This window comes from Aulonocara sp. 'chitande type north' Nkhata Bay, linkage group LG5 (assembly GCF_057382095.1).
Source record: "Aulonocara sp. 'chitande type north' Nkhata Bay isolate Kocher_YH1m ecotype deep benthic linkage group LG5, A_spYH_male_GT1.1, whole genome shotgun sequence".
NCBI classification, from domain to species: domain Eukaryota; kingdom Metazoa; phylum Chordata; class Actinopteri; order Cichliformes; family Cichlidae; genus Aulonocara; species Aulonocara sp. 'chitande type north' Nkhata Bay.
Window position 1 is genome coordinate 8768046 of NC_141348.1, and position 57812 is coordinate 8825857.

General features: G+C 41.3%; 3 protein-coding genes across 5 annotated transcripts; 1 reads left to right on the plus strand and 2 right to left on the minus strand.

The window, feature by feature from the left end:
• Nucleotides 1-12472: 12472 nt before the first annotated feature.
• On the plus strand, nt 12473-50836 carry aldh1l1 (aldehyde dehydrogenase 1 family, member L1). Of its 2 annotated transcripts, none has more exons than XM_086291177.1 (23): nt 12473-12602; nt 23041-23186; nt 25063-25297; nt 25384-25549; nt 26974-27075; nt 28280-28369; nt 28549-28686; nt 38442-38567; nt 38659-38750; nt 39423-39570; nt 39656-39775; nt 40199-40326; nt 40565-40715; nt 40828-40898; nt 41276-41381; nt 41458-41545; nt 41631-41724; nt 43171-43270; nt 43361-43459; nt 43974-44139; nt 44230-44335; nt 44459-44658; nt 50387-50836. In XM_086291177.1, the coding sequence occupies exons 2-23, from the start codon at nt 23060-23062 to the stop codon at nt 50440-50442; spliced, it is 2709 nt and encodes a 902-aa protein (XP_086147303.1). In that variant the 5' UTR covers nt 12473-12602; nt 23041-23059; the 3' UTR covers nt 50443-50836. The 2 variants fall into 2 exon arrangements, with proteins under 2 accessions (XP_086147303.1, XP_086147304.1); XM_086291178.1 differs by lacking the exon at nt 12473-12602 and adding an exon at nt 21597-21718.
• LOC147329826 (uncharacterized) lies at nt 29189-36994 on the minus strand. 2 transcript variants are annotated; one of them, XM_086291180.1, is made up of 2 exons: nt 36719-36994; nt 29189-31663 (listed from the first exon to the last, which is right to left on the minus strand). In XM_086291180.1, the coding sequence occupies exons 1-2, from the start codon at nt 36915-36917 to the stop codon at nt 30900-30902; spliced, it is 963 nt and encodes a 320-aa protein (XP_086147306.1). In that variant the 5' UTR covers nt 36918-36994; the 3' UTR covers nt 29189-30899. The 2 variants fall into 2 exon arrangements, with proteins under 2 accessions (XP_086147306.1, XP_086147307.1); XM_086291181.1 differs by lacking the exon at nt 36719-36994 and adding an exon at nt 35126-35308.
• Nucleotides 50837-53564: 2728 nt separating the features above from the next.
• On the minus strand, nt 53565-56657 carry LOC147329827 (uncharacterized). Its single transcript, XM_086291182.1, has 2 exons — nt 56352-56657; nt 53565-55051 (listed from the first exon to the last, which is right to left on the minus strand). The coding sequence occupies exons 1-2, from the start codon at nt 56554-56556 to the stop codon at nt 54117-54119; spliced, it is 1140 nt and encodes a 379-aa protein (XP_086147308.1). The 5' UTR covers nt 56557-56657; the 3' UTR covers nt 53565-54116.
• Between the last annotated feature and the right edge of the window lie 1155 nt (nt 56658-57812).

Sequence of the window (57812 nt, forward strand, 5' to 3'; positions counted from 1 at the left end):
TGCACCGCTTGGTGCAGATCTCGTCTGTCCTGATTGGTGCTGTTCCCAGACCAGGTGCAGATGTTTCCCGTCAGGACGCTCTCGATGGTGCAGGAGTAGAAGTTCTTCTGAGGAAGAAGAGACGCTGGCGGCTTTCTTAACCAGGGCGTTAATGTGGCAGGACCATAACAGGTCCTGAGTGATGTGGACACCCAGATACCGGAAACTGTCCACTCTCTCCACTGGTGTGTTACTGATGATCAGGGGCTCATAATTCCTCGCCTGCACTCTGCAGCCGTTTGTTGTTTTAATTGCTGCAGCATGGAAGTGAGCATAAAACGTGTTCAGCTCAACAGCCAGTGAAGCGTCGGCGTTCATCATTGAAGAAGCTGGTTGTTTGTTGTTTGATCGTAAGGAAGCTTATAAGAAGACCTCCGATTCCTTGATCTGTGACCTCAAGTCTCACTGAATGCAACCTGGTGATTATTTTGTAAATTATGATCTTCATCAGTGTTCAGAACGATGGACTTTCTTCTGCTGTAAGTAAATGAGTCATTCCCTGTGTTTCAGCAAGTATTCAGACTGAGCTTGAGATAGAATCTTCAAAGATCATACTTTCTGTGACTGTTTTCAAAATAGCTCATGACTATATGGGTACCAACTCATATTTGGAGACCTTAAATGGTCATTAGAGGAACTGCAATTTCTTGCACTTTTCGTTTGGCGTAAAGTGCTGGAGTTGCTGCTTGGCCTTAACATATTTAACCTAGCATTGGTTTTCTCATCATACCAATGAGGAGAAACTGAAGCCTCTTTTTTGACTCGGCTCGACTCTATTCTACTCAGTTTTGGTCATTTTCAAATATAACTGAGTACAACTGTGGGGTCGTTATAACAACGTACTCCACAGTTCTTGACATTGGGAAGCTCGTGTTAGTATTTATATCCCACCTCTGAGGGTCATTTTTAGATAAGTGCAGATTTTCTTGGTTAAAGCCTTTCAAAGTAAATGTAAAATACTTATTTATAGGCATATAGACAGAGCTGTGGCTTCCCAAAAATGATTTAATATATGGCACCGATTTGCTTTAAATGCACAGGTCTTTTTCAGAAACAGATGTGCTTTCTGTAACGCAATTCCACGATCAACCCAATGTTTGTTTAAGTTAAAGCGGTGGGATCGTTCCTATGTGACTGATATTCCGATGGGGCCATCTCGCTCCAGACTGGACTCTCTGTTCCAGCGGAGAAGTGCTGCCCTGTTCCCATTTTTCTTATCGAGTCAGCCCCGAGTGAGGACTGCTTACCCAGCGTAACCTGCGACCATGATGAATTGCTGCTTTACAAACTACAACTAAATCGGGTTTATGTTGGTCTGTGGTGACGTTGCGCGGCAGACAGAGAGACCAGCCTGTCAGAGCCTGTTTAGTGGAAAACAGTGTGTGTACTGTTTGCTGTGTGTATGGGTCAGTGTGTTGCCCTGTGGATGTTTCACTGTGCACTCCACAGGTATGATGTCATGTCTTTTCACAGGATGTTTCACTGGAGGTTGTTTTTACAGAATGATTGACAGGATAGCATTTATAACTTTTTACTCATAACTCATATATCTTCAACTCATTTTGATATGTCTGAATGAACAGCTGTTGTATCACATTATGCTGTTTACTATCAGCTTCCTAAAAACATGTAGCTGTATAGATCTTACTTGCAGTCATTTTCCTATTATTTGCTATTTAATATGAAAACTCCCCGAGATAATTGATATGTCCTAAAGCCAAAAAGAGTGACCCAAAAAGCCCATGATATAGTAAAACTTTTTTTCTTATATTATTCTTTCAAACCACAGCAGAAAGTTAAGCTAAACACAAACAACATGGACGCTTACTTTAGCTTTTTGTAAAACTTGCCGTATTCACTCATTCTTACAAGCACTTTTTCTGTGCTTTTCTTTTTTTAAAACGCACTCTGATCAATGTATCAGAGAGCAACTTGAAGTTAGTATCTTGCCCGAGGATGTTTGGCATTCGGATTAGGAGCAGCAACATTCTGACCAGCAGATAATGATGGTATTAGACCAAATAGATGCAGCGATTACCAGGCAAGATGACAAATGTAAGGAAAGAGAATGTCGTCCCCCCCCCCCACTCATGAGGGATATTAACCAAGTAGTGAACCAGCTTTGGTTTAATAGGAGATAGGGTGAGAAGTTCAGCCATCCAGGAGGTGCTCAGAGTAGAGCTGCTGCTCCTCCACATCGAAAGAAGCCAGTTGAGGTGGTTCAGGCATCTGATAAGGATGCCTCCTGGGCGCCTCCTGGGTGAGGTGTTCCGGGCATGTCCCACCAGGATTAGGCCCCAGGGCAGACCCAGGACACACTGGAGAGATTATATCTCTCGGCTGGCCTGGGAACGCCTTGGTGTTTTCCTGGACAAATTAAGGAGGTGACCAAGGAGAGGGAGGTCTGGGCTTCTCTGCTTAGGCTACTGCCCCCACGACCTGGCCCCAGATAAGCGGAAGAAGATGCATGGATGGATGGATGGATTAGTCACAGTGTTATGGTCCCTTATTTAAATGCATCTCACCCAACTCAAATTCTGTAATATGAAAGCAGCTCTATATGCCTCATTGTTCATTGGCTGCATCAAACATGGGCACATCTGGTTTATTTTGGTCGTGAAATTCAATGATGCTAAAAAATTTCAGAAAATGTTAAAATTTTCAGCAATTTCACTGATCACTTTTCAGTAACTTTTTGGCTTAAAATGAAGTAAGCAATGCAAAAACTGTTTTAGAAACTACAAAAGCACGTGTTCAGACATCTCTTTGGTGCAGTTACAAGCTCTGTTTTCTGCTTAACTGCTGTCAGTTTCATGTATGGGGTAAATAAACTATTAAAGTGAGCATCCTTCATGTTACAAAAGGAACACACTAGGTTAAGTAGGAACCCATTATAATGTTCTCATTTACATTGAGCAAACAATGATGAAACATGTACAAAATCATTTAACTGGTTAGTTATGAGAAAGGAGTGTTGATGTTCAGCACACCTTTCTCATAACTAACGGCCCTGTAGTCCATGCACGCTCACAGATGTTGCTCTAACGTTAACTCTGTGAGGTCTAAGTCTTCATTGGTGATGAACTCACAAAGAAGGCTTGGGGTTAAAAATGTAGATAATTTAAACTATTTAAACCACGTTTAAGTAGTTTAAGTATGTTTCTTTTATATGGACTACTCCAAGTGAGGCGAATAAAGCAACACACAGAGCTAAAATAATAGATGTACTGATTCTTTCTATACCTAAAACTGCTGTTTTGGCCATCACTGTTAACAGGGGAGCTGTGGCAAACAAGTAACGCTATGAGAGGAGCTGAGGGTACAAATGCTGGAAGTAGGCACAAAAAAGGCATTTGGCACAGAAGCCAGGAGAGGAGAAAGAACAGCAACTTTAAGTGCAAACATATGTGGAACAATATGTATCACGGTGATACTGATACACAGCAGATCTGTGTGTGTGTGTGTGTGTGTGTGTGTGTACATCTTAAATGAGCCTAAATACGGGGGAAAGAACTGGAATGTTAGTGATACAGTGCAACTTTCTGGATCCTGGAGAACTTCTTTAGGCCAGAATGTAATTTTGGATTTCATTGTTCAACACTGCTGCTTGTGAGTGATTACAGGCCTGACCGAAATGATTGTAGGCCCTTGGCTTCGCCTCAGCTTGAGGTTTGCTGTATCTGAGTGCTGGCCACTTTCACCAATCACGTAAAGCCTCTAATGTACCAAAAATGTGCTAGTCATTATCATAAATGCAGCAAACATGTCAAATATAGGCTTGAGGCTGGAGATAGAGCAGATCAGTGCCACACACACACACAACTGCATTGCCATCCATATTTAAAAATTTGATCATTTTTGTGTCAGTTTAAGCAGACGTGTTGTCTTTTGATTGGAGGCTGAAGCTGCTTTACCTACATCAGTTTTCAGTTTAACTGTTACTTCCTGTCACATCACTTTTGTGCTGAAATGGCAAAACAAAGTTAGCAGGGGGAGCTTTAGCGTCCCTGCGAGTACAAGATCACATAGCCTTAACATAAGTACCTGCTAGCCTTCAAGCTAGCTTTGTATCAAAGTGAAAAGCCTGTGAATCCATACCACTAATGAGTCTCCCAGACTGGGTGAGGTAAACGAGTCAGTGTGGAGACAGGACAGGTAAGTCCTCTCAGTGCACAGTTATGTGAAATAGGAAGCCATAGCAGAGAAAGCCGCCAGCGCATGACTGCCTATGCCGCATAGTCATAAATCCACCGTGTGCTTCTGATCTAACAGCAGGTCTAAATTAACAATAACTGTTGTCCCTCTTTTCTTTGGCCTCCTCAAGGTTTTGACAAAGTGCTTCCAGAGGAAGCCTGCTAAAGGCTTTATGTCCCAGTGGCTCATTTTTATATTCAGAGATGTTAAATGCCTGTTAGAATCTGCCAGATTCTGTTTTACTACTTATGCTCCAGGCTGAGAGGCTGAGGGTTTGATTCTCTGCCAAGTAACTAATGTTCTGACGGTACATTTAAGCATGACTCTGCATATATTTCTCTTACAAACACACAGGTAGTCCACAATCCTCCACTTCAAACCTCATCTGAGACCAATTTTAAAACCTCATCCACATCCATAATGCATTCCATCATAATAATAAACACATGCTGACAGTGTGGCAAAGACAACAGGCCCCAGGTGAGCTGGAGAAACATCTCTGGTTAAATCGGGCACATGGAAAGTGTGTCTGGTTTTATGAGCTGTGCCAAGCAAATAAACAGTTTGGACACATCACAGCAGTAACGCCTGATTCAGGGCATTTTTCAGACCAGCCAGCAGTCCAAAAACGGTCCACAGACACATGAGTGAAAAGAGCCAAACACAGTCCAACGGTGTTATTTAAGGCTTGATAAACTCACCAGCCATGTGGGCATCATTTATTAAGCTTCTTTTCTGCATGTCAACACCAGCACAAGACTGGCATTTAAAGCATGGTGAATGGTGCTGCACTGGAATCACATAGACCTCAGTACATGATAAAGTGCAAGGAAATATAGAAAGCTCACACTGAGCTATATTTAAAGAGCTATAGAAATGAGTAGTCGTGGCAGTCTAAGAGATTTAATTAATTTCTGTCACAGAGAGGCGAGCTTTTTTGTGATTGAATAGACAATCACCTGTTTTCTTCATATCATTGTAGAGTCTTTACCTTACAATATAAAGCACCTTGAGGCAACTGTTGTGTGATTTGGTGATATATATATAAACCTGAATTGACAACACACACATGCACTGTCATGGCCCTGGCTCCCGCAGTGGATCCTCCTCGTCGTTCCCTTTTCTCTCCCTCTCCATATTGTTGTGTGTAGGATCATCTGTGGGCTGGACTCTTCTCCGCCCTATTCCTTTGTGGCTGTTTCCCCACCTGTGGAAGATGAGCAGTCATAGCTTCTCCTGAAGCCATTCTTCGCTGAAACGTTGGCCTGTATCGTTAGTGAGAGCCCAGCTCATTCTCTAGATGACTTCTCGTGTACCTTTGTGGCTTCTCCCAGTGACAGTCGTCTTCCTTGTGTGCAGGTTGTTGTTCCCCTTCGCTGTGTCCTGGAGCACGGTAACAGAGAGAGTTCTCCTCCTAAAGCTGAATGAGTGTGTGTGGATCCTGTGGGTTAACCTGCTGTTTGGACCCGCTGACTCCCTGGATCTTCCTCCAGGATTAACCCCTGTCCATATGAGTGTTTTCTGTGTGAATAAACGTTTCTAACATCTATTGAAAAGTCATGTTATTAACATGAAGTTTTACTGTAACGTCCTGAGGCAGTTTAAGGAGGCTGGTGTGAACCAGCATCCCAACCTACACTGAAACATATGCTGAAAACATGTTTCAAAGTTCATCACCTTCCATCTTATGAGGTTTACTCAACCTCACAACCTCTTCCTCGAAATCAAATTGAAGTTGGATCTGAATTTTAACATCCTGGAGAAAATCCAGCAAGCATCACAAATGCAATAGTGCTAGTGTTCAGAATAGGAACATGTAAATATAGTGGTCCAAAGATGCACAATCTACAACAGGATAACTAATTACATGCACTCACTAGCCACTTTGTACATCTGTTCAACTGCTTGTTTATTGAAATATCTTGTCAGCCAATCATGTGGCAGCAACCTAATGCATTTAGGTCTGTAGAAATCATGAAGACATCCTGCTGAAGTTCAAACTGAGCATCACAATCGGGCAGAAGGATGACTGAACTGAATTTGAACATGGCATGATTATTGGTGCAAGACAGACTGAGTATTTCAGAAACTGATTAACTGCTGGAATTGTGCATCCTGCATGTGACCTGGCAAATCTGCAACAACTCTATGATGCCGTTATTTCGATATGGCCCAGAATCTCTGGGGAATGTGCGCCATGAAGGACTAAGGCAGTACTGCGGGCTTAGTTTTACACCAAAAAATCATGTTTTTTGGCCAGCTAGTGAGGGAAAAAGCCAAGAACACTTTGTCCAGACCGCTACACTATACTCCAGCACAGCCACACAGAAAAGGTCAGCGGCTTGTCAGAGGTCATGTGTGAGCTGCTGGTGCCACACTGTGTAAACTGGCTTCTGCTTCTGTTGGTGTTTTGTTTTGGAACAGAGAGCCTGGCATACACAATTAGTTACTGAAATCAAAACTCTTCACTTGTCCTTTTTTCCTTGCAGAGGCGTCTGTGTTGCAAACCAAAAAACCAAAAAACCAAAAAACCAACAAAAAAAAGAACAGTTGTCACATGTCGTTCTAAAATAACAAGTTTATTAATAAAAATTTATCAAAAATGAATAGATACTCTACTAAAGTTAGAATTTGCTCACATTAAACACTCTTGCCCTCTCTTTTTTCCTACATTCCTGTGGTGGTTGGGGAAAAACTACAAAACTTTTGAGAAGGAGAGATATAAACACACTTTCATTTTGACTGTGCAAAAAAGAAGGACTGTGACTATATAATAGACTTTTTAAAAAGTTATCCCCTGCTGATAGCATACACCTCATTCTAATACAGAGCTAGAAACAAACTGGAAGACCTTCAGTCTCCCTTACATACTGGGTCCGAAACTCTGCCTGCGACACACAGTGTAATGTGACAGGAAGTAGAGAAAAATATCTCAAAAGCAGAGTGAGGTTTTTTGGGAGACGATGCTGCTGAAGTGAAAATTAAAACGTGCAAAGGACTGCAGTGGGACACCGTTAAGGAAGCCACGATTCATATAATCCTGCAGATCCATGTTTGCTATTAGCCGTTGTCAAAAGAGATTGCAAAGAAAAGCGTCTGGACTTCTTTAAGTTGCTTGAGGATGCCAACGTTCACATTTTGGACAGAGAGGACAGATGGTTTGAAAGAGGAGTGAAAGAAGCCATCTATGTCCACTGTGAGCGACCATCTTTGAACAGAGGCGGGGGTTTACGACACCAACTCTCTGCCATCTATAATCCAGTTTTGAGATCCCTCCCCAGACGCCTTAATGCCCACTCACATCCTGGGCCATCTGACCTCAGGAATTCGCATGATAAGGTGGGGCCAGGTTTCACAATGAACTCACCCAAAACTCTGGCTGATTGGGACCCACACCCGCTTTCACACCTTGGCTCAGGCGATTAGAGGATCATCAGGGGGTCCTTTTGTCCCTCTGTGGGGGGGAAACTCCCACTAGGTTTATATCTGGGACTCTCCACCATTTGACCTTAGAACTGAAGAAGCTTCTCGGATGAGATGTGAAACGTCTTCAAGCAACTTAAAGAAGTCCAGACGCTTTTCTTTGCAAGCTCCTTTGACTACGATGACCTGGATGACTGAGAACCTTCACAGACCTATCAGCCGTTGTCACTTTCACAGCTGTTCCGTCACATTATTGTCGTTCCAAAAACATTTCGTTTTGTTTTGTGAGGATTCTTTGTGAACTTTTGTGTGACTAAGCTTTATTTTTTTTAATCCCTGGATGTGTTTGGAGGAGTGATGGGGCAACTCACTCCAATTTATCCAGGAAATCCCCAACAGCAAAGACTCTTGATTTTTGCTTTTTTTTTGTAAAGAAGTCTTCCTTGGTTCAGGATCATATTTGTAAACTGTGTCTAGGATATGCAGAAGTTTTTAATTGTTATATTTGGAGTTTTCTATAAATCTGATTTAGTACCAGAGATGGGCAGTAACGCGTTACTGTAATCCGATTACTTTTTCAAGTAACGAGTAAAGTAAGGGATTACTATTGCAAAAACGGTAATTATATTACCTTTACTTTCCCGTAGGAACGCTGCGTTACTGCGTTACTAAAACCGTGATTTTTTTTGCGAGAATGTCTCATGACAGTGACGTAAGCGAGTGCTACGTCGTGACAACAGCTGTGTGCAGATCAACAATGGATCATATATCAAGTGCGGAAGAGAGTATGAGCGTGCAGCGTTTAAAGCGTGGAAGTACTGACCTTACTTTGAGTTTGATTCCATAAAAAGTGACAAAAACATTAGTGTCCATCGTGCGTGGGAAGAAAACTTCTTCTTACAGCGAAAGAAACCCCTAAACTTCCGAGCAAGCACCGAGTGTATGGAAGCCCGTTTCCGCCACTAAATAAAAACAAAAAAGCTAGTATCCATAACTCGAAATTTCGAGTTACTTTTCTCAAAATTTCGAGTTAGCTCTGCCAATCAAAAATATACGTGAATGAGGTCGCTTTCTTGTTACCCGGAAGCATATGGCGCAGAGGACCGCGCACTCAAAAACGGATCCCAACAAATTGGCGCTTTCGCGAGTACGTTTGCTGATAGTAACACCATGTGATTCAGCTAATAACACGGGGATTTCATCATTTGTGAAGCCAGGCTGAAAACACTCAGCAATCTGTGCATTCACGACTGGATGTAATACCGGTAGCTTAGCTGTAGCATTTGTAGCTGAGGGCTTCAGCTTCCGGGTAACAAGGAAATGACGTCATTCACATAGATTACTGATTGGCAGTGCTAACTCGAAATTTCGAGTTACTTTTCTCAAGATTTTGAGTTAATAAATCGAAATTTCGAGAAAATAACTCGGAATTTTGAGTTATGGATCCTCTTTTTTTTTTTTTTTGTGGCGGAAACGGGCTTCCATACCGAGTGCGCTACGACGTAATGGGAAATTCACAGAGAAACTGCCGTATCCTTCCACTGACCGCTGCGGCACACCTGCACCAGGGTAAACCTCCGCCTACCCAACTCCTGCTTTACAGGTGAAAATAGAGCAACAGGACCGCTGAGTCTTTGACTTTATTTATTTTCTGCTGTGTTTTACTTGCATCTATTTGAAAGAGTGAGTGTAAACACAAAAAATATTTTATTTTATGTGCTGGAATGTGCAGAAAATAGGTTTAAATGTTAAACTAATTTCTTCCAGTCAGAGAATGTTGCAGATAATTAAATTTTTGCTTGATGCATAAAGTTAAAAGATTTAAACTGATAAAACAAGTTTAAAAAAGAGATAATTTTCCATTTGATTACATTTTGTATGATGGATTATGCAGAAAAAGTAGAATTGGGCTGAAAGATCTATCGCTTTATCACCTATTCAAGTTGTAAATCGTGTTTTTAAAAAGTAACTAAGTAACTAAGTAATTAATTACTTTTGAAAATAAGTAATCAGTAAAGTAACGGGATTACTTTTGGGGGGAAGTAATCAGTAATTAGTTACTGATTACTTTTTTCAAGTAACTTGACCAACACTGTTTAGTACTATCACCATGACTGTCTTTCCCCCCCCAAAAAACTCAATAGTCCAATGGAATTTTTGCACAGTTTGACTAACCTTATTCCTGCCTGCCATAGTAGTGTAGGGGAGACCGGGGATAGTTGTAACATTTTTGACATTTCTGTCTGTAAATTGGAGCTCTTTTAAGGTAGTGGATTCAAAATGTAATGCAAAGTATTTACATGTCTCTGCTATTAAATAGTACAGCTATTTTCTCTGCAGCACAATTACCCATTGCATGGTATGGTCTCAAACACAAAGAGTGAAATGTTACAATTAACCCCATAGTCTGGGTTAGTTGTAACATATCCTGGGGTAAAATGTAACACAATGAAATAAGGGTACTAACAAAATATTAACATGTAATCTTTGTTTATTCAACACATGAATGCACTTACATCCATTTATGTAGCTGTGTGTGTGTGTGTGTGTGTGTGTGTGTGTGTGTGTGTGTGTGTGTGTGTGTGTGTGTGACAGAATGCAGAAATCTAGCTTTTGAACATATTCCAACCCCCCAAAAAAGACAAATTATGGAATTTTCTGCAACTGAATATTTCATTAATTTTGGTTGGTCTTCCTTGAGTTTGGCCTCATTGGCTCAGTGGGCATTATAACCGACAACTCTTGCACCAATTTTGAACATAACAATGAAGCTGAAAAAATGTAGTTGTTCACCAGCATCGCAATTCCATTACTTTTTATCATGGCTTACCTTGGTGTGGTTTGCAAAGTGCTTCAGAAAGATGAGGAAATCTGTTTCTTGCACTCATCCTGATTTATTTCCACTACCAGTACTTCCTACTGGCCCATCTCTGACACAGAGGTCTGCATAATGTATGTGTGGGAACACAAACAGTGGAGGAATTGTGTTGCCAATGGCATTAACCACATATACAAAAGCGACCAGTGAACCTCTCTCTGCTGATGTCGTTGCCCCAACTTGTTTAATATAAGTTAAAGTAATAGTGTGGTAAGTTGTAACATTTGCATTATTGTTACAACTAACCCAGACTGTTGCTGTTACAACTGACCCAGACTCCTATAGCCATGAACTAGCTAACATTACAGCCAACGGCTAAAACATTAGCACTAAAGACCTACACAGAATATATCCCCATAGACATACAAATAACATAATTTAAGTTTGATGACTTTAACTGCAAAGCAGATAATGCTATTAAACATTGAAATAAAGTAGAAAAACTTACTTTTTGGCATACAAATTACTTTTTTTGGTGTTAAATTGTCTTTTTTTGACAAAATGTGCTGATTTTTCACATGTGATAGCAGAACTGAGTTGGGCATGCACAGGATGAGTCACATCATTTGAAACTTAGCCCTGATTGGAGAAATTTGAAGTGTTACAACTGACCCACGTTACAACTATCCCCGGTCTCCCCTACTTATATAACTGTGTTCAGGACATATAGAAACAACTCAATACATTTTGTTCAATTAACTGACTCAGTTGTTTGAGCAAATCTTTCCTGAACCAAAATATAATGATGAGAGTGAGAGCTGCTCTTTCATGTGAGAGTGAGCTTTATTGGTGCACAAATGAGGAAGGAGGCTGCAATGATGGGATAGGAAGTATTTTTATCGTTGTCCCTAAGCAGCACAAAGGCCAAACATTTCATGAGCAAGGATCATGCAAGTCGGGAATGCTTGGCTGCTGTTTCTTCAGCAAGCCTCTGGAGAGCCAGACTGAGGCAGACGGCCCCTCCAGCAGAGAGGGGGTTACAGAGAAGATACAGTAAGGAGACATGATTCAGACTGAAAATGTTTTTATAAGACAACCTATCCTGTTCTTGGGGGAAAAAAGTATCTTCTACAGAAAAGTGAACCTTATAGGAATTCATCAACACAAAGTCTGGCTTTGTGTGCAAAAACAATCTGATCACCAGACCTGGTGAGGGGAAAGTCATAAAACGTGCATACAACCTTATATTAATCAGGAAAATTCAACATTTCCATGTGAAGCAACCGCTTGCAACAAAAGAGAAAAAAAAAACAGGAAGAAACTTTAAATCAGTTAAATCAGACTCAGGGAAGGTGGCCACATGTGGTTCTCATTTAGCAGGATGTTGGATGTTGCCCAGGTGAACAAGGTTGTTGGGAAGCAGGACGGGGACTGAGAACGTGGAATTGATAGAATACATAACACCTGTGAGAACTATGAATAAGCAGAAGACCAACATCCATGCTAACCAGGAACCTAGCAGCTCAATGCTAAAACATCAATAGAAAAATAAAAACCTTGATAACCAAAGGTTACAGCTGGAAGGATGTCAGCCAACAGAGGTACAGAAGGGCTCCATAAGAGACAGGTCCTAAATAAGATGCCTGAATAAGAGCCACAATAACATGTCCACAAGTGAGGCTCTAGGCTGAAGAGATACACCAGAGAAGCAAAGGCTAAGAAAATAAATGGCCTGTTGTCTAAAGATCCTTCCAGGCTGTACTCCCAGCTCCAAGTAAGAGGACAAATGTGCCCAGAGCTTAAACTGGATAATACTGGCAGAACATCTGGGTAAAAAGAACACGACACCAGTGCCAAATGTCAGTGCCAACACTGTGAACACCTGGCAGCAGTTATTTATGCAGGCAGTCATTGAGTGAAGAACTGCTCGGTGTAGCACAGTTATAGATTGTTGTAGCACAGTTATGGATGGCTCACATTCACCTGATCCAGCCCTAACTATAAGCTTTATCAAAAGTTTATCAAAAGTAGAGAGAGTGTCTGCCCTGAATCCAAACTGGGAGCTGGTTCCACAAAAAGCTGAAGACCGTGCCTCCCATTCTACTTTTGAAAACTACAGGAACTACAAGTAAGGCTGCACACGCATGCATGCACACACCATCCAGAGGGGTGAGAGGGAGATTTATTTTTTTATACAATTTTTTTTAACTCCACCTATCACCCACTCATGTGAACCCTGTCTACATTTTCTTCGACTTACCAGATTAATGGCATTATGCAAGTCACTGGTCTGAAACCCTGGCAGCATCCTGGGGTTTTTATTAGCTGGGCTGTATTTTATTTTTATACCTTGTGATGGTGCCAGTACTACAATACCAGCAGTCTGATGGATGAGGCTTTAGGCAGAGAGCCACAGGACACACACACATTTAAGTTTACTTTAGTGTGTCTTCCCATTATCACCAGTTTTAGCACTTTAGCAGTTAAATTTGTGATTCTCAAAGCTATCAGTGCTTCATTCTGCTGCTGAGGAAGATGAAGGCAGTAGTTAAACTAGTTGAACTAGTTAAAACTGAAGAGTAAATTAAAGAGAACCTTTAAAATATATGTTGGTTTATTTCCGCTCAAAGCTGTATCTCCTATTATTCTTCATTAAGCTTGTGTGTGTTTGTGGGCTGGAAAGCAGGTGTTTCATCTTGTTCCAGGAAAGCTAATGGAGGACACAGAGTGTATTTATAGCCAGTGACTCTCAAGAAGTGTGGAGCCAGAGTGTGGTCTGAAAATACACTGTGCATACACAACAGTGACCCCACTAGAGAGCTCGCTGCCAATCAGGACACATGCATACATACACACAGGCTATAATTATAATCCCCATGATTGATATGTGCGGCTCCTATCCACAATGGAGAGTACGGAGCATCTTTCTCACTCCCGACACTCTGTATACACAGTAAACACTGAATATATGTACTCAGCTATAAAGAGACAGAAGAGAAACACAACCAATAACACGGATCAGATGATTGCTCTGTTTGAGTTTAAAAAAAGGGACATATTTCACCAATATCCTCTGAATATTTACACACCTCTAATGTAGTTACTGAGAAACACATCTGGGGTCATATTAAAATAAGTAATAACATAACTAGTTCAATTCAATTCAGTTCAGTTTTATTTAAATAGTCCCAAATCACAACAACAGTTGCCTCAACGTGCTTTATATTGTGAGGTAAAGACCCTACAATAATACAAAAACAACAGAGAAAATTCCAGCAATCCCCTATGAGCCCCTATGAGCATGTAGTTTTTCAGCAGTGGGACGGAAAAACTCCTTTTTAACAGGAAGAAACCTCCAGCAGAACCAGGATCAGGGAGGGACAACCAATTGCCCCAACCAGTTGGGGGTAAAGAAAGGAAGACACAAAGTTAAAGTTAAATAGACCTATTGCAGAGTAACTAAGGGAGGATTCAGGGTCATCTGATCCAGCCCTAAGTATATGCTTTATTAAAAAGAAAAATTTGAAGCCTAATCTTAAAAGCAGGAAGAGTATCTGTCTCCTGAATCCAAACTGGAAAATGGTTCCACAGAAGAGAAAGCTGAACTTCTCAACCTATCTCTGAGGGAGAGGACAGCCACCCTTCAGAGGAAGCTGATTTCTGCTGCTTGTATCCTCACTACCCACAGCTCGTGACCATAGGTGAGGGTAGGGACGTCGATCAACCAGTAAATTGAGAGCTTTGCTTTTACACTCAGCTCTCTCTTCACCATGATGAACCAGTGCAGCGTCCGCGTCACTACAGCCGCAGCACCAATTCGTCTGTCGATCTCCCGCCCCCTTTTCCCGTCACTCGTGAACAAGACCCTGAGATACTTAAACTCCTCCACTTGGGGCAGGAACTCGAATCTGACCTGGAGTGTGCACTACACCTCCAGGTCAGCTACACTGCACCTCCACCACAAATCTGAGGACCACGGCCTCAGATTTGGAGGTGCTGATTCTCATTCCCACCGCTTCACACTCAGGAGCAAACCATTCCAGTGCGAGCTGGAGGCCCTCACCCGATGAAGCCAACAGAACCACATCATCCACGAAAAGCAGAGATGAGATCCTGAGACCACCCAAGTGAAAGCCTTCAGCTTCCTGGCTACACCCAGAAATTCTGTCCATAAAAATTGTGAACAGAACCAGTGAAATGGGCAGCCCTGGCAGAGCCCATCACCCACCGGGAATGAGTCCGACTTATTGCTATACGGACATCTAGATGATCAGTAAATTGTTTTATAGGTACTCTTTCAAGAGTAGTTATTTGGACCTTGGCCTATAATTAGCTAAGAGCTTGGTCAACTGATGGCTCTTTAAGTAATGGTGGTGGTGGAGAGGTTTGTGTGTCCCAGGAATCCCAGGCCTATGTTGTCTGAGGGCATTTGCTCCCTGGTAGGGTCTCCCATGACAAATTGGTCCTGGTTGAGGGACCAGACAAAAAGCGATTCAGAAGGCCCCTATGAGTAGAACATAAAGGGGACAGTTCAGCCTGGCCTGGGATAAGGTTACCGGGGCCCCGCCCTGGAGCCAGGCCTAAGGAGGGCTCGAGAGCAGGAGTTTGGTCCCTTCGTCCATGGGGCCCAGCTGGGTACACCTCGAAAAGGGGGCACCATGGGGGTCGGGTGCATCGTGTCCCAGGCAGCAGAGGCCCTAGCGGACTGATTCCTGGCTACCAAGACTGACAGGAAGGAGCCTGAGTTAGTGGGTGAGGTTGAGAGGTACTGCTAGATATAGTGTGGCTCACCTCAGTGCATGGCTTGAGTTCTTGAACCAGTCTTCTGAAAAGGGATTGGACTCTGTCTCACTCTGAAGAGTGTATTCTAGGAAGGACACAGTTGGCATGCAAAACTCACTTTTCTCATTTCATACAGAACCCACTCAACCTGATGTTTTTGAGAACAGACAAACACAAAAATGTGAAGAAAATCTCAATGCATCACTTACTAATGGTTGGAAAACTGCTAGAGCATAAGCTATGCCAAAGGACATAACAGTCCCCTCAAAGTGCCCCAAAGGAACACTGAAAGCAGTTTTCCACTCAAGTCACACAATCTTCTATTATGCATACACAATGGTAAGCATTTCGTAAATCAAGCTTACTGAAGATGGAAACTCCATGTGAAGCCTCAAAAGCAGGTAATGGTGGGTTATTTGCTCTTTACAGCGATCTAATTTAATCCTCAGTAATCGATACATCGTTACAACATCTTGTCCTTTTCAACAAAAAAGAAGAAGCCTGCATCAAGACGGTTGGATTATCCCAGCAGTACGTAAATCCTTGTAGGTTTCCATGGCTTCTCTCTCTGGGCAGCAGAGATTGTAAAGGTGGCTTAATGGCATTATTCAGGTGGCACCAGTAATAAATCAGGTTGAGGGTATATTGCTGGATAAGTGGTTGGATTGGTTGGAGGTACAGCGGATTTTAAACAGTTAGACAGGCAAAACAAACTCCTCTGGCTCTTCCACCATAAATATAGTCTGAGGAGCAGAAAAGACAAAAAACTCCAGGTACTTACTGATTTCTTAGTGATTACTTAGAAATGACTAAGTGACTAAGCCAAAGATAAATTGCCTCAATCCGAAGTATACTCCTGGTGTATAGTTGACCATTTCGTGCAGTTATTGATACGCCAAGGAGAGTGTGTTAATTGAGATTTGAAATTGGAGAGCCGACTGGAGATTTTGATCTACTCCTCAGTCGATCAAAGCTTGCATGACAAACTGTCATTGCCGAAGCGTACTGTTGCAGGAAGCTGCGTGTGAGGAACATCATTACTTGACCCATCTACCAGTATCCCCACATTTACTGGCGGGCTCCTTCTTCAGGGTGCACGGGACAAAATGCTCCAAAATGAAATGAAACCTCCAGGCTTGTAATGCCTACCACTTGATTACCAAATGCATAGCAGGAGTAGGAAGGACTGCACCAATGGAGAAACTCCACCCAGGGCTGGAGAAAATAAGAGAAGTCGGCGCAACAAGAATTAATTAGAATTAATTTTATATTCAGCTCAAGCACTTTCTGTCTCACCTGACAAGATGTGTTGCTTTCTATAGAATATCTGATGAAGTATCAGCTCAGAGACTGATTAATCTTTTATTGTGTTTTTATTTTCATTATTGATGTAGCACTGCCACACTTTTGTTTTTGTTCTCAGGATATTCTGTGACCAAGAAAGTATAACAGCCCAAAATTTCTTTGGTGCTCCAAACACTCTGTAGTACACAATCATATACTCAGTCAAATATCTCAGAACCCTTTGACCCTTTACTATAGTTAGTTTTCTCTAACCTGTTCTGTGATAGAGTGCTGCCCCCTTGTGTTTGAAAAAGAACACAAGAGGTCTGTTGATTTGGAGTTTTTATGTTTAAAATATCCATAGAGCAAACTTTAAGGCCAAAGCAATCAAAACCAAATCAGTTAAATACATTAATAAATTAATGAAATGGCTTAGGTACGTTTCTAGAATTTCTGTGGCATTTTCTCCCTTTTCCCAACACAAAAGAAATTTATGTATAGAACTCATCTTTGTGCAAAAAAAACCATTAATGTTGGGGATCATCAGAAGGAAAGGTGATGGAGATCCATGCTTTAAGAGAAAATGTAACACTGGTGTTGCAAATACTACAAGAAAGCAATGCTGGTAAAAACGGTTAACCTCACGGCTTCATAAATGGTCTGGTCTGGTTCTTGATTACTTTACTTGAGAACTCAAAGCACTGTATACAACATGCGTCATTCACCCACTGACAAAGTACTTTTATCTACGTTAAGTGTTTACTACCTGTGTGCACTCTATAAGCACAAAAGTACCAGAACACTTACACGAGCCGCTTCATGCCATCAGTCTCACACTGTCCCATAACCTCAAAATGGAGACCACAGTAGTTTGAATCTACTTTGTGTTATGGGAATAAATAGGAAAAATAGACCAATCAGATTCCTATTGTGTGGCCACTTAGCTCTAATTCCTTTTTTTAATATAGCTTGAGAATAAGGAAAATCTTTTTTTTTCTGCATAACCAAATTCAGCTGACAAACGGCATTTTTTGGCTATTGTAACATTACTAGATTACTTCCTTTTTTTGGAAACATGTGGCCCAACAGGCCACGTTATGTTTTCATTTTAGGAACTCTTTAAAATTACAGTCAGCTGGCGAGAAAGCTGAGTGACAGCTTGCTTGAGAAATCTATCGAGAGAATGATAGCTTTCAATAAGAAATCGAGGAATAAAGTTAGTTTGGTAGCACAATGTATGTATATGAGAAACTATATCAAGGAGATCTGTCGTGGAAATCAGATAAAATTCAGAAAAAAGAAGTGGATGAGACACTTGAGAGGAAACAGCTTGAACTGTGACCTGACACCGAGGCATTTTTCACATTCAGCAGATGACTTGACAGGAAAAACAAACTGAGCAGGATGAAGCGGTGGTGCTAAGCAGGATACTTGGATGGTGCTTATTACTGCTGATCAGTCCAGAAAAGTAGGATGTTATTTAATCTTTTATGAGAAAGTTTAATAACTTCTCCATTCAGCTTTCCCGCACGCTCATTTGTGGCCGTGCATATGATCATTGATTCAATGAAAAGGATTGACAGGTGGAGCATATCTGCATTTCACAGGCGCTACATTATTGAGTGCTAAAGTACAGACTATTAAACCTATTGAGTGAATTACTGATGTTTCCCAAATCTGGGTGCTGAGATGCACATTTAGGAGAAGAGAGCTGAAAGCCTGGGAGCTAAATTCTCAATAAAGATTTAGGACTGTTCAGTTCTCCTCTTGAAAGGCTATAAAGCCATGTAGAGAATGATACTCGGGCAGTGAATCAGACATGCAGAGAGAGCTTAAAGATAGGCCACAGAAGCAGAGTTTTAATGAAGTCACAGTTCAAGGTGTTGGCCACATCCCCAGCCCACAGACACGGACAGCAGAGATAGAACATGAGGGGATGACGACACTACCCACATTTGCCATTTCACAAGCCTTCATTACAATAAGAATGTGTTTTCGACGGCTTGCCTGGTTAACTGATGGTGCGGTCATTCGCCCATCAAAGCTCAGCTTCTGCAGTAATCTCTTCAACACAACAGACAGATCTTTTGTACATAAAGTCACAGCTAGAAAGCTTCACTAAATTTACTACATTTTTGAAGAGAGGACATTACAAGTAGCTTTAAGCTATTACGGCTGCCTAAGCAGGGAGAAGAGAGCCTCCTTCATGAAGCTGAAAACTTGACATCCAACACGCCTCACTACCCGATCGATCCCTCTTCACATTACACACCTCTGCTACGTTTTACTGAATTCATGCACCCAGACGTTTTAGTTTGGGATGGTAAACCTGCTAAACCTGACCTCACAGTAACTTTAACCAACTTTATCTGGAAATGTAATTATTAACTTCATGGGCAATTGCTTCTCTGTGTCCACAGAGCGTGACTGTGTAAACAGATTCATGTCCCCACAACATGAGTACACACACACACACACACAAAGCACACAGAAAAATAGTGAAAAAGCCATCCAACCACTGAGTCTGTAGAGCTGGTGTGATGGTCAGGTTACTGTATACAAAGTAGATCATTAACTTCAGTGACTCCTGAGGACCAGAACCAACAAGTTCACGTTAGACTGAAGCAGACACACACACAGAGCTAGCAGTCAGAGTTTTAAAAAAGTCATGTGGCGGGCAGTCAATAATTAAATGGTATTTTATACTCGGCCATGGATCAGTGCAGATTATGCCCGGAGTTGTTTAGATGAATAATAAATGTAGAGTATTTTTGCAGAGCAAAGGAAAGGTCCAGCTCTCACTGCAGTCTCGTTCCCAGAATTTGACTTTGTTTGAAATGTATTAGTCAACATCCGAGCAGTTATCAAGGCCTAACTGTCTTTGATCCGGTTACTGACCTTTGACCCTTCACATTCAGAAAAACTCATCAGAATGAATATAGGAAACTGTTATGAAGCTTTTCAGATAAGATGCAAAAACACAACATATCCCTCGTTGAAAAAATATCTCCAAACAACATCAATAAAAATGTACTGAACTGAGCTCAAATTAGCAGAAATGAGCTGAAGCAGACAGCAGGTGTCTTCAGCTGCCTGCGCTGGCACCAGCACTCTACACAGAGGCTCAATCTGTTTGTTTGTTGTCCCACAATCTAAACATTCTGGTTAATCCTGTAAAGTTGAGCATTTTCAGTCTGATGTTGCTGCTTTACATAAGATACAGAAGGAAGTGCAATGAGTGCGTCAGCAATGCTTGAAAGTAATGTGAGTAATGCTCTAAATGATGTAGGGGTGGGTGCAGAAGGTATGTACAGAATATTGTTTTAATGACTCACACATTTTGACCTTGCTGCCCTTTGACCTTTCAACAAAGAGCTTATCAGCTCCCACATTTGTTAGTGTGCTCTTCTTTCTCTGAATCCCTGATGGACAGGAATTAGAAACCAGTTTCAAACAACAATCAGCATCAGCGTGAAGATTTCAAAACCAAGTGAAGGACTGACGAATAGAGGAGTTTTTACTAATATATACTTTGTTACAAATTATTTTAGATCCTCCAATTTGATAAACATGTGAAGAAGATTTCAAGACTGATCCAAGTTAATTAGATTACACCCACTTCAGCAGCTCAGTTATTCGTTGATTCCACAATATTTCCTCATTTTTTATTTTGTACAACAGTTTGGTCACGAGCATCACCGTATATAACTAAGAATCTGACATCTTTATAAAATCAAGCCAAAGCCAGTTCTGCAGAGTTCTTATCATATTTTAAAGAAAATAATTTACTTAGTTTTAATTTATTTCTGTTTTCTTAATTTATTTTTCAAATGTATAAATATTCTTGCCCCAGATTATCTTTCTAGACATATTCAAGGGCAGGACAGTAATCTCATTACAAAGAGTGTAGTGAATGGCAGCTGTGAAATCTAAATAAATTAAATCTAAAGTCTGTCAACCAGCACAATGGCTTATCATCCATGGAACGCACTTCCAACTGAAACCCAGCTGATAACATATATTAAATGTACATATAAACATCGAAGGCTGGTTAAAAATAACTCAGAGCTGCAGTCATTTTAATTCATTATGCTGTACTTTTCTAATTATTCATACTTTTGGAAATAATTATTTATTACACTTGTTTCTATTACGGAGCCTTTGTTGTATAACTGAGAGGGTCTGAGATCCCTCCATCTTTCTTACACTACATTTATACTGTGTGTATATATTATATTTATTGTATATTATGTATATAATGTGAATAAATGCTATGAATTTAGTTTTTTTATTGTGAATGTAAAACCACAACATTGGACAAGGGTCAGAAATTAGAAATAGCCAAAAGCTCTATGTGCAGCACTTCTTCACACTGGAACTATGTTAAACTGTCGCTTTTATATAATAAATGGAATGATCAGCATCATCATGAAAGTTTCAAAATCAACTAAACAAATGAAGAAAGAAATATATGGGCTTCTTCTAATGCTTGTACTCCAAGGCCTCAAATGACAAAATGCAGCATTAGAAGAGTGCAGCTCAGTGCTTTTCTTCTTCCTCCCCTTTAATAAGTACAGCATTTCATAATAATGTAATATACTTTAGTACTTGTATGATATACTTCCTGGACAACTGAAAACGAGTATTACTCCCGTACAACAACGCAGCAGATCAGTTAAAGTTAGTTATGTTTTGTGACATTTTGTACCCTCTATATACAGTCAGGTTGGTGGTTATGCTGCATGTATTCATAGTTGCTGGGCTGATTGGCTGATGTGTTGATTTAAATACACAGAAATGTTTTGGGAGACTGGAGGTTTCTAAACAACCAAAGCAAGCTAAACGAGTTTAAGGCATTTCTCCTGTGGACACTTGGAGCTTTACAAAAGTGAAGTTACCTCAGTGCTCAGCTGCAGGCCGAACACTTGCGTTATAATTGAAGCGTGTGCTGGTCTGTCATAGTTGACGTTTCTCAGTTTGTGAATAGGGCCCGTCACAGAAAGCGGCAGCTGATTGGCTGCTCCGCAACCTCATTATCAGCCCCTGTCCAATCACTCTGCTGTGTGTGCATGTTATGTAAATGGGTCGCTGGAGTGTGAAGGGAGGAAATTAAAAGCGACGCTTTGCCTTCGGTCGCTCTTTCAAGCAAGCAGAGAAGCGCTGGGTCTGCAGGCAGCGGTAAGTGAAGCAGGATTTACTCTTAGTTTTTCAGACTCTTCAGACTCAGAGTGCACTCAGCTGATTGGCCTCTCGCCACTCACACGCATGTTAAAAACTGTGTAATAATAAAGTAGTACAGACGCTGCTGAGAGCTGCAGTTTGATTGCACGTACTGTAACAGTCTGCACAGCACTCTGTTTATTCTGATGAACGCATGTGTGCTCTTCACTTCAGCTGTCTGAAGTTGTCTCGCAAGTGTTCAACTCTTCTGCGCATTTGATTGGTCAACACCCGAGGCAATCCTCCATGCCCCGCCCTTTCAGCTCAAAGTCAATAAACTGTCAGAGTAGTGATTACTGAGTTGTACAATACTGTGCAGCGTAATGATCGAGTTGCACTGACACAAGTCTATATATGAACACAAACACGGACAAACTAGGCTGCTAATAGTTACTGATAGGAATCCAATTATAAAGTTACTACAACTTTGGATTCATTGACATTTCTTGTGTGTGCAATACTCTTTAGATGTCACAGAAAATAAGTAACGATACTAATGTGTAACATGCACTCAGCTGACAGTACAACAAGTGCAGACAGTACAACAACAGCTAAGACTAAAGCAGTGAAGTCATTTTTATTTATAGAGCATATTAAAAGCCATCAGGGTGTTCTTCATAGTACTTTTAGTCACTTAATATAGCAAACTAAACAACACAGTTACGATATCTAGAAATTGCATAAGACTATGTGAGAAATGCAAAAACATTATGAAAATCACAAATTTCTGCGCTGGACTTTATGTGGGATAGACTGTTTTAGAGCCTTTGGTTTATAACTGAGAGGGACTGAGAAAGTGTAAGTAAGCCAAAACAGGAGTGGTGTGTTTTAATGTGTGTGTAAAGTCCAGCAGCTGCAGGATGAAGCAGTGGTGGTTAGAAACAATGCTTCTGGTTTCTGTAGAGGCTTTAGTTTATCATGCTGTTGAACCATTCTACATCATATTGAAAAGTGTTTCCATTATTTTGGCCATCCTATTTATTTCACCAAGAGGAGGTTAAATAAAACAATGCACCTCGCTGTATGCAAACAGGTTCACAGAGGGACAAACTGAAGGCTAGAAATCGACTATGAACAAATCAGCACCTTCCTAATAAGTAAAACAAAAGAAAAAAACATGACTGAAATTCTAACATTAAATGGTCCACTCAAAACTGCTGTTGTATGATGGCAGAAATGTTTGTTTAATAGGACTCTGTTCAGTCCATCTCTAATGCAATGAATAATGTGAAAATCCCATTCGATTTCATTTTTCTGCGTGCACATGTCTGCAACTCAAGAACACATAAAGGCGCCAGGATGAGGATTGCAGTGATTGGTCAGAGTCTGTTTGGCCAGGAAGTGTACAAGGAGCTAAGGAAGGATGGGCACACCATTGTAGGAGTCTTCACAATCCCTGACAAGGATGGCAAGGCAGATCCACTGGGTAAGAACTCACAACGTCAACATCATTTTAATGGGAATATTAATGGGAATACTGCCTTTCTCCTGTCACCGAAGCAATGCTGAAAGTGACTTTCCAAGCAAGCATTTTTTTGCACATCTGCTAGGAATAAACTGATGATGGTGTCAAATGAAACTGTGACTTGAAATCGGGCCACTGGTTTTATCTCTGCAGCTCGGTCATCAAACTTGCATTGTTGATTGCAGTGTGTTGTGTTTTCTTTATCAGTGAAAGTATCAAATGAATGCATTTTCATATCAGAGCAGTAAAATATCTGTAACTGATTTACATCACTGCAGAAGAATAAGGAACAACTGGAAATGAATTAGACTTTGCTTGACTGCATATACACACCAGTAAGGTTTGCTTACAAATGACTATACATGCTGTACACTATAATAAAAACAGAAACATAACCACTAGCCCACATTTGGAAGTGCTCAGAATCGTGTCGTGATCAGATATTGTCCAGGTGTTAATGCAGTCTGTGCAGAAATAAAGGACTGTCATAGACATCTGCTAATTAATGCTAAGTAAAATATTTAAAAAGAAATGCTAGAAATCCACTTACCAAAACTGAAGCACAAAATTCTTGGAAAGTTTTTACCACACAGAAGGCCACATTGTTTGTCAGATTATTCCATTAGAAAAACAAAACAAGAACAACACAAACATAGTTTAGTATCTTGAGAAATTATCAGGTGAGGTCACTATTTCAGGTGAGGTTGTGCAGTCATCCACAGGCAACACTTAACAAAACAGCCACTCCCTAACTGGCTGTCTGATTAGCTCCCCAAAAAGGAATGGACTCATTCGGAAACTTCCTGGGGAAAATCTGATCTTGTTGGGACATTGACCATCCCACTTTGGATGGAGCAGCTCTCATTTCAACAAATCTGGCCAAATTTATGAAACCCCCCCCCCCCCCAAAAAAAAAGTGACTATCCAGAGTTGGGGCCAGGGTGCAGAGTTTTACATGCCTCTCTGCAATTTCTCCTATACTGTCATTCCCACAAAACCCCATCCCTATAGAAATTGTTATGACATGCGACATAGCAATTTTTTATTTTTTATATTTTTCACCTCTTCCTTTGTGTGGGTTATAATTCCAGATCCTTAATAACAACACAGACAGAATACACATTATATACAATGTAATACAGAAAGTTACCACCGCATGCTGGGCCCATAATCCAGAGGTCGATGGATTGAAGCCATATTCTGCTATTTGAACTCTATGTTGATAGCCTATCAGATTTCCACTATTTGAACATTGTCACAGAAACACACAAGTTTTAGTCCAGCCAGCGGGCTGTTTACATTTTGGGATGGCCGTAGCTGAGGAGGGAACCTGGTTTCTCAAAACTGCACGCCAAAGTATCCTTGGGTAAGATACTGAATTGCAAATTGCTCTCCAGTGTTTTCACTGCAGTGTGAATGTTAGATAGAATGCACTTAGGCCCAGAGTACTTGAATGAATGGGTAAATGAGGCATATTGTCTAAAGTGTTCAAGTAGCAAAGCGCTGTATGAGTCCAGTGCATTTGTATAATATACACCTGTAAATTTCAGACTCTTCTCTGTGCTCCTTTACTCTGGCATTTTCCTGTATGCTTGCTTTTGGAAGCCGACCCATGTAAACATGTAAAGCCTTAGCAAATGGGAAAATTCTGACTTGTAAAATTTGACATCACAGGGGGTAGTTCTACATGTCAGAGTTTATATACATATTTATAATATATTTATTATGTCTGTATTTATAGAAATACAGACATAACTGCAGTACATGAAAAAGAAAACAGAACTGTTGCAGGATGTGCAGCTTTTCTCATTTATTGTGTTATTTTATCATTTATCAGCCACAGAAGCGGAGAAGGATGGCGTGCCTGTCTTTAAGTTCCCCCGCTGGCGACTCAAGGGCCAGGCTATTCAGGAGGTGGTGACTCAATACAAGGCTACAGGTGCGGAGCTCAACGTCCTGCCCTTCTGCTCCCAGTTCATTCCTATGGAGGTTATCGACCACCCAAGACATGGCTCCATCATCTACCACCCATCCCTACTGCCTCGCCACAGGGGAGCCTCTGCTATCAACTGGTAAGTGATGTTCATGAGATCAAGTTGAAGAGAAGCAAGACACAGTGACAGCTGTTTTATTTCACTTCCTGTATCGGTCTTCACAGGACACTGATCCACGGTGACAAAAAGGGCGGGTTTACAGTGTTCTGGGCTGATGACGGACTGGATACTGGTCCCATCCTGCTGCAGAGAGAGTGTGATGTTGAACCCAATGACACTGTCAACACCATCTACAAGAGATTTCTCTTCCCAGAGGGAGTAAAAGGCACAGTAAGTAAAGAAAGAAAGTGTGGTACAAAGACACTTTTATTGTAAATAAATTTCATACATTGGAAGGTGTGCAATATAATGTGTGGTAGCTGTGTTTAATGTGACTGCAACACTTCACCAAGGCCTTCTACCACAAAGATGATAGGATGCATTCTCCCAAACAACTTTGTTTTGATCCTCATCCTCACACTTACAGCTTAACATGCTTTTATTTTACCTCTTAATAGCTACCTGGTCATGTTAGCATTAGAGATTTTGTAATACTTAATTCTGCCACAGAGGCACTGCTATCCTGTGTTTTAAATATAAGTAAAAGCATTAATGCAACACTGTCCATGCAAAATAATGACTCGTGCATCGTCATAAGACATATTTCGTGTATGTACTTCCTGATCTGAAAGGTGATGCCGATGCAAAAATTCATTGTCCCTCATTCTTGTGGGCCAGTACTTTGGAAACTCCGTGGTTGTAAAAAACATAAATCTATAGGTTATCGGCCCTTGGGTCTGTCGCTCCAGAACAGGGATGTGAAACTCATTTTACATCAATGCAGGAAAAGTGCAAATCGTCATATTTTCCAAAGCCGTTCAGGAGGCCAGATTGGAGTGTTTGCAGGACTGACTCTGATACCCGGGCCTTGTGTTTGACACCCCTGCTCTACAGCATAAAAGGAATTTAGACAACTTTTATTGAATTCAGTTTTTTAGATAGCACCAAATTACAACAACAGTCACCTTAAGGTCTTTTTATTACATTATAAAGTAAAAACACTACAATAATAGAGAGAAAACCAAGGAGACTACCCACTATTGGCAAACAATCTGCAACAGTGGGAAGAAAAACTCCCTCCTGTTTTAACAGGACGAACCCTCCAGCAGAACCAGGAGGAGTGTCATCTGCCCTGACCTTTTGGGGTTGATGGCGCTTGTTTTCATAATCAGACTTCACTGAACAATAGGTGACATCATGGTGGCTATGTTCATCTTTTATACAGTGTGTATCTTGACCACGGTCACCATCCTGTCAGTTCCTTGGTTATGAAATGAACTGGTGATCATAAAGCTGTTTTTTATTTAAATGTGAAATCATTATTATGCTGTAGCTGCAGGACATACTTTGAATCAGTCTAGTCATATTGCTTTCTCTTGCAATGGTGTGAAGTTATTACAGTTTGCTATGCTAAAGGTAAGCTAAAGATCGCCTTGAAGTGCTGGAAAAAACAACCTGTAACAGAAATGAAGTTTGTTTTATTATATTTATAGAGTTAGTTATCTGTGTTTTATGTGACTGATCATTCGGCCTGTGTCCTGTGATTTGCCTGCTGCGAGTTTCCCAACATCGTAAATACTGTGATGACAAAGTTCGGAAAGATAGCTCATGCAATTTAAGATAGCGCAGCTTGAACTGCATTTTTCTGGTTCCAGGTGGAAGCTGTGAGGCTGATTGCAGAGGGGAAGGCCCCGAAGATCACACAGCCAGCGGAGGGAGCCACGTATGAGTGCATCCAAAAGAAGGACAATGCCAAGGTAGAACACAAGTGTAGCTACGCCACATTACATCCACAGACACAAACATGCAGAGTGTCGGTCACTGCTGTTCGTTCGTTCGTCGATTTACAAATATCATTAGTTATATATTATTTAGTTATAGTTATAATATTATTATTATTATTATTTTATGGGATATTTAGTTAAGCTTAAAATGAAGGGTTTTTTTCTTATGCTGATAATAATGTGGTCTTGATACGTTTATAGCACATTTTACAAAATGCAGAAATGACTTTTTGTGATGCTTTGCTGTGAAAACTGCAGAAATTAATTCCATCATTTAAATGAGCAGTCTCTCCTGTTCTGTCAAAGTCTGACTTGAATTGACATCCTTCATCTCAGCGCTGCCGTCTTTATCTGTCTTCTGATTATATCTTTTGTGAATATATACACATATAAATCTGTGTGCTGCTATTCTTTCAACTGACCATGATGTAAAGAGGCTTATCCAAAACCATAGTTGTAAATAAGAAAGCGTTCTTTTGCGTCGTTAAATAAAGGTTAGATTACCATCTTGTGGTACAAATTGGTATTACATGCAAACACTTTGGATATAAAGTCACTGTGATTATTACTTCTCATTCTCTTGATAGTTTTAACTCAGTTGTTGTTACTTAGAAAAATTCTCCTACATACTTTTAGAAATATCAGATCAGATTACCCAGACTCAGACCGACTCCCAAGGCAGTGGCAATGGATGCATCTCACAAGGTCACATGTACAATGAACCAGCAGTTCACTGTACATGTGGAGGGAAACATTTCAATTCAAACCTTTGCCTTTGAAAATGTGAGCTTTTTCTTGCTGCTGCAATACAAGGAACAAAGTACAGTTTCTGGATGTTACCTACATTGTAGTGATTTACACTTTCACCTAACACACAGTCCCACTTTGAGACAGGAAGGACATGCAAATCCCTTAAGAGGATGCATCATGAAGGACATGTGGTGTAAGGATCCAGTAGATAGAATATGTAAAAGGTAAACGGACTGGTACTTACATTGGTACACACACTCACATGGATGCATCAGTGCAACCCTAGGGTACTTTGACAGGCAGACTGGAGTGGCTGAGGAATCGACCCACCAACACGCTCAGTAGCAGACATCCCACTCCTCCTGAGCCGCTGTGGTGAAGCATTTAGATTTGAACTGGCAGTGATGACTGCTTGAAATTCTAACAGATTGACTGGAACCAGTCTGCTGAGGCTCTCCACAACTGGATCAGAGGAAACGACAAAGTGCCGGGAGCCTGGGCCGAGGTCGATGGACAGGTAACAGCTTCTTAATGCTTTCTGTCTGTATCCTGTACAGCTGACTAAATAAAAAATGTTTGACACAATACTTCTGAATTTTAACCGGATCAGAGCGACGGCTCACGCAGACATGCAGAATCAAAACATGATGAGCAACTGCGTTTGGACTGAGTCCCGTTTTACATCTCTCTCTGTAGAAAGTGACTTTCTATGGCTCCTCTTTGGTGGATAATGGGACCGCAGTTAATGGTCAACCCCTGGAAATCCCTGGAGCCAGCCAACCCGGTATCGTCACTAAATCTGGCCTGGTGCTGTTTGGCAATGACGGCAAGACTGTAAGTGAGATTATTAATCTCAGGAAACTGTTCTAGATTTCCAGAATTCACATTACAGATAAGTGCTGTACATATCTGAAATGATTGGCTCAGACATACAATGGCCCCATCACTGTGTCGATATAGCTACATCTTGTTACTGAATTAATTGAAGACCACCCTGACTGTGGTGGTGAAAACATCACTTGCAGATATTCGGGTGCTTTTCACTGGCAGGGACAGCAATTGTCAGAACAAAGCAAATACCTTCCTACTAGGCTTGACTTGTGTAGTAATACCAGAAGTATCACATTCAGTCCTTCAGCTATGAGGTGATTTGGTCTTGGAATGCAGCCCACAGCTCGTTATTCTGCATCCTTTCTTTCCACGGATGCTCAGACAAAAACTCTACACTCGTGTCACGACTGCAGAGAGAAGATTTTGAGACATTTACGCTAGAAAAACCTGACAGAGCAAAGGAACAAAGAGATCACTGTGAAACTGGATATATGACTTTTTTTAGCTTTATATTTTTATGTTCACATAACAGGATCATCGTGAAATAACTTTGGCAAAATATATACAGTATATAAATCTATTTTACAGTGCAACATCAGTAACACATGACGTACAGCATCATTTGATATTATGGTGCAATTTAGATTTAAAAACTATTTTTCGATCAGGTTGAACTTTGTCATCTGTTTAATACTCGTGTTTGCCAAATATGTTAGTGTTTATTAGAGGCTCTAAACAGAACAGGAATGTAGAGTTTAGTAAGTAGTCCACAGTACCAGAAAAACAGTAGACAAACAGTCCTCCAGCATCCAGCTGTATCTACAGTATTGTGCATATGAAAAACAAATATTCAGCTGGCCAACGTGTGTTTTGTACGTAGTCTCTACAGGTGCTGGTTACTGAACTGTCCAAACCTGTATTTTCCAGTGTTTAAAGTCCTGCTCAGCACTGAAAGTAGTTAAGAATGCTTGGATGAATTAAATGGGAATATTTTAAAAAGTACATTTTTAATTAGTATCTTTTTAGTGTCCGAGTCAGGAAGAAGTTAGCTTACCTCAGCAAAAACCCGGGATCGGTAATAAACTCTTCCCTCTATCATAACTTCATAGGCACTTGGGGAAATGTACTTGTATGCAAGTTAGATGGAAAAAAGTATTTTTGTCTTTTTCGTTTATGTTGTTTTTGTCATTATTTGTTCCCATCTTGTTTTGTTATAAATCAGTAATCTTTTAGCTGCTGGTTTGTCTTGTTACAACAACAAAGTGCTGCTTAAAAAACACTTTGTAATCGGAGTGTGACATTAAGCCACTGAAATCTCTGGGATATTGATGTTGTCAGCTAAGTAGCAGAAAGGGCTGTTAATCAGTTTCAGCTGAAATTACCAAGAGGTTCACAAGAGGAGCAACAATGAGACAATCCCCAAAACAGGTTTTACAGGTGGAGACCACTGACCCCGCCCCCCAATGGAACCAGTCTGTGAGCACTGTCAGAGCCACAAAATGGACTCCAGCATGTGAAAGTCTCAGACCAAATAATCGTCAACAGACTTCATGAGGGCCTCTAGTGAGCCCTGTGCTCACTGCCCGACGCTGTGGAGTGTGACTGGAACTTTCCATGGAATACCAGAACTGGCAGGTATACCACTGGGACTATTTGCTTTTCCCATATGAGAGCAGGTTCACCCTGAGCACATGTGACAGACGTGAAAGGGTCTGGAGAAGCCGTGGAGAACATTACGCTGCTTGTGACATTGTTCAGAATGATTGCATTGGTGGTGGTCTGCAGAAGCATATCCATGGATGGACACAGAGACCTCTACGGCTAACCAACATCACCCCGGCTGCCATTAAGTATCGGAATAAAGTCTTTGGATCCACTGTCACGCCCTACACTGGTGCGTAATTTGTAGTCAAACTAATGGTCTCTTGACTCCAGTCCAATAATTACTGCAGACACATGAGAGTTCATTTTCCATCCAACCTGCATATAAGTATACAACCCACAATTTCAAATTTAAAGCCAATTTCAGTATATTTTCTATCTTATTGCAATCTCTGGACAACATTTGGAGTTGGCATGAGTGTTTGGATTCAGTCCCATTTATGGCAGTCTGGCTGCTTTGCTGATTTTGTTGTGTACATGTTGAAAATTTCAAAAGACAAGCTCAGTTCTGTACTCAGATTTTCGACTACATGCGCCATCAGCTCTAACACCTCTCAGGTGGGACTCTGACTTGTGGACAGGTTAATGCCGTGAACCTTTCTCATATGCCTCTTCATCAGCAGCCGCTCTGTAAACAGCTCATCGCAGTCCCCGCATTTGTACGGCCTCTCCTCTTTATGTTTGGCTAGAACGTGCTTCCTCAGAGTAGAACCCCTGTTGAAGGATTTGTCACAGATGTGGCAGCTGAAAGGTTTCTCCCCTGTGTGAGTCCTTATGTGTTCTGTCATGTGTCCTTTCAGCTTAAAACACTTGCCGCAGTAATGGCAGCTGTAGGGTCTCTCTCCTGTGTGCACTCTCATATGATTCTGCAGGTTGCTCTGGCAGGGGATGTGCTTGCCGCAGATGTGGCAGTCAAAGTTGCTCTTGCTCTCCTGTGGCTTGCTTTCATGTGTCTTGAGGTGCCACGTTAGCACAGTCTTTTTGGTGAAAATGTAGTTGCATATGTGGCAGCGGTACAGGGTGGTGCTAGTCTTCTCTTCCAGAAGGTTTGGTTCATCTGCAGATGTTTGCCTCGACTCTCTGCTCTCCTCTGCTGCTCTGCAGTCCTCTAACTGCTGCACTGTTTTGATGAGTTCTTTTGTCAAGGCATCTCCGTCATCGCTGTCTTCCATCGTTGGTTGCTCCTCGCCTCCATTGAGCCACAGTTCCTCCCTCTGCTCCTCTTTAACCTCGGAGGGTCCCGGCTCATCCTGCCACACACTCGAGCTCCACTCTTGCTGTTTAGGTGGAATGTCCTCAGTTGGCTGTTGTTTGGCATCTGCAAACAAAGGAGAGAGAAAAGCATTACACTTCAAGTATTGTGCTGAGATCTAAGCGTTACAATTGGCTTCAAGTAAAGGACAGCATTTGCTATTAGAAGAGTGCACATACTAACATGTGTGGAGTATGTTATGACTTCAGTTTAGGCAGTAAAAGTCTTTGGTAAGTTTTTTTTGTTTTGGTTTATTTTGGTTTTTTTAAGTGAAGTGAAATAGCCACCAGCTTAGACTGCAAACTGCCCTGTGTGATAAGTCACAACCATGACCTTATGCTGATAACTATATACAGGTCAATGAACAGTGGTTAAGGAACTTCTACAAAGCTGTAAGCTAACAGTAAACAAAACAGGCTGACAAAATGTCATGTGTTCTGACACAGTGAATGACACAGAGCCAAACCAGAGCCAAAGTTACTCTGGAAACACTGGGTTGCATCGTGTCTATCAGGTAAAAATGGGCCAGTCTGCACCAAAACACCAGTTCTGTAAGCTTGTTCCATAAACCCCACTAACTTCATGAAGAATGCTAATTTTCCAAATCTACAATGTGATAAATTGACTGATTCTTATTTAGTGCTTTTCTGCTCTCCCGGAGTCTCTTCACATTATTACTCTGATGGATCCATCGGAGAGCAAGGTTAATATCTTGTCCAAGGATATGTGGCATGCAGAGTAGGAATCACCTTCCAAGCAGTAGATGACCTGCTCTAGCTCCTGAGCTACAGCTCCAGTGTGGGGAAACATGGCTGAACTGTTCAACTATTTCAGGAGTGGCCAACTCCAGTAGATTGTAAGGTAGACCCTACAATGACATTTATAGTAAAATAATATTTTCTTATACAAAATATATAACTATAGTTTGCCCTGTGCTTTGATGCAAAGTTTTTATGCTGCTGAAAACAAGATGGGTATAGTGTACACATTAATTAATATTAATGATAATTTGATGTCCACTTTAACAATGTTCAGGTCAGTGGCTCAGAGTTTTACTGGCCCATGTATATTTGTATTGGGTTGTTTGAAAAACAAAAAACAAATAAAAACCCCTTTTTTTAGAATTTCTATTAGTATTATTAATGCAGTTCAAGAAAATATTTTAGATTATTTCACTTTCAATCTGAAAAATGTTGCAAAAACTTTGGAATAAATATGCACCCCACGCCCCCTTTAGACACACCCCTGTTCGGTTCCATGTAAACTAAGACAGCAGCCGTGAGCCGTCAACTATGGTGTTATTTTTGTGCCACTATTCACTATTCAAAAAAAAACTTTTGAGCGCACGTAAAAAAAATCCAGGTGCAAGTGTTGCAAATTGAGGAGAAATTTATTTTGAGCGAAGAAAAGCTAAATTTGAGTGAACAAAATTCATTGCTGCGTGCAAAAAATGTATTTCAGTGTTTGCTATTATCCATACACACACACAATACTAGTGATGTGCGGATCAATACTGAAATATCGATTCCTCCGATACCAGTCATTTATGTTCTAGAATCGATTCTCACATTAAAATATTGATATTTTAGCAATTTAGTGTAAATTTGTAGTTTATCATTAACAGGAACACAGTGGAAAGAACCTATTTCATTCGGATTGTCTACATGGGAAGGAACTACTTCCTCTTCTGCCTTTCATAGTTATGTGCGAAATAGGGCTTTATAAATGTGTCGCGGCCCCTTGGCTGAGCGTAATTGGAGTTATGCGCGGACGTATTTTACCTCCACAAACAGCCGAGACGTGGTTTGCATACATGTGGCAAGAAAGTGAGGTGTTGTGGCAACATCACTAACCTTGTCAAACACCTCAGAGTAAATCATATCACAGAATGTGACGAGTGTATGTTGAGGCGAACTGAAGAGGAGAGAGGGACAGGTGCTGCTAGGGCGAGACAGACGTCTCTCACGGAGTCCTTTAGTGCTGCAGGCAGGCAAGGTGTTCAAATAGCGCACAACTTCCGGTTTGTATTTCTATATGATGAATTCTGCATTATTAAGTGATAAGAACAAGTAATCTGATGTCCTGTAATCATTATGACGCTATAATTTGAGATACAATAAATAAAATAAGTTTTTGTACAAAGTATCGGTATTGGATAAGTATCATCGATACCACCCTGAATTTTACCTGGTATCAGATTGGAAAGGAAATCAGTGGTATCGCACATCACTACACAATAGCAGCCCCTCTCGCTCAGTTTTTGCATTTGCGCTTGCTCGCAATGTGTTGTTTGCAGTCTCAACAGTTCTGCCCGTGCGCGCTCAACTCTTTCTGTACGCCGTTATATTTGTGCCACAAAACCAGCCAATCACAGACTTGGATGCAAAAAAATCTGATTGGCTGTTTTGTTCTCCAATCAGCTCGAAATGATGAAATGCAATATCCCCGAATCCATTTAGTAGTGATGTGCGATACCACTGATTTCCTTTCCGATCTGATACCAAGTAAAATTCAGGGTGGTATCGACGATACTGATCCGATACCGATACTTTATACAAAACCGTATTTTATTTATTGTATCTTTTATTGTATCTCAAATTATAGCATCATAATGATTACAGGACATCAGATTACTTGTTCTTATCACTTAATAATGCAGAGTTCATCATATAGAAATAAAAAACCTGAAGTTGTGCGCTATTTGAACACCTTGCCTGCCTGCAGCACTAAAGGACTCCGTGAGAGACGTCTGTCTCGCCCTAGCAGCACCTGTCCATGTCCTCCTCTTCAGTTTGCCTCAACATACGCTCGTCATATTCTCTGATATGATTTACTCTGAGGTGTTTGACAAATTTGTGGTGTTGCCACGACACCTCACTTTCTTGCCACATGTATTGCAAACCACGTCTCGGCTGTTTGTGGATGTAAAATACGTCCACACATGACTCCAATTACGCACATTACTTCAATTATCCTATTTATACAGCTGTATTTCACGCGGAAGAGGAATAGTTCCTTCCAATGTAGACAATCCGAATGATATAGTTTGTTCCTGTTAATGATAAACTACAAATTTACCCTAAATTACTAAAATATCGATATTTTAATGTGAGAATCGATTCTAGAACATAAATGACTGGTATCGGAGGAATCGATATTTCAGGATCGATCCGCACATCCCTACCTGCAAAAATTATTTTTACGTGCGCTCAAATTTTTTTTACGTGCGCTCATAATAGTGGCACAAAAATAACGCCATATTCAACAAGCTGTATAATTAAACATGTAGCACACCGAGTTCACAGTTCATCTGCATATTTTAATACAACTTCTGAAGACTTACTGCAGATTTCTCTCTGTGTAAAACAAACGGTGAAGGATGGAGCAGCTACAAAATGTGTTTCTCTTCACGTCTGAGTTTGTTAACCAGGAGCTCTGATGAAGGACTCGCTCGCTTTTCCCAGTAAAGGTTTTAATGGTGATCACAGGAACAGCGCCGCTGTTTTCTATCAGTCAACCCGAGCTCACCGTCTCGGTAACCGCTCCGCCTCTTTGCTCTTCGCGGTGTGTAAACAGGCTCGGGCTCCACGTTTAACGGTGCCAGGGTCATCATCACTGCTGCTGTTGTGCTCTCAGTGTTTTTGTTTCAAACTGGACCCCTGCGTGGGCTTAATGTTGTCAGACTTATAATCCACACGCTTCCCCTAAATACGTTTGTATCGCAGGTCTGTTTTTAGCCGCTAATGTGGGTGAAACGCTCGCGTTCGTGTTTCCATGGTGACAATGGCGCGCTACAGAGCCGTTCCTTAAGTGAAGCATCGAATCAAATAATTTGTATCAAGATTTTTTTAACAAAATACTCGATAAATCGTTGCAGCCCTTGTTCACTAGCATTATTGTAACATTTACAAAATAAATATTTACATTTTCAGTTTTGTTTCATTTTTACAAATGTATCAACATTATAATCCCGACACTTTCTTACTGGATCCATCCAAAAACAAGAGAGTAATAGAGTACTAGGAGTGATTCTTAGGGCAAACATAAGCTTTCACCAGCTTGTATGAGTTGAGAGTTTATACAAAACAATGCCATGATGTCACATCCTGCAAAGTGTGTTAAAATGTTACAATCATCATTTCACATTCGTTAAATAGGAAGGTAACACAGGTGTTTACATCGAACTGATCGGTGGTCAGATCGCTTTTGATGTATGTAACAGAAACATACAAGTACGAGTCCTGTCTGAGTGCTGCTTTCCCCCCCAATTTATTACAATTACCTTTGATCAGAATAATTTGGATTGTTATCTGAAGATAATATTCACACATAAATATCTGAACTTGGTGATATTTTTAATATTTAATCAAATTTGAAGGCACACTGTCGGGCAGTGCAGACTAGTTGTGGTAAAGGGAACCTGCAGATGCAACATCTGGACAACATGAAGAAAACTCACCAGTTAACATGAAAACCAGTTACACTAGAACTCCTGTACAGAGCACAACTGACACTCCTGTACAAGACTGACGTTTTCATAAATAATACAAAACAGCTTATGACATGTGTGTGTGTGTGTGTGTGTGTGTGTGTGTGTGTGTGTGTGTGTGTGTGTGTGTATATATATATATTACATACTGTACGTAGCTTCAAAACAGCTTGTCCGTATCTATAATTATATACAGATGTGTTCACTACACCAAACAATGTTAAGAACAAGTGTTAAACTCGCGGGCTGATTGGCTCAAAGGGTGCAGGGTCATGTACGCTCAACTATAAAAGGAGGATTTAAGTTGCGTCCTAACGCGCACACGCTGAGATCAGAGTAACCACAATGAACGACGGTCCTCTTTGATATGATAAGTGCGACCTGCCGCAGTTTGACTGTCATTTGAACTCATGTTTCGATAAACAGCATCCTTACTGTACTGTTTTATTTGAGGACATTGGAAATAAGCTCACCGGAAATTTAACGCTCCTTTACTATATGGCTAACACTGCTTGCTAATGTTGCTAGCTAAATGCTGTGAATATAAATGTAACTTTCTGTCCGACGTCGCTGAATCACTTATTGGGTTATTAATAAGATGCTAACTGGCCGAAGTAACCTGGGGTACATACCTGCCCTGTGCAGCCGTATCTCTGGTTTGTAGACGAGGTCCAGCAGCCGCTGCAGCCTCTGGTTCTCCAGCTTGGCTCGGTACACCTCCTCCTGGTACTCTACCAGGGTCTTCTCAACGAATCCGTAGATGTCCACCGCAGCTGCGGTTAGTCTTTCCGTCAGGAACACGTTAAATGTCTGAAGGGTAGCTGTGGCCATTGTAAGGCTTCTCCGTTATTTTCAGCTCACCCTGCTTGCTACCTATGGATGTGTGACCGTCTATGCAGTGTGTAACAGGCGTCACAGCGCCCTCTAGAGCACTGGACTTTGTAGGACACTGTACCGTCAACATGCATGGAAATGCTCTCTAGGCACATTTAGGCTCGGATTAAACTAGTCAGTGGTAAAACTGACTGCACGCACTAGAGTTCAGCTAGTCTAGAGCTGAACTCTCATTAATTCAGTCATTCACTGATAGAAAAGTTGACCATTTTTATTTGCTGACTAAAATAAAATCGGTGTTGGGATCTCTGATTTTTCTGCTTAAGTAGTTTCCAGCTAACATTCACGCTCCAGTGGATGCTTTGAAGAGCAACTTGGGGTTTCGTTACTTGGCCTTTGTGAGGACTTTCAAAACATGGAATTGACAAAAAAGTAAATTAGGCAGAAAATAAGTTGTTTAGTCAGAGTTCTTGTTTAATTTTGTTATTTTTCTTTCAATAAAAATGTTGCTAACTTACAAAAAACTGCATTCCATAGATCACTGATGAAGTATTGGACTTTGCTGTAGCTCAGGTGGCAGAGCAGGTCAGCCACCAATCATGGCCACGCAAATATCCTTGGGCAAGATACTAACCTCATGTTTGCCTACTGGTGGTGGTCAGAGGGCCCGGTGGCGCCAGTGTCCGGCAGCCTCGCCTCTGTCAGCGCGCCCCAGGGCAGCTGTGGCTACAATGTAGCTGCCATCACCAGTGTGTGAATGACTGAATGTAGTGTAAAGCGCTTTGGGGTCCTTAGGGACTGAGTAAAGCGCTATACAAATGCAGGCCATTTACTTAGTCTGAATTGCAGAACACACTGCAGTCACTTGCCTTGAAATTCCCTGTTATAATGCTGACTATTTTTTAGGATCATTATTTTTCTATATGACTCTGACTCAGATACTAGAGTGGGTTGTCTACCAATTGTAATAGTGTAGCACTTTTCTGTTCTACCTGAGCACTCAAAGTTCTTCATACAACTTGCCTCATTCATTTATTCGCAAAAACATGTCCTTGAGCAATATATTAAACCCTGAGTTGTCCCTGATGCATTCACTGGAGTGTGTTAAAAGTTAGACAACGAGCTTGGGCATATGAAAAAGTGCAATAGGAGTGTGTGTCTGTGTGTGAGTGATAATTTATTTTATACATAAACTTTACCTGTGCTTGTATGATGATTTTAAGAGCTATAACAATACGCAAAGTTGGCAAGCTAGCCAAATATTCCTCTTCTTCACTAAAATGCTTGCAGAGGTTTGAGGCACTTCAGCATGGTGATGGTGGTGCTTCATGGAAACTTCCCATCCAATCTAATGGATCCTGATATACAAGAAGAATTGAATAAAATGTTTAAATCATAATTCTGATTAAAATTGTGGTCCATTCAACGTATTCTGTTGACCTCAATGGAGACATTGAAGTGTGTTAGCAAAGTACAGCATTGATTAAAACAGGTGGTGTCGCATTTTGTGTTTCTCTGCAGCTGCTGGTGAAGAATCTGCAGTTTGAGGATGGAAAGATGATTGCTGCAGCGCAGTACTTTCGCTCTGGGAGCAGTGCTGCTGTGGAGCTCACTGAGGAGGAGAAAACCTTCGCTGTACAGATGAGGGTAGGCCCTCCTCTCCCACTGATTCAAGAAAACGTTAAGCTGACAGTTTAGATTTTGTCTTTGTGCTGACTTTTAACATCATGTCTTCCAGGCAGTGTGGCAGAGTATCCTGAGTAATGTGAGCCAGATTGAAGACTCCACAGATTTTTTCAAATCTGGTGCTGCTTCCATGGATGTGGTCAGGTGATACAGGGAAAAATACAAAACCATGTCAATTTTCTTTTTATTGTTCATCACTTATGTAATATACAGTTCCAGTCTGTGTTTATTTCGCTATGGTGTAGAACAAATCTTAATACATTAAAGTTATTAAACAATGACAGAATTATGTAACAAACAAGCAGCAGCTTCAAGTGTCAGTTTTGTTTGGGCTCAGTGAAACCAGGCACTGAGCGGGTTGCCTGTGCATAATCATTAATGTCCAAAATACTTTTTAACCAATTTCCATCAACATGTAACTCATTCTTTCTGCACTTGTGCTCTACCTCTCCACCAAATTTCATTGGATTTTGCTCGATGTCTATTATGTGGTACCCGTTATCTACAACTGAGGCTTTAGGTATTGTCAAGCCAGCAAATGCAAAGAAAGCCTGGCTAAACGCATAAATCCACCTCAGATAGCTACAATCCAATAATATTATGTATATGTGTGCAGGTTTATATGTGTAGGTTTATTTAAGTAAGTTTTTAGTTTAGGTCATTTTCTCCTTAAAGAGTATTTTACAACCTGATATCAGTGCTTTAATCCAAGCATTCCTTCTTTTACCACTATTTCACCTAATCTTCTCTTCTTTTTCTTGTCCCCCATATCTTTTCTATCCCCCATTTTCCATCTTGCCTCTTCTCTGTCTTCAGGCTGGTGGAGGAGGTGAAACTTCGAGCCAGCAGTTGCCAGCTGCAGAACGAGGATGTCTACATGAATACAACCTTTCAGGATTTCATCCAAATGTGTGTGAGGAAGCTCAGAGGGGAGGACGATGAAGAGGAGTTGGTAGTCGACTATGTAAGTGTTTGAAATTCCCTTTGTTAGTTATGGATACGTGGAGAGGAAACAGCCGTGTGTTAATGTGTATCATTTACCTGCTCAGGTGGAGAAGAACATAAACAACATGACAATAAAGATGCCTCATCAGTTATTCATCAACGGAGAGTTTGTTGATGCAGAGGGAGGAAAGACCTACAAAACCATCAACCCCACTGACGGCACGGTGAGAGAAAAAGAAATGACAAAAAATGCAAAATTCATGTCCTATATAATATTTTATTATATCGAGTAATGTCTTCTCTGTAATGTAATAACTTTGTGTCCTGCGTCATACACTGGCAGGGATCTATAATGAAAAGCAACCATTTCTTTTCTCAACTGATGATGGAAGCTGAAGCTGTTGATTCTTTTTCGGGTTACAAATATTAAAATCCCCTGTCTTTAGTGACCAACAAATGATGATGGCCAAAAATAGTGCTACAGTCTGTTTAAAGCTTATTTTAACAAAGTTTAGGGGGAAAAACTACAAAAAAGGGAAGTTCTCTTTCCACTGCTGAAGGTGATCTCATCAGGATTGGAGGCCATGTCTTCATAACTGAGGTTTGCCATCTTTAATTTCCTTGTCTGTCCTGTGTGTGTCCTGCAGGCCATCTGCGATGTGTCTCTGGCCCAGATCAGTGATGTGGACAGGGCAGTGGCTGCAGCTAAAGAGGCCTTTGAAGAGGGAGAGTGGGGCAAGATGAACCCAAGGGACAGAGGAAGACTCATCTACAGGTCAGATATATGACCCTGGAGTGTCAAAAAACTTCATCCATATTTTTTTTCTTAGCTTTATGGCCCATTTCTCTTTACGGTAAAGTGAGCATCTCCATAGCATGAACCGCTTTAATATCTTTGTTCTAAGGGAGTAAATGCCTTCAGTAGGTTTGTTTGTCTTTGATAGTATTAGTGAAGAAAAGTTGTTGTCTAAGTTGTGTTTCATAATATGTCTTCGCTGTTAACCCACCTCCAGGCTGGCTGACCTGATGGAGGAGCACCAGGAGGAGCTGGCCACTATTGAAGCCATTGACTCTGGAGCTGTGTACACTCTGGCCCTCAAGACCCACGTGGGCATGTCCATCCAGACTTTCCGCTATTTTGCTGGCTGGTGTGACAAGATCCAAGTAAGACAGCTGGCTTAAAAGCCTGCACCTGTCACGTTGTCAGTTGACAGTCTGATACATCTGTTACAGATGTGTAAATACATGCAAACAACATGATGTTGTTCTTTTACAGGGCAGCACCATCCCCATCAACCAGGCCAGGCCCAATCGTAACCTGACTTTTACCAAGAAGGAACCAATGGGGTGAGAATAGAGATTTGAAAAGTGTCATACTCTACACAGCATTGCAGTGGAACCTGCAAAAATAATTACATTTAGGAAAATATTCTGTGGTCCTTTTGAAGGGTTTGTATCCTGTTGCATCTGATGTAAAACTAACAAAGCATTTCAGTCAAATGCTTTTTCACAGCACTGTACATTCACATTAAAGCTAACATGCCTTTGGTTCGAAAGCCGAACAAACTACTGCTTTTTATGAACCACATTAGTAGTTTAAGGGATATTTGTAAAGAACAAACTATATATGTGCTTGACAGAAAATCTTCAAACAGGTGGATTTCAATCAAGATGTTATAAAATGGGTGTGATAAGTATTTCAAATGCTCTCTATCTGTCCTCAGAGTTTGTGCCATTGTGATTCCTTGGAACTACCCTCTAATGATGCTGGCCTGGAAGACAGCAGCCTGCCTGGCAGCTGGAAACACAGTGGTCCTCAAACCTGCACAGGTCAGACTCCCATGTCACACATGCTACCCACAAAAGCTAAAACCACAGGGTCATTCATGTTGTTGTTTGTTTTCAGGTCACCCCACTGACAGCACTGAAGTTTGCTGAACTGGCAGCAAGAGCGGGACTGCCTAAAGGAGTGATTAACATTCTGCCTGGATCAGGTTGGATCATAAACATTCATGACATGAAGCTGAGGTCACCTAATGAAGCTCCATGAGTTGCTATGCATCTTGTTCTTTATTCTAGGTGCCCTGGTGGGTCAGCGTCTCTCCGACCATCCCGACGTCCGGAAACTTGGCTTCACAGGTTCCACAGAGATTGGTAAACACATCATGAAGAGGTGAGAGATAACGTAAACCTTACACAAGGTGTTTAACAAAGTCTTATACACTGAACAAAAATATAAACGCAACACTTTTGTTTTTGCTCCCATTCCCCATGGGATGGACGTAGAGACCTAAAATTCATTCCAGATACACAATATAACCATCCCTCCCAAACAGTGGTCACAAATCAGTCCAAATGTGTGGTAGTGGACACATCTGCTATATTGAGATAATCCATCCCACCTCACAGGTGTGCCACATCAGGATGCTGATCTGACATCATGAGTAGTGCACAGGTGTACCTCAGACTGCCCACAACAAAAGGCCACCCTGGAATGTGCAGTTTTTTGCGCTATTGGGGGTCTGGGGACCCAGAACCGGTCAGTATCTGGTGTGACCACCATTTGCCTCATGCAGTGCAACACATCGTCGCATGGAGTCTATCAGATTGTCAATTGTGGCCTGTGGAATGTTGGTCCACTCCACTTCAATGGCTGTGCGAGGTTGTTGGATATTCGTGGGAACTGGTACACGCTGTCGTATACGCCGGTCAAGCACATCCCGAACATGCTCAATGGGTGACATGTCCGGTGAGTATGCTGGCCATGCAAGAACTGGGACATTCTCAGCTGCCATCTGCCCTGAACAATGTGAACCATGATTCATCCGTGAAGCGCACACCTCTCCAACGTGCCAGACGCCATCGAATGTGAGCATTTGCCCACACAAGTCTGTTACGGCGACGAGCTGGAGTCAGGTCAAGACCCCGATGAGGACGACGGGCATGCAGTTGAGCGTCCCTGAGACGGTTTCTGACAGTTTGTGCAGAAATTGTTTGGTTGTGCAAACCAATTGTTCCAGCAGCTGTCTGGGTGGCTGGTCTCAGACGATCTTGGAGGTGAACCTGCTGGATGTGGAAGTCCTGGGCTGGTGTGGTTACACGAGGTCTGCGGTTGTGAGGCCGGTTGGATGTGCTGCCATATTCTCTGAAACGCCTGTGGAGACGGCTTATGGTTGAGAAATGAACATTCAATGCACGGGCGACAGATCTGGTTGACATTCCTGCTGTCAGCATGCCAATTGCACGCTCCCTCATTGCTTGTGGCATCTGTGGCATTTTGCTGTGAGACAAAACTGCACATTCCAGGGTGGCCTTTTGTTGTGGGCAGTCTGAGGTACACCTGTGCACTACTCATGATGTCAGATCAGCATCCTGATGTGGCACACCTGTGAGGTGGGATGGATTATCTCAATATAGCAGATGTGCCCACTACCACACATTTGGACTGATTTGTGACCACTGTTTGGGAGGGATGGTTATATTGTGTATCTGGAATGAATTTTAGGTCTCTACGTCCATCCCATGGGGAATGGGAGCAAAAACAAAGGTGTTGCGTTTATATTTTTGTTCAGTGTAGTTTCGCTCACAGTTGCGTGTCTGTTTTCTTGTATATTTGAAGCTGTGCAGTCAGCAATGTAAAGAAAGTCTCTCTGGAGCTTGGAGGAAAATCACCACTTATCATCTTCAGTGACTGCGAGATGGACAAGGCCGTGCGCATGGTGTGTTTATCTTATGGCAGGTTTTTGTGTTTTTTTCCAAAACAGAGTAAAAAGTTGTGCATCCACTATGTTGTTGTCTGTATGTTACAGGGCATGAGCTCAGTGTTCTTTAACAAGGGAGAGAACTGCATCGCTGCTGGCAGACTGTTTGTGGAAGACTCCATTCATGACCTGTTTGTACAAAAAGTGGTAGGTGTAACCCGCAGTAAACTTTACTTTGACCTTTTTTTCCTTTTTTACAGTGAAAATGTCATGTTGTGTTTTCATTCCACCTTAAAAATCAGTCTCTCACATTCAGACGTAATAGGCTGATGGCTCACTGACTAATGCCATTTTAGTCAGCGGGCCAAAAGACATTTTGCTATAGTGCTGAGGTGTTTCTCACCAAACTATATGTCTTTCACTTAACTTTATCAGCTAGTTACTGTTTTCAGTAACTTTTTAACATGTGTTGAAAGAGCAAGGCCAGTGACGCACTGTCGGTGGTAGTAATGAAACTGAAACACATGCTCTAAGTCTTAGAAATGAGCACACTGAGCAGGTTGAGCAGTTACACGCCTTTGTGTGGATCTGCGTGTGTTTCAGCATGTCCTTCTAGTATGCAAATTGAGCCGCAGCGGTAAGGTTTCTCTCCCGTATGCTGTCTCATGTGAGTAATTAGTTCTTACTTCTTTAAAGACCACTTGGATCTCTCTTATCTTAGGTTGAGGAAGTCAAAAAGATGAAGATTGGTGATCCACTGGACCGCTCAACAGACCATGGACCTCAGAACCACAAGGCCCACCTGGACAAACTGGTGGAATATTGTCAGACTGGCGTCAAGGAGGGAGCCACCCTGGTCTGTGGTGGCAGACAGGTACAACGACCAGGTAAGGCAGCAGAAGTTTCTAAACAGAACTGGTTAGGATGGACTAACTCTGATATAACAGATGCCGTTGGATGTTTTGTTTTCCCTCCAGGTTTCTTCTTTGAACCCACAGTGTTTACTGATGTGCAGGACCACATGTACATTGCTAAAGAGGAGTCTTTTGGCCCTGTTATGATCATCTCCAAGTTTAAGAGCGGGTTAGTTAAAATTGAATGATTGCTCAAATGCCAGCTTGCTTCATATACCCAACATAAGACTGACCTTTTGTGTCTTCACTGTTGTGTTGGTCCGGTGTGCCTCCTCCATCTTCCTGAATTCAGTGAAGTGGATGACGTCCTGAGGAGGGCCAATGCTACAGAGTATGGCCTGGCATCAGGTGTTTTCACACGGGACATCAGCAAAGCACTGTATGTCAGTGAAAGGCTCAATGCCGGCACAGTTTTCGTCAACACCTACAACAAGACCGACGTCGCTGCGCCCTTCGGAGGCTTCAAGCAGTCCGGATTTGGTAAAGACCTGGGTAAGGCAAACTACTGCTTTTATTGTGTAGATGTATTATTTCATGTCAAGAAACACAAATTTTTAAAAAAAAGAAAAAATATATACTATTCAACCTATGTCAAAACATTTTCACATACAACACCAGCAGTGGGGACAAAGTCATGTTTGGAGGGTAAATGGGCTGGTTCATATATAGCACTTTTTACCATGTAAGTGCTTTCTATCTAACATTCACACACATTCATACGCCAGTGGACAAATCAGAGAGCAACTTGGGGTTAGTATCTTGCCCAATGACATTTGGTGTGCAGACTGAAGCGGCAAGAAATCAAACCATGACCTAACTCCTGAACTACAGCCACCCCGTATTTAAACCATTAAATAAACAAATACTAATTTACTGAAACAGTGAGTGTAGATTTTATTTGCCAGAATTTATCACACCTGTATCTGAAGCAGTCTAGTACCGTATTTTTCAGACTATAAGGCACACTTAAAATCCTTTCATTTTCTCAAAAATCGACAGTGCGCCTTATAATCCGGTGCGCCTTCTTTATGAATTCTGGTTGTGCTTACTGACCTCGGACCAATTTTATGTGGTACACGGTGCTCAAAAATCTGTCAAAAAATGTTTTAGTACGACGTTGGTAAGCTATGAAGCCGCACCATTGATGCATTATCAGAGCATTACGGCTACCGTAGTCAGGAGCCTGGCGGAGTCATCTGGGTCCAAACTCCGTCCGCTTCAGGTCCCAAAGTCAAACGAACACTGCGGCATCACTGAGATTTAAAAACTAAAAATTTTCACCTTTGATAAAATTATCAGTGAAGGAAACGGTTTCCAGGGCCTAATCCGTGGATCGACTTCCTTCGAGGCGTGGACGTCTATCAGCAGAGAATGTACCTTCACCTATCAGCAGAGAATGTCCCTTAGTCTGTAACACAGTCAAATATATTCTCAAGTAATATTCAAGCATGCCATTCAGCGTGTTAGTACGAGCTCGGGAGCAGCTTGGGAGAACAAGAAAACAGAGACTGCTTTAGATTGTCTTCCCAAAGTGACTCAACTTTATTCACAAGTACAACAGTTTATATAGAGGGTAAAATTCATGAGACAGCAGATTTATCAGTTTAAACCAGTACAGACCAAGATAAGGCAGCGTCTTCCTGCCCTTGGGTGAAGAAGCATCCTTTGTGTAGTGTATCAGTTCAGCTACAATTGTGATTATCTCAGCGACATATTTTCAAGGCACAAAACAAAGAGTTCTTACATTAGTGAAATCTGAAACAAACCATTTGGCCTTCAACAGGCGTCTCCTAAAAGATTAAGAAACTAATGTAGCTGAGGGAGTGATCTCTGTGGTATTTCAACCTTGTACCAGCCTGTGATTCTCACACATCAATTCTTGGGTCAAAGAGAAAAATAACTAAAACAAAGGGGCCTTATTGAATGACAGAGTTTTCCTGTATAATGTCACTATAAAACAATATCCAGTAAATGCTACCATGGTACTAAAATACCTAACAATCAGTTTTGCTGCTTTACCAGGTGTAACAATTAAGTTTAACATCCAGGCATCCATGAAAACAGAATTTATTAAATTTAACAGAGTTAGAAGTTAGCAGGAAGTTAGCTCGCTAGTTTCCACCTAAACATGATATAGCATGTTCTGACTGAGAGATTTCTGAAAATATTAAAACGTACAGCTCTGCTATCACTTCCAACATAAATGAAGACAGAAAACTAAACAGCAGTGACTTTTGAAGGGTTACTGAAGTTGGTCTAGCTGGTATATAATGATGCGCTACGTCAGCGGTCCCCAACCTTTTTTGCGCTACGGACCGGTTTATGCCCGACAATATTTTCATGGACCGGCCTTTAAGGTGTTGCGGATAAATACAACAAAATAAAACTAGTACCGGTACCGGAAAAAAGAAAATTTATTCATAACACACGTGTAAAGACCCAGGAAAACCGAGTTAACGATAAAAACGATGACAAAATAATGCTGAAAACCGATAAAAACCCTGAAAACTATACATTTCACACCTGAGCCTCAACTCTCGCGGCCCGGTACCGGTCCAAGGCCCGGGGGTTGGGGACCGCTGCGCTACGTGATCACTAGCGGCACAACTATGTTAGCATATGTTAGCATAACATAAACACAGTGAAGCTGGAGGATGAACACTAACTTTTTTCCACTCGATAAAAGTTAACGTGAGGGTTCCCGATGGTTATAGACAAATGCAGTCGCATGGCAGGATGTTGTAAACGGACCAAACTTCAGTCAGGAGAACAACTGAGATAATCCATCCACAATATGAGGTTAGTCATTAATATACTGCAACAACATGAGAATAGAGCAGCTGCGAGAGAAATCAACATTAATGAATCAATGGTACGGAAGTAGAGGAAGCAAGAGGAATGAGCTGAGTTATCTGACTGTTTTGTTTCGCTTAATGCGCCTTATGTATGAAAATTCAATTCAATTTTATTTATATGGCGCCAAATCACAACAACATTCGCCTCAAGGCGCTTTATATTGTAAGATAGACCCTACAATAATACAGGGTGGGCCATTTATATGGATACACCGTAATAAAATGGGAATGGTTGATGATATTAAAGTCCTGTTTGTGGCACATTAGTATATGTGAGGAGGCAAACTTGGATACAACTTTTGTTTTTTCAATAGGAAGAGGACCATGTGACACATCAAACTTATTGGTAATGTCACAAGAAAAACAATGGTGTGCTTGGTTTCAACGTAACTTTATTCTTTAATGAGTTATTTACAAGTTTCTGACCACTTATAAAATGTGTTCAATGTGCTGCCCATTGTGTTGGATTGTCAATGCAACCCTCTTCTCCCACTCTTCACACACTGATAGCAACACCGCAGGAGAAATGCCAGCACAGGCATCCAGTATCTGTAGTTTCAGGTGCTGCACATCTCGTATCTTCACACCATAGACCAGGGGTGTCAAACTCAAATACACAGTGGGCCAAAATTCAAAACTAGAACAAGGTCGCGGGCTAACAATAATATTTATTGAAAAATATCTTCCTCCAGATTTAAGAATGAATCTCTTCTTATGGACTCAAACAAGTTTTGCTGAAAAACTGAATGTGGAACAAGCAAAGCTTAATACTAAACAATGTATATATTAGCTGTATAATACCAGTTGGCCAGCTCTAATAGTAATTTGGTATGGCTTCGCGGGCCAAATGTAATTAGGCTGCGGGCCAAATTTGGCCCGCGGGCCAGAGTTTGACACCTATGCCATAGACAATTGCCTTCAGATGACCCCAAAGATAAAAGTCTAAGGGGGTCAGATCGGGAGACCTTGGGGGCCATTCAACTGGCCCACGAGGACCAATCCACTTTCCAGGAAACTGTTCATCTAGGAATGCTCGGACCTGGCACCCATAATGTGGTGGTGAACCATCTTGCTGGAAGAACTCAGGGAACGTGCCAGCTTCAGTGCATAAAGAGGGAAACACATCATCATGCAGCAATTTCAAATATCCAGTGGCCTTGAGGTTTCCATTGATGAAGAATGGACCCACTATCGTTGTGCCCCATATACCACACCAAACCATCACTTTTATTGTTCCAACAGTCTTGGAGGGATCCATCCAATGTGGGTTAGTGTCAGACCAACAGCGGTGGTTTTGTTTGTTAACTTCACCATTCACATAAAAGTTTGCCTCATCACTGAACAAAATCTTCTGCGTGAACTGAGGGTCCTGTTCCAATTTTTGTTTTGCCCATTCTGCAAATTCTGTGCGCCGATCTGGGTCATCCTCGCTAAGATGCTGCAGTAGCTGGAGTTTGTAAGGGTGCCATTTAGCTAATATCTGCCGAAGGGATGTTCGACTAATGCCACTCTCCAGTGACATGCGGCGAGTGCTATGCTGTGGGCTCTTGCTGAATGAAGCTAGGACAGCCACTAATGTTTCATTAGTGAGTTTTCTTGCGTCCACGTTTTGGCAAATCCAACACTTTCATGAAACTTAGCAAGCAGTTTGCTAACTGTAGCATGGGAGATGGGTGGTCTCATAGGGTGTCTTGCATTGAAATCTGCTGCAATGACCCGGTTACTGCGTTCACCAGATATCAACACAATTTCGATCCGTTCCTCACGTGTTAACCTCTTCGACATGTCAATGGATGTGAACAAAGAGAAACTTGTAAATAACTCATGAAAGAATAAAGTTACGTTGAAACCAAGCACACCATTGTTTTTCTTGTGACATTACCAATAAGTTTGATGTGTCACATGGCCCTCTTCCTAATGAAAAAACAAAAGTTGTATCCAAGATGGCCGACTTCTAAATGGCCACCATGGTCACCACCCATCTTGAGGAGTTTGCCCCCTCACATATACTAATGTGCCACAAACAGGACTTTAATATCACCAACCATTCCCATGTTATTACGGTGTATCCATATAAATGGCCCACCCTGTACATTCAGAGAAAAACCCAACAATCATATGACCCCCTATGAGCAAGCACTTTGGTGACAGTGGGAAGGAAAAACTCCCTTTTAACAGGAAGAAACCTCCGGCAGAACCAGGCTCAGGGAGGGGCGGGGCCATCTGCTGCAGTTGGGGTGAGAGAAGGAAGACAAGAGACATGCTGTGGAAGAGAGACAGAGGTTAATAACAAGTACGATTCAGTGCAGAGAGGTCTATTAACACATAGTGAGTGAGAAAGGTGACTGAAAAGGAAAAACTCAATGCATCATGGGAATCCCCCGGCAGCCTACGTCTATTGCAGAATAACTAAGGGAGGATTCAGGATCACCTGGTCCAGCCCTAACTATATGCTTTAGCAAAAAGGAAAGTTTGAAGCTGAATCTTGAAAGTAGAGATAGTGTCTGTCTCCTGAATCCAAACTGGAAGCTGGTTCCACAGAAGAGGGGCCTGAAAACTGAAGGCTCTCCCTCCCATTCTACTTTTAAATACTCTAGGAACAACAAGTAGGCCTGCAGAGCGAGAGCGAAGTGCTCTAATAGGGTGATATGGTACTACAAGGTCATTAAGATAAGATGGGGCCTGATTATTTAAGACCTTGTATGTGAGGAGCAGGATTTTGAATTCAGTTCTGGATTTAACAGGAAGCCAGTGATGGGAAGCCAAAACAGGAGAAATCTGCTCTCTCTTTCTAGTCCCTGTCAGGACTCTTGCTGCAGCATTTTGGATTAACTGAAGGCTTTTCAGGGAGTTTTTTGGACATCCTGATAATAATGAATTACAGTCGTCCAGCCTAGAAGTAATAAATGCATGAACTAGTTTTGGTAATGGTATGGTAATAGAAAGAGGCTGTTATTTCTGATTCCATTCAAACTGCCATTTTTTCATCTTCTCCCATTTGTTCCATAAAAGTTACAACATTATGCTGTATTGCCATCATAGACCATATATAAAAGCTGGACATTGTGATGTCATCCATTGGGTTTGAGCTTCACATACTAAAGACACCATATTAGCACAGTAGGGTGGAGTGCAATGTTATCAGCGTATACCACCATGCTTAGTTAGCTAGCCGCATCCACAAACTCTGTGTCTGTAACACACAGACACAAATCAGTACTCAGTAAGACAGTAGATAGTACTACTAATCATTCACATCCATAGTCTTCACTGGTATCTGCTTTGAGCCAGTGCACTCAACCCTGTGGTGACCAATAGGTGACTGGTGCTTGTGCTTACTATCAGTATCTTTGTCTCTCCACCAGGACAAGACGCTCTCAACGAATACCTGAAGACAAAGACAGTGACCATTGAGTATTAGGTGATATCACAGGAGAAACAAGACCGTAAGAGGGCAGACTCAGGTAGAAATGTGGACATTGCTAGAGAAACACACTGCGATACCAGGATGTTGGCATTAAAAGTGTACGTGCCTTAATATGCTAACTGATAAGTATGTCTAACATGTTGAATAATCAGTAACAGAGCCTTGAGCCACGCTGTAATGAGGATTGTTCTGATCTACACAAATGGTGAATGCTAGCTGGTAGCTCAGTGAGTGGACTGTGATTTAACTAAAAAGGTTTTTATTTTAATACATCTTTAATTTCTAATATGGCTTACATTAGGTCAGAAAAGTCTTGCAATGTAACATTTCCAATAACAATTATTGGTTACGAATTAAAACTGCTGCACAACCAACATCTGCAGATTGATGTAATTCTTCTGTGTTCAGTCTTTTTTTCTTTTTTTAAATATAACAAATGTAACGTCTGGATTTTGAGGAACCTTAGGCACATTACATTTATTTTGATTAATGCACTGTACATGATTGTCTACAGAAAACATGTCATTTTATTCAGCAACATCTTACATGCATTTTAATGCCTGAAAAGCACATATACACTTTCCTTCAAAAAAATACATCATTAGATGTTTATTTAAAGGATCTCATTCACTCAAACAGCATCCCTGCATCATCTTAAACCATTTAATTACATTTAAATATGGTGTTTTGATGGCGTTATGGAAAGAGGCGGTTGGGATTAGGGCTATCGTTTGTTAGAAAAAGATAATTTTTGTAGTTTTTCCTCCTTATACCACCATGGTGGATTTTAAATCAATCAATATCGGATTTTGATTTAATAACAGACATTTAACAATGATGGATTACCTGTGTTTTTCATAGTCCCCCATTTTTAGAGGCAAAACTAACTTAGGTGAGGTTAGGTCACTTCCCCCGATACTCTGTCACAAATGAGGAAAACATATAAGTTGATTCAAGGTGTTGAATTTGGATTTCATAGATTTTCATTATAATTTTAGTTCAAAGATGTGGTTTAAGAAACTTCACATCTAACAAACTTAAGAACACTCTTGATGAGGTAGGTGTGTCACTGTCGAGGTGATCAATGAAAACACAGAGCGTTTACCACAAAGTGCTAAAAGAACCAGCTCTCTATTGTGTGATGATGGGACTGCTGATAGAAGTAGTAGCTGACAGGATGCACTTTGAAGTGTACAGGGCTACAATCTGTGCTCAGATTCAGCCAAATGCTGCAAAACTGATTGTGTCACAGTGCAAATTGATAATGACCCAAAGTGTATCACTAAAGCCACGCTAGAATTTCTTATTAGTAATACCTGACTACTTGTCAATTCTCTAATTACTTCTGGGCCTCAAAAAATCGGGGACTATGAATAAGAAAAGAAAGAAAGAAAATAAAAGGCTGTAATTCTTAAACAGTTAATGCAATACTTTTGTTAAACCCCTTGTTTTAAAGCTAAACGTCTGCACTTCAATCACATATTCTGACTTAAACAGCTGTGTATATCAGCAAAACTACAAAAACGGTGTATGCCCCCCAAAAACTATGGACCCAACTCTGACCACTAACTGTGGTGAAAGGGGAGCATGCAATTAAGTATGATAATGTTTTTATTACATGAAACGTTATATGTGGGAAAACCTGTAGAATATGGAAATCTACGCTACAGCAAATTAAGGTGCATTTGTGTCCTTATTTTATAGCAGTATAAGTCAAATGTAACTGCAAGTTTAACTGATTACAGTACTTTGAGAGGGATCTTCAAACTGACAGAAGTAACTCACAACAGACAGATGACAGCTTTGCTCAGGTTCTTATACAGGCTCAGGTTTAAGAAGATTCTTAGATCTTTACTTCATGTTATTAATGCTTATTTTCTGTACAGCACTTTGTTCCTGTGCTGGGTATTTTAAAGTGCTTTATAAATAAAATTGGATTGGACTGATATCATTTTTTCAAACAAATGCTGTTTACAATGCAAACATTTTAGCGATTGCCCATGTTCCATTCAGTCAATCATTGGACACACTTATACCTCATATACTGAGAGAAAAAGCATTGAGGTAGGAGCTACCACAGAGTTCAAAGAACTGCACTCATCCTCAGCTACACGAAAACATTTGAATTCTTCCAACAGCAACATTGAAGACTTTCCTACAGTCCATAAGAACCTACAGGCGAGAAGCAGGGCTCACACAGACGGTAAACGATCGCTTCCGTGACTTTGGGGGCTTCTCCTTAACGCGCTCTCGGAATAGAGCTCTGGAAGACCCAACCAAAGCCCTATTCTGGGAAGCATGTTTAGCAAAATCTGAGTTTAGAAATAAAGTGAGTTGGTTAAATTTGATGTCAATAACTCTGGGCTTCTCATTCCAGAAGAGCTGACCAGTTAGTTCAATACAACTGTGAGTATGTTCAGGATGGGATTGAGCACATTTATGAGTACAGAAAGAAAACCATCATCAGAGGAGCTCTGACACCAAGATTCTCCAAGAAAGCACAGCCTCACTTCGAATCCAGTGGACTGAGGAATATCACCGTGTCAGTGTGGATCACGATGGCTATGTTAAGAAGCAGGAGGGGAGAAGAAAATAAAATATATGTATCTCACAAAATTGAGTACACCCTCACATTTCTGTAAATATTTCATGGGACAACACTGAAGATATGACACTTTGATACAATGTAAAGTGGTCAGTGTACAGCTTGTATAACAGTGTGAATTTGCTTTTACCTCAAAATAACTCAACATACAGCCATTAACGTCTAAACCGCTGGCAACAAAAGTGAGTACCAGCATTGCTGCAGAGGGCGTCAAAGGTCAGCCTGACAGTGGCTCAGACACACGCCACACACTGCATCACATGGCTGTCGTCCCAGAAGGACGCCTCGTCTAAAGATAATGCACAAGAAAGCCCGCAAACAGTTAGCTGAAGACAAGCAGACTAAGGACATGGATTACCTGTGGTCTGATGAGACCAGTGGTTGCAACACAAAATATTGACACTTTGGGCACAGTTTGGACATTTTCACTTAGGGGTGTACTCACTTTTGTTGCCAGCAGTTTAGACGTTAATGGATGTATGTTGAGTTATTTTGAGGTGACAGCAAATTCACACTGTTGTACAAGCTGTACACTGACTACTTTACATTGTATCAAAGTGTCATAACTTCAGTGTTGTCCCATGAAAAGATATATCTACATCTATGGATAGATATATCCATGTGTATAAAAACAGAAAAACCCTTGGATTTATAGTGAGGAAATAACCCTCGTGACTGACTCAGAACTGAAGTCGACTCTGGAACAGAAACTCAGGGTTAAATAACTCAGAGCTGTTAGCTCAACTGAGATGTCTGACCATACAGACAGGTATGAATACATCCAGGCAGCAGCAGACTCGCTTATTTTTAATATTTATGAAATGTGGGGTTTGGATTTTTTTTTGTACTGTTGGAAGTCGTAGTAGTAAAGGAGGTTAAAATGGGATTAACTGCCTAGCCCTTGCAATCTACAACAAGCATTTTGAAAATGCACTTTGCTCTATTAATACACACACTCACCATCTCTTTTTTCACACTTAACCAAAAGGAAAAAAATTTATAATAGCAAACAAGTTAAACTCAGAAGTACTAGACCAAAGCTCATCCCGGTGGACTGAGTTTTTCACGTCTTTGTGTGGATCTGCGTGTGTCTCAGCATGTCCTTCTTGTATGCAAATGGTCTTGAGCAGATGCCACAGCGGTAAGGTTTCTCTCCCGTATGCTTTCTCATGTGAGTAATTAGATTACTTCTCTGTCTGAATCCTTTCTCGCACACTCCACATGTGTACGGCCTCTCCACTGTGTGGATCCTCATGTGCACTCTCAAACACTCGCCTCGTGCGAATCTCCTGCCGCACTCCTTGCAGCAGTGAGGCTTCTGACCCGTGTGGATCAGCATGTGCCTTTTTAAATGGGTCTTTGTGGTGAATGTTTTGCCACAGACGTGACACAGATTGTCCTCCTTGTGTGTTTCTATGTGCTGCAGCGCACAGTCTCCGTGTGTTTTCAGGTGAATCATCAATGAATTCCTGTGGCAGAAAGATTCTCCACAGAGCTTACAACAGAAAGGACTTGTCCTTTTCTTATTGCTTAAGCTGGAACTCTTCTGCTTCTGCTTTGCCTTTGTTTTTGGCTGCACTGTCTTTGAATTGGATGCTCTGCTCTCCATCCTTTCATTATCACAGGCATCATTTTCAGCCCCACTATCTGAGGAGATGGGCTGGCAGAAATCCGATCCTCCACATCCATCTGCTTCCTGCTTAATTTTTCTAGACTCTGTTGAGGCATGGGGGAAAAGCACTACTCCCTGTGTGCTTGCCACACTTTGGCTCTGAAAGCATGAGGAGGGGGACCCTGCGCTCTGCTCAGATTTGAAACAAGCCACAGCTTCACAGTGTAACAGATCCTGCAGCTGGCCTTTGTCTCCTCTCGGCCAGTGTTCCTGATTTACCAGAAAGTCTGCTCTCAGTGTGTCCTGCTTCACCAACAGCTGACTGGCCTGAGCATATGTTGTCTGTGTGGAGACCTCTGCTTCGGATACACTCACCTGTTGGGAGCCTGCAGACATGACAGGGAAAGATATGACACTGGCAAACATTTACAAAAGGCTTACTGTTTAAAGTGATAGACATGGAAGCTTGTGGTAAATGTTTTAATTCATGGCTAAATATATCATTTTACTTACAAAACTTGCAATGTTGACAAGTGCTTAGGATGCACAGCATATGTCCATATCATAGTCCAACGTGTCCCATACACTTGCGAGCATGTCTGGAGTGACTGCTGTTGTTATGCTACCTACCAGTAACCCATGAAGCTGGTAGGCAGCAGAACAATCACGTGTTAGAAAGAATCCACTCTTTACAACAGTGCGTGTTTGAACTGTAAATGGCTGCAGACTTAAAGCCTTTCTAGCTCTTCAGACTACCAAGAATCTCCACACACATCTGTAATATGTCAAGTCTTTTTGTTCATCTGAAGTCACATTTATCCAATTTTAAGACCTGCTAAGTATTATTTTTATTATTTCCCTGGTACGTAAACGTTTTTCCAAACATATCTTATAACAGCTTTCTTTACAAGCCTTCTTTCTCTATTGCTGCTGTCCTTCAATCACAAATCAGACCCTTTAACCCATCTCCACCGACTCCACCCTGCCTGCACTCTCTTCTTCACCTCCCTTGTGAACTCTGTTTTGTATAGTTGACCCACATATTTAAACTTATCCATCTTCACTACAGCTATTGCTTGCACCTTCACTTTTCCACCCATCTCATTCTCTTTTACACACGGTGTTGCTTCTGTTGACTCTTACTCCTTTCCTCTCCAAAGCACACCTCCACCTGTGAACATCAACGTCCAGAGAGACTCCTCGCTGAGCTCATATGTCAAACTGTCCATCACCACTGAAAACAAGAAGGCCAATCTATGATGTAATGTCCCCTCAAAAAGAAATCTAACCAAACCTTATAGGAACTAAGTTATTTATTTTAACTTCTGTAAAGCCCCTAATACAGAGTCATAAATGCTTAAATAAATATATAGATAACTGCCTAAATTAAAATATGTTTACATTACAGCCTTTATGAAATTTGATATACAAATGAGGTTTATTTAATAGAGAACACCATGAACGCCTAAATATGTATTTGTGTCACTCTCTACTCTTCTGAACCTAAAACGGTGCATTTAACCACTGCATGGGAAAAACGCTGTTTCTTATTTGGTTCGTCCGCCTTAAGAGAATCAGCTCTGTGACTGCAGTCTATGCTGACTGTAGTCCCAGGCTACACGCACATTAAAACGGGTCTGATGGCTGACAGCAGCCTGCTTATCTGCATGGTGATAATAGACCAACCTGCCGGGAACACCTCCTCCTCCTCCGCTTTCAGAGCCTCGGCTAGCGTTAGCAGCTCGTTGGGCTTCACATCTTCTGACTGGGACACAAAAGCTTTGTCAGTGTGAAACTCTAATATGGTTCTCTCCACGGCGCCGAAGATTTCCTCCGCTGCTGCTGTCAGACGCTCATTCACGAAGAGTCTGAGCTGCTGTAACTTGGACATTTTGGAGGACAAGAAGACGCGCTGGTCCCTGCGAAGAAGCGAAGTCTTCTTCTCCTCTCGTAGACGGCGGCAGCCGCAGTAGCCGCTGTGGGGAGCTGCTGCCCTCTTCTGTGTAGTTGTTAAAAGCTTTATTTTGGAACAGGTGTTGTGCCAAAGTAGTTACCCCCGTCAAACAATTGTTTGACGGGGGTAACTACTTTGGCACAACACCGGCAATACTTGCAAAACAATGAGTAAATATACAGTAAATATTAAACAATTCCACGAGGAAAATAGTCGATACCAACTAAGTATCTGAGCTAAATATATATTTTTTTTAGTATTTACTAAAGTACATGTAACATGATGGACTAATGTCACCTCCATGTTTGTTGTGGGAAGTTGCACTGGTGGTTTTGTGTGTCACATTTGCTGTGATGGGGTTGGATTAATTGAAGGCAGGTGTATTTGAGTTCACTGATACTCTAGTCTACTTATAGTCCACACTACAAACACTGCTGTGACGTTTGTCTCTCTGTGCAGGTGTGTCATCAAGATGACTTGATTTAAATGTGTTATGATGGATAGTTTGCTGCTCTGTGAATTGTATAATGAAGATGTGGTGACATCTTGTCTCTGTGCAGGCCTGGGCCTGCTGCAGTCTAAAGGCAGCGTTGGGTTGCTGAGGCTGGAGTGATTACTGGCCTTCTACTTACAGGGTGGTGAGACTTGGGGGACAACTGCTGATAAAGTGTTTGACACGTAAAGTCCAACTGACTTGACGCATCGCTGTCTATGGCCTTATATTATTTTTATTTTTTTTTAATCTCTTTTGCAAGTGGGAAACTGAACTGTGTTATCCTTCCAATTTTTGATCATTGCACTAATAAATTATCTTTTAGAATTTTATTGGTTGTCATCTTTTTCCCACGGCCGAGACGGTTGGTCAGACCTAGAACCTCTGTGTGCGTTACATACATTTAATTTATTCTCTTGGATAAACTGTCTAATATAAACTCAGTAACCGGATAGCAGGTATCTGGTATGAACTGAGTATATTTTACATTTAGTTTAGCATATTTTATTTTTTTGTATCTTCATACACTAAGTTTTCAAGGAAGTCACAGAAGAAACAGTCAAATGCTCTGATCCAGGTTCCTGCACATCCCCCAATACATTTATTGATGTGTATTATTTATTGTTTAGCTCTCTGGTGTGTGCATTGGGTCCTCTCTCTTGTGAATCATTGAACTGATTGTCCTCAGTATAAACCAAAG

Bases quoted from the DNA above. Each gene is read 5' to 3' on its own strand.
- aldh1l1 (XM_086291177.1), top strand. From the start codon at position 23,060: ATGAGGATTGCAGTGATTGGTCAGAGTCTGTTTGGCCAGGAAGTGTAC. The intron at 25,298-25,383 runs GTAAGTGATGTT...CGGTCTTCACAG, and splicing joins GGAGCCTCTGCTATCAACTG to GACACTGATCCACGGTGACA. The intron at 44,140-44,229 runs GTAAGGCAGCAG...TTTTCCCTCCAG, and splicing joins CAGACAGGTACAACGACCAG to GTTTCTTCTTTGAACCCACA.
- LOC147329826 (XM_086291180.1), bottom strand. From the start codon at position 36,917: ATGGCCACAGCTACCCTTCAGACATTTAACGTGTTCCTGACGGAAAGA. The intron at 31,664-36,718 runs GTATGTACCCCA...CTTTGTTTGCAG, and splicing joins GATACGGCTGCACAGGGCAG to ATGCCAAACAACAGCCAACT.
- LOC147329827 (XM_086291182.1), bottom strand. From the start codon at position 56,556: ATGTCCAAGTTACAGCAGCTCAGACTCTTCGTGAATGAGCGTCTGACA. The intron at 55,052-56,351 runs GTTGGTCTATTA...TCATGTCTGCAG, and splicing joins GGAGGAGGTGTTCCCGGCAG to GCTCCCAACAGGTGAGTGTA.